The following is a 60,948-nucleotide window of genomic DNA, read 5'->3' as shown; positions in this document are numbered from 1 at the left end:
TGAAGGGAAGGATCAAAAGGAGAACAGAAAACTGTCACCGTGGTCTGGGCAAGGGGGAGGTGGAATTGGCAGCTGCCTTATCTGAAGGAAATACAAAGGGGGCTGGTTCTTACAAAGGTCAATACTGTCCCTTCCCTCCCCCCAAGCAGTACCATTCAGAATAAGGCATCAGAAGTTCTACCCTTTTGCCAAAGAGAGGAGGCCCCGGTCCAAAAGAAACCTGTTTTTAAGTAGTAGAGGCCCAAGGTGCAGGCTGGAAATAAAGAGTGAGCTATCACTTCCCCAGGGGGTTATCTGCTGGGGGGGTGGGTGCGCTTTAGTTGGTCTTGCGCAGATGGTAGAAGCTCTTCACGGTGCGCTCTACAGCATGGTCCAAGGTGACCAGTGGCTGGTAGCCCAACAGCTTCTTGGCTCGCTCACAGCTGTAGTAGTGGTAGGTGCCAGCCAGTGCCACTCGCATGGGTGTGAAGGTAGCCTTGACTTTGATGAGAGGACTGATCACCATGATCACCAGAGAGAAGAAGAAGGCCAGGTAGTAAGCCAACCAGTAGGGGATGTGGTATTTCGGAGCCTCGTAATTCAGGCCTGTTAGAATACGGGACAGGAAGGCCCAGAAAGGGACCGGCTCGTCATTGGTGATGTGAATAGCCTGGAGAGAGAGAAGGGGGGGAAGGAGGGGGAGAGGGAGGGAGAGAGGGAGAGGGAGAGGGAGGGAGAGAGAGGGAGGGAGGGGGAGAGAGAGAGAGAGAGAGAGAGAGAGAGAGAGAGAGAGATTGATTAAGAGAAAGCAATCCAGATGGCAGCCAGGGCCAACAATTTCAATGGATTCCAGGTTTATCCAAATACTGCTTCACAAAATGGTGTCTTAAGCAATCTGAGGATCCTCTCTAAATCCCCAAATCCTCTGCACCCCAAAGAAGGCAATTTGCTTTAGAGAGGGGCCTCCATAAGTTCCTTTGGGACCAAGAGTACTTACCTGTCCACACAAGCCAGAGTCTGAGGAAAGGTGTTCTGCAGCCAAGATGTGGCCATGGACCACGTTTTCCACAAAGGTGAAATCCACTAAATTCTTCCCATTCCTGCAGGAATAAAAGGAGAACCTTGACTTTGTTTTTGATAGGGGTAACTCCCATTCAAGCCTTGAGGTGACTTTGAAGTAAGAGTCTATCAAAGTGTGGTTGCCTTTCAGGGCTCCAAGAGAGGCTTCTGGATTTCGTTCCAGCAGCCCGAGGTATGCCAAAACTAAGGGTCTCCAGAGGCACTCAATCAAGGCAGTCGAACATTTCCAGAGCCAGCCTGACCGACCAGCCGTCCTCGTGGTCCTACTGTGCTGAATTTTCCTTGTACTCTCTAATTTGAAGGAAAAGCCCCTTCTCAGACCCTGAAAATCTCAGCCAAACCGCTGTTTAGTTCTTCCTGCTCCTCCTTCCCCCTTGCCATCAACTCTTCCTGATCCTGGAGAGACACAGGGTATCACACGACATAGAAGAAGCTTAAGGTTCAAATCCAGCCCCAGATCCTGCTAGCTGTCTGACCATAAGCAAGTCACCAAACCTCTGTCTGACTCAGCTTCCTCATCTGTAGAATACCTACCTCCCAGGGTGGCCATGAGGATCAAATGAGATCATATTTACAAGCTCTCAGTACAGTGGCTCAAAGTGAGTGTTTAAGACCTGTTAGTTTCCTTCTTTGCCTGTTCCCCAAAGGAATAGATGGAGCACAAGAAAGGAATAGCAATTTAAACTGAGGAAAAGAGGAGGCAGACGGAGAAGACAGAGGGCTAGGGAGGAAAGAATTCACCAGAAGAAGTCAAAGGTCGGCCTCACAGGGTTAGATGGCATTGGGAGGAAAAGGAAAAAACCCCAAACCCCAAACTGGAAACAGCTGAAACATCTAATAAGGGAATGGTTAAATAAGTTGTCATACATTCATGCAAGGGAATACAATAAAGTAATTAAGTCAGACAAGTGTGTGGAATACAAAGAAATCTGGAGAGACCTTTATGAAATAATACGGAGCAAAAAAAAAAAAAAAAAGGCTGAAGAAAGGAGTCAACTCGAACTGGGCCAAGGGAGAAAAAGTGAATGAGATGAACAGACAAAGGATCCCAATGGGGGCTAGGAGGAAGGGACAGAAATTCATTTAAATGAAAATAGCTCCAGTTCAGCTGTTTGCATTACAGTTGAGCCTCAGTTTCTTCATCTGCAAAACATGGGGTTAGACTATAGGACCTCCAAGGTCCCTAGCAGATCTAAAGCTGTGACCCTATGTTCAATGTGAAGTTTTTAATCAAGCGTTCAAAAATGATTAAAAAAAAAAAAAAGAAAAAAGATAGCCAGAGCCAAGAAGAGAAAGGACGGCAGGAAATTTCAGAGATCTCTGAGAAGTTAGGACTATCCCTCCGTGAACACAGGCCTGTCCTTTGTGAGGGGTCTACCAGACATGTTAGGCAGTGGCAAGGCTGGAGTGGGTGAAATCAAAGCCCCTCTCCTGTTCTGACATCCTCTGATTCTAAGGATTGTTTCTCTTGAGCCAGGTTCTTAAGGCGATTATTTTGGGGAGGTCCAGTGGTGATTTCTTCTCATTAGTGACAAAATCACAATGATCACACTTGGATGTCACCCCCTTAGTCGGTACCTAGGGTGCTATCTGAAGAAGTAGCAATAAATAGCAAATAAATCTCTCTGGGAAAAAGAGACAATTTTAAAAGCCCTCAGAGATCTAGTTTCGAAATAGTTCTAAGAGGGTCAAATTCCTAGAGAACGGAGAAGATAGGATGTAATTAGCAAAGAACTTTAGTAACAAGAAAACCAAGGTAAGTAAGAAGATATCATAACTTCTGACACATCAACCTCGACAATCTTTAGGAAAACATCAAGAATTCATAAAACATGAGAAAGAACTTTCTCTTCAAAATAAACAAACAAACAGAATTAAAAACCCATTGAAACAAAACAAGAAGCCAAAACCAAGCCACCTCCCCTCCCCTCCAAACCAAACAGCTATTAATTTCATTGTTCTTTAAACTAAAAAAAAAAATAATAATTTTAAGAGTTTAAAAAAACATTAAATAAATTAGCAAACATTCAATAGCTACCTTTAGAGCAGGCCTTCCATAGAGTATCACATGCAAGGGGATGCTTTGGATGATCAAATCAACTGGCCCTTGCTCTCGTCTTTTTCCACATTGCTTATGCCTCTTAGGAGAGGCGGCGTTACCAGAGCAAACTGAGCACTGGCCTTGGAGTCAGGAAGACTTGGCTCAGAACCCTGCTTCAGACACTTCCTAACTGCGTGATCCCAGGCAAGTCACGTTACCTCTCACAGACTTGCTGTAGCCTCATTGGTGACAAGGAGATAAAAAAGAACCAACCTCATAGGGTTGAGAGAGGGGTCAGATGAGAGGTTTTTCTGCAAGGCCAACTTCTTGTCAACTCCATTATTTATGTATTTATTAATGTGATTTATTTTAAATGTCAACTTTTATTATCCTGGGTTCTGGTATGGGTAATAGATTCTAGTCTGGGCTCCTTTCCTTAGGAGCTGCAGGACTTGGAGTTTGTCACTTAAGTTTTCTAAGTTTACCCATCTGTGAAATGGGCATACTTGATCGTGCCCTAGCTGTCTCAAAGGCCTTTGATGAAGATTAAACACAACAATGTGTGCTAAAAATTGCCAAGTGTTCTGTAAGGGCAGAAAAGTGGTAAGGAGGGCAGCAAGTAGAGGTAGCAGTGATGTGGACATATGGTGGAAGGAGCAGGCACTAAGCTTACCCAATCATAAACTTCATTCTGCCACTCCTGGCTGCCTCAACAAGGATGGGGACCAGCTGCTGGTCTCTTGGGCCAAAGATGCCATGAGGGCGGATTGCTGTGGTTAAGAAATTACTGCTGGGTTCATTGGCATTCAGCACCTCCTGGGAAAACAAAACAAAACATCAGAGGGCATTGACAAGGCTTAGGCTCAGTCCGTAGAGCTGAGAAGCCATCAGCATCGGCTGGGCAAGAAAAACCTAGAGCCCAGTACCCTCTCCACGATGGAAGGAAGGAGGAGCAGGCAGAAAGGCTGAAGTGGTACGTCCCAAGTCAGGGAGGACAGGAACCAACGAGGGAAACTAAGTTGGGAGCTTTGTGTTCTAAAGATAGAAAAAGAGAAACCGGGGAGTCAGGGGGCCACTGGCTCCATGAATCAATCAGGAGGCGTGGCTGCCAAAGATGGGGTGTCCAGGCAGAGGGAAGTTCTCCTTCCCCAGGTTAGAGTTTGAAAGTGATGTCAGAGAACCCTGACAATGTGAAGGGAACAACCAGGCAGTTCCAGGGAACTGAGGCCTCCCCATCCCCACTTCACGACAGGATATTGATGAAACTACAAAGCTGATCCAACAGCTGGAGTTTCCTTATGCTTCACAGAAGAGTGAAGTCTTCCCTAGCTGGAAGAACAGGTGCCTGAGCACTTGGGTTCGAATCCTGCCTTGGCCTTATACCCAAGTGAGATGTCTCTAGGCCTCAGTTTCCTCCTCTGTAAAATTAGGCAGCTGGATTAAATAAGCTTGAAGAGTCCATCCAACTCTAAATCGAGGATCCCATTAGCGTCATTAGATTCCAGGCAGCAAGACGTGGGCCACTTTGTTCTTCAGCATTCACTTATGGGCTAGCCAGGCACCAAAGAAAGGAGGGCAACGAGGGCCCAAGCTACTGTTCCTCAAAGAAATCTGGTAGTCCACACCAGGAGAATCTAACCAGTGGTTCTCAGCCTACACATTATCTCTCACACACACACACACATTCTTTCACTCTTTCCAAAGTAAGTCCTAACTCTTTGTGTGTGTGTGTGTGTGTGTGTGTGTGTGTGTGTGTGTGTGTGTCCCACCCCCACCCCCCCACCCCCTCTGGTGGTCTGCTGAAGTCCCTTGGTCCCTTCTTAGAATACTGCTTTGAAATGCATCAGATAAAACAGATAGGCATACAGAGGAAGCAATTATACTGAAATACAGTCATCAAAAAAGCGAACCAAAAGCCCCAAGTTTATAGTCCCCAGGTTAAGAAGCCCCAGCTCTAAAAGGGGTGGGGGTGGGGGTGGTAGGGTGGAATAAACATATCTTAGCTTCCAGATAGTCCTAAATAGAAAGAGAGAATCCTGGTTGCACCAACCATCACTGAAGCTGTGTGACACTGGACAGCTTACTTGACCTCTCTGTACCTCAGTATCCTCTTTGGAGGAATGGGGGGGTGGTTCAGATACCTGCTTCTGACCTCCTTCTGGCTCGAATCTATGATCCTGTGGACACTGCCCTTGGAAAAATAACTAGTTTTTCAAGTCAGAAAATTTCCTGTCCCCATTCTTACAGGGGGTCTACCCCACCTCTCCCCATCACATGCCATCCCCTGTTTTGGCAGTGGATGGCAGTGGATGGCAGATGTGATGGGGATTTCTCAAACCTGTTCTGCCAAATGAAAGTCCTGGGAGATCCTCTGAGGCAGGCATGATTTCTACTCACAGCATTGAGCAACTTATAGAAACAAACAGGGGCCCCCCTCTTTCAACCCCATGGAAAAAATGGGGCCCTCCTAAATTTCCAATCCTTGGGCCTTATTTCCTAGGCACCACCCTCGTTTTTCAACAGGTTTCTGAGTCTTGTCGACTGAGGGGGCGGAGCAACTCAGCTAAAGGGGCAATGTGTGCTTAAGCATGCTCTCAGGGGCCCCTCTCCAAGGGGCCTGCCCCGAATCTGCAGCCAGGAGGGGCCCTGGGGCACCCAGAGGGGTAACCTCTGTGCCTAACTCCCTCAGCTGGCCCAAGGGTTCCTTTGTTCCCTTGGGGGAGGTTGACCTGGCAGGTTTGCAAATGGCTCCCCCCCCAAATAATAATAATAAACTAACTAAATAAAAGAGTAGAGCAAGAACCTGCTTTTAAAAATGGTCAAAAGATTTTGGGGAAGCTAGGCTAGGAAACCCACTTCCAAGCTGACTGCTCACGGTGACTTCACTGTCTCAGGCTGCCAGCTGCCTGCTTTGGGGGAAATGTTTTATTGATACTCTTTCTCTCCCTCCTTGTGACTTCCCGGCCCTCCCCCGCAACTAAATCTTCCCCACTTGGAACAAAGACCAACAAGTAAGAAGCAAAACAAATCACCCGCTGGGCCCGTCTACCAGGGCCCACTGGCCATGGCCTCTCTCCCTCCAGAGCTGGGTGCCTCCGATTTCCCTTAGTAACCAGGAGACAACTTACACGTGTTCCCCACACAACGGATTTCACATTTCCTAGGGGGAGCTGAGCAGCACTGGGGGGGTGGTGGTCCGGAAGCTTCCCTCCCCCACACCCCCACACCCCACACCCCACACCCCCGCCAAAATCCAGAGAACTCCAGCCCGCCACGGTTGGAAAGCTTTCTCAACCAGATTAAACCTGAAGCCCCCAGCCGGGCTTGGAGCTGCTGGAAGGGGCCCTTTCTGGTTGTTTCCCCAGCCAAAGGCCCAAGAGCCGGTACATACTCTCTCCTGCAAGATCTTGGTCTCAGTGTAGTAGTCGATGGGTTTCATGGCATACGGGAGGTCCTCAGGCCCATTCTTGATGTCGACGCCCTCAAAGACAACACTGGCACTGCTGGTTAAAATGAATTTCTGCCAAGATAGAGAAGATGCTTTTTTGACTGAATGAACCAGGAGGGATTCCTACTGGAAAATTCCCATTTCCTCCTTGCTCACTCCTCCCGGCTCCCAGTGGTTGGCCTGGAAGCTCAGGCTCCTCTTTTCACCATGCCCCCCCCCCCCGACCCCCCCCCAATGGGCAGCTGACAGGGAACTCGTCCCTCTCTCCCTCTGATTTGCAGAGGCCCCCCGGATCTCAGAGAAGACACTCTGCCTGATCTCCCCACCTTCTAGTCTCCTGTCAGTCCCACTCTCTCAGAGGTCAGTACAGTCTGCACCCACACAATTTAGCGTTTCATTAGAGGTCGTCCTGTCCTGTTCTCTGATTATTTCATGTACCCGAGCTTAGCCTTCTCAAGCAGACTGTAATGTCCTTGCTCTTAAGAGCCAAGCCTTCCCTCTCCCTCTGTCTCCCTCCCTCCGTCTCCCCGTGTCTCTCTCCCTCTCTCCCTCCCTCCCTCCCTCCCTCTCTCTCTCTCTCTCTCTCTCTCTCTCTCTCTCTCTCTCTCTCTCTCCCTCTCACTCTCTGTCTTTCTGGTTCTCCTGTCACTGCTGCGCCCCCTCCTCCGCAGTTCCCCTCTCCCCTCCTGCTCCGAGTACAGAGCAGGGGCCCGGAGTGGGTACTTAATAAACACTTGTGGGTTGGTTAATGGATACACAAGCTGCCATTAAAGGTAGAACTGCAAATCCCCCGCCCACGCTCCTTGCTGGCTCCAATCCTTTTTATTTTTTTATTTTTTTTTAATTTTTTTTTTTTTTTTTTGCTTTAAGTCCATGAAGAGGGATGGCAGTCCGGAGTCCATAGATTTCAAGCTAGAAGGACCCTCAGAAGCTATAGGCTTTGATTTTCTTATTTGACAAAGGGGAAAACTGAGATCAGGAGAGGGGAGAGGACCCCCAAATCACCCAGGAAGTAGCACACCTGGATCTTCCAGCTCCAAACAGAATCCATTTTAGTCTCTTTTGCTAGAGAAAAAGATGGTCAGAGTTTCTAAGGTTTCATCATTCTCCCCTTATCATTGGCGGGGGGGGGGGGGTCTCCAAGGTTGGCCAATTAAACAGAGTGGCCAGACTCTGCAAGATATAACCACCCTGGGGGCCCCTCTCTTGCCATAAGATCATTCACCAAAGGATGCTTGATGGGTGGCCACAGCAGGCTATTTCCTTCTTCTTGCCTAGTACTCACTCAGGACCTAGTGCAGAGCCTGGCCAAAATAGGTGCTCACCAGATACTTGTTTAGCTCAACAACAGGATCTTAAACTGACTTAGTTCAAAGCATGGAATTGGGGGGAAGGGATTTGTGGGGAGGGTGGAGGGAGGCATAGACCCATGTGGAAATGTGGACAAGTAAGACAAGATTGGGAAATGGCAGCCCTTGGTGGGAACCTGAGAGGCTGAGAAATAAGAGTGTGAAGGGAAGCTGCAAAGGTTCTCTGAAGCCAGATAGATAGTGCCTTGGAGCCTTGAAGGCCAGGCAAATAAGTCTGACCTTTATTCAGGTGGCAAGGGAAAAGCACAGAAAGTTGCTTTTGTTTTTTTTAATCAGGCAGATAAACATTCCTGTGTATTGGTAGGATTAAACTGCCATCTTAGCACAGGCCTTGGTTCAGGGTATGTGTACTTAATAAATGTGCATTGATTGACTGATCTGTGTGACAGAGGTAAGGAAAGGGATGAGTCTAGTGAATCTGGACAGATAAGTTAAGAGGATATTATACAAGTCTAGGCAGAGGCAGTGAGGGTCTGAATTTAAGCTTTAGCAGTCACTATCTGTATGACCTTGGGTAAGTCACTTCCCCTTTCTGTAGCCCAGTTTCCTTCCTTGTAAAAGGAGAGGACCTCTGAGGTTCCTTCCAGGTTCAGATTTAGGATCCTTCAAACCACTCAAGAAGCATTTATTAAACCCCTACTGTATCTCAACAAACATTTATTAAGGACCACTTATGAGGACACCTGTATAGTATGTTCTTGTGGTGAGATAGTGGGAGCCACAATAAGTGGAGATCAGACACAGCCTTGCTCTTTGGAGCTCACAGGCTGAACATACATATACACATGCATACACAAACACACATATGAACCCACCCCTCCCCCATTCCACAAAACAAGTGCCTAACAGAGGGACAAATTGCTCAATGAAGTCAAGGGGGTGGGTAGGAATTTGGGGGTGGGGGGAATTGGTAAGTGTAGGGGGTCCTGATCTTCTCAACTGAAAGGGTTCCTTCTTAACCTCCTCGAATTTTATGTCATCTCCTCCCTTCACACCCCCTCCCCCTCCTTGTTGTTACCTATAGATCAAGAAAACGTGATATTTGGGACAAGAAGGGGGATTACAGAGGGGTTGGTAATAATTTCTTGGCTACTATTCCCCCTTCCCTTCCGTCCCCCAGTTCCAAGATCCTCAGGATGGAATTCAGGTTGGGTGGGAACCTGGATCTGGTCATTACACAGAAACCACAAAGCAGTTGACTCCAAGGGGCGTACAGAAACACTTTGTCTCTCTCTTTAATGCAAGGAACAGTGCAAGCCCATCAAAAGAGGGGATGACATCCTGCAGGTTAGCTATTTGCCCACTGGCCACTGCTCACATTGAAAAAGCTCCGAGGTCTGGGTCAATTACCCAAACAGGGAAATGCTTTTCTTATTTCCATTTTATAGATGAGGGAACTGAGGCATAGAGAACTCAAGGAATTTGCCAAGGATTGCACAGTTAGTAAGTATCTATGATATTATTTGAACTCGTTTTCCTTACTCAAGCCCTCAATTTCTTATTCTAAGAGAAACTGAGTAATTTACCTATCCAGCTGGACTAGATGATTTCAAAGGTCCTTTCTCAATCTAATTTATACTAGATGATTGCAGGAGAGGGATAGTTAGGGAAAATTTGTACAAGATGATCGAAGGAGGGTGATAAGGAAACTGGCTTTGACTGAGTTCTTCCAGGGGGCTTCCCGTAGCATGAATTCCTGTGAGAAAATCTGAGGTTGCTCCATAAAGCAAACCTCCCCATAAAAGACAGCATCTACTTGTTATGATTCTTTCATCTGAGCCCAAGAAAATCAGATGATCAAAAAGAACCCATTAGTTATCCTTGAACTACCAGAGTTATTACTGGCTGAATCAGATACAACTGTCCCCACTTTGTTCCTTCATGAAAGTTGCCCATCTAGATAAGCAGCGACATAGAGAAAATGATTTTCTCCCGCCCCCCCACAATACCAAAACAAAAAACCCCAAGGAGGTATCCAAAGTTCAAGGAAAAACATGGTTCAGCATGCAACACTATAAAGGACACTAGACTGGAAGTCTGGAAGACTGATTTCAAATTTCAATGTTGCCACTTACTACCCTTGTGACCTTGAGTAAACTTTTCCCCTTCTTTGGACCTCAGTTTCCTTCTCTGTAAGATGAGATGGTTAGATTCCTTCCCCTGTTGTATTTATGCTGTTATATGTAAGCCTGGGCAAGCTCTTTCCCTACTGGGGGCTTTTGTTTCCTCCTCTGTAAAATGAGAGAGATGGACTAGAAGTCAACTCCCATTTAAAATCTTGGGGTCAAGATCTGTCCCCAACTAAGAGTTACCATTACCAGGGTGCTTGCCTCCTTGAAGCCTTCATTCAGTACTGGTACCGTACCTGGACTCCAGCCTCTTTGCATGCTTCGATGACTGTCTTGGTGCCAATGTAGTTCACTCTATAAAAGAGCTCCTTATTATCAGAGGATGGTGCTGGCGACGCACAGTGGAAAACTGTCTTCACCCCCCTCAGAGCAGGGTACAGGTCCTGGATGGACAAGCAAAAGAAAAGGAAAAAGGAAATTCAAGCAATAGCCCTGGGCATCACCTTATCTGTCTCCTATCTCACACCTCTCATGTCACCCTTGAAGCTTTGGTTGTAGGCACTGAAGTTTGGTTTTAAGAAGAGAGAGGGCTTAATATTTTTTTTTTGTTGTTGTTGTTCTTCTGAACTTCCCAAAGCACCAAGTAAACTGAACATGTTCATTCACAGAGAGCAGAAAAAGAGGACTGTGTACAGAACTGCAAATCTCTCTTCCACACAGCTTGCTTTTCCATTACGTATAGAATAAATTGAATGTGTAACTTTCAAAGCTATCCTGCTTTACTTTTTGAACTTTATTTTTTTGGACTATGTATTCTTTCACAACGTGACTATTATGGAAATGTTTTGCATGACTACACATGTATACCCAATATCAAATTGCTGGCCTTCTCAAAGGGGGGGGAGGTGGAGAGGAACAAAAGAACTCAAAAGTTTTAAAAACAAATGTTAAAAATTGTTTTTACATTAAACTGGGGAAAAGCTAAAATAATAAAAAGGAAAAACATTATCTGCTTGTCTGTGTTTCTTGCCTTCCTTTTGTTTGAGTCATTAAGCTGTCTAGACTCTTTAACCCAACAAAACTGCCATTAGGCCTATTTTCAAAGATCAAGGAAAAAGGAAAAGAATCTCTACGTTCTAAGATATTTATAGCAGCTCTTGTTGTAGTGGCAAAGAACAGGAAATCATGGGAATGCCCATCAACTGGGGAATGGCTGGACAAAGTGTGGTATAGGGTTGTGATGGAATACTCTTGTGCTATAAGAAATGATGAGCTCAATGATCTTAGAAACACATGGATAAACTTGCATGAATATACTGAAGACTGAAATGAGCAGAACCAAGAGAACATTGTATACAGTAACAGCAATATTATTTAAAACAACTTTGAGCAAAGAAATCATTTTGATTATTAAAAATACCTAAATTATTTACAAAGAACATAAGAAGAAAGATGCTATCTGTATTCAGAGAAAAAACTAATGAACAGAAGCATGGATGTGATTTTACATATATATTTTACACATATATTTGTGGTAGCCATCTCTAGGGTGGGGGGGAGAGGAAACAAAAAAAGGAAAAATAGAAATTTACATGATAAATTTTTATATTTCAGATAATTTTATTACTTATATATATTTATTACATATTTATTTTTATTTTATTATATATTTAAAAGGAATAGGAAGTTGTACATGATAGATTTGCAGTTTCATGTCCAATCATCTTTTAAAATATTATTTATTTCTTATATATTTATTTTTATATTTCAGATTTGTTTTATTATATATTTAAAAGGAATAGCAAATTGTACATTATAGATTTGCAGTTTCCTGTGCAATCATCATTTTTATTTAACAATTTCTATTATATGTTGAAAAGGAATAGCAAACTGTACCTAATAGCTTTGCAGTTTCACATGCAATCATCTTTATTTAAAATTTTTTGATATATTTAAAGAGAATAGCAAGTTGCACATAATATATTTACAGTTTCATGTACAATCATCTCTTAAAATATTATTTATGATATATTTATTTTTATATTATATATTTAAAAGGAATAGCAAGTTATATAATAGATTTGCAGTTTCATGTGCAATTATGTTTTTTATTTAACAATTTTATTATATATTTAAAAGGAATAGTAAATTGAATATAATAGATTTGCACTTTCATGTGCAATCATCTTTATTTAAAATTTTTTAATTATATATTTAAGGAGAATAGCAAGTTACACACAATAGATTTATAGTTTCATGTAAATCATCTCTTGAAATATTAGTTATTATATATTATTTTTATATTATATAATTTATTATATATTCAAAAGGAATAGCAAACTGAATATAATAGATTTGCACTTTTCATGTGCAATCTTTATTTAAAATTTTTTTATTATATTTAAGGAGAATAGCAAGTTGCACACAATAGATTTATATTTTCATGTGCAAAAATATTATTTATGATATATTTATTTTTATATTATATAATCTATTATATATTTAAAAGGAATAGCAAGTTGTACATAATAGATTGCAGTTTCATGTGCAATCATCTTTTAAAAATACTTTGCTTGTTATATATTTTATTTTTATTATACATATTTTATTGAATATTTGAAAGGAATAGTAAGTTGTACATTAACAGATTTGCAGTTTCATATGCAATCATCTTTTTTTTATTATACTATGTTATGGAAATGCTTGTTTTAGTCTATAAAAGAAAATAAATCAAAATTTTAAAAGTGCTTCAATGATGCTCTTTACTTTTTTTTTTTTTTTGGCAATCCTAGTAACAGTCCCTTCTTCCTCCCTCCCTTCTTCCATAGTGAACAAACAAACCCACACCTTGGAACAAACATGTACAGTCCAGCAAAACAAATTCAGACACTGTACGTGTCCAAAAACGGCCCACCTCATGTGGGATCCTGAGTCCATTACTTGCGACAGGGCTAAGCTAGAGTCCATGAGCATGAGAGGGATGAGGAGCTGCCATCTTACTAGTTAGGCCTGACTACCCTAGGATTATACACAGTGAAAGTCCATCTTTTCAGGAGAATTTTCTACTTCAGTTCAGTATGAATCAGTGTTCATGTCACACCATTATTCCAATTCCCAATTAAAAAAAAAAGCCCATGATGTACCACGGCCACTTCCCTTCCAAAAGGTTGACATAGATCTTGTTGCCCACAACCTCCTTGACTGGGCACTCCCCAGACTGAGTTGAAAAGTCCGGCCTTTGGGGTGGGCTTCCACAAAGAGATATCTGAATATCTGGGAGGTAATGAGGACCTGGATTTATATGAAAGAGAGGACTGGAAGTGAGTTAGCCCAGGAACAATTCACTGAGTTAGTTAACACTGCCACAGTGGGAAATGTTCTAGGACTTGAGTCATCCAAGATGAGTCCCAATCCCTACTATGGTATTTAGGTTACTGCCTGTGTGACCCTGGGCACATACCTTCCCTCTCTGGGTCTTAGTAATCTTCTTTATGAAATGGGTAGGGCTACTATTGAGTGACCTCTAAGGTCCTTTCCAATTTCACAGCTTGTAGACTATAGAAAAGGAATGTGGAAGAATAGAGAGTGAACTTTAAGTCACTTCAGGAAGTTCTGGGTTCAACTTTCACCTCAGACACTTGTTAGTGGTGTGACTTTGGGCAAATCAGGCAACCTCTCTGAACCTCAGTTTCCTCATCTCTAAAATGGGGCCAGATAATAATAGTACCTCATTTACAGGCGTGTTGTGGGCATCAATTGAGATAATATATGTAAAGTGTCTTATAAACCTTAAAGAGATTGAAAAAATGTTACCTATTAGGATGATTGATGATGACTAAGTTGGAATGTGGGAAGAATACCAGTCCCACAGAGCAATCAATCATTAGACTCAGTGAGTCTGGGACCACAGAAAGCCCTGAGACTCTAGGGCTCATGAGGAAGATTATTCTAGGGAGACTAGGAATGGGGTCATGCCAAACTGGGGTTCCTAATGGGAGCGATGCAGGAGAGATTAAAAACCTCAGGTTCTCTGAAGCCAGGCTGAGCTAGGTTTCTTTCATTCACACCTGTCACTCCCCTCCCCTGGTGTACAGTTTCAGAATTAATATGTTCTCATTTTCCCTGTCAAGGAATCCTAGGATACACATTCCCTTGGGCTCTGAAGTGTCTAAGAGCTATGGGAAGAAGGCAAAGGAGTGAAGTCCCAGAAGCAGGTTCCAAGAAACAGAGGGATCTATAGCAGCAGGGGAAGGGAGATGAGACAATTCATTATGGATGGAGCAGGGCAGCTCCCTGAACCTAGGGTCGAGCCAGCTTTAGACCTTAGGTTGGGCTTCAGCAATCGAGGATGCTTTAAACTAAGCATGAGAGTGAGACCTGAGGTCAAAGGGCAAAGGCCATTTAGATTGAGTCAAAACCTAGAAGATGGTGGTGCATCTTGGAGGGGACTCCAATGACTTTCAGACCTCCTGGGATCTTGCACTGAGAACAAAAGGGATTTCAGAGATGATCAGTTCCAATGTGGCACTGATTGACACAGAAAATGGCATTGTTTTGATAAGGGGCTCTCCTGAAGGTTAGCCAGTTACCCCAACCAAAGGGACCCAATCACATTTGGGGACGTGAATGGAAAGAGGTCCAAGAAAACTAGCTCTAATGAGATTAATCAAATATAATCCTCCTGGTTCCTGAGGATCTGGGGTGAGCTAGCAAGGTCTCATTGATACAGTACCTTTTTGTTGCAGAGGTCTCCCACAAAAAACTTCACTTTGGGGTTCTCAAAGGTTTTCCGGATGTCGAAGACATTGACCGTGTAGCCTCTGGCTAGCAACTCTTCAACCAAATGTTGGCCCAAAAACCCAGAGCCCCCGATCACAGTACATTTCTTGGCCTGTGGAAACAGAAAAGATTATGGAGAGAGGCAGACAAGAATGACAGTGGACAGCAGTTGTGACATTCAGAACCACTGACCTCTCAGATGTTGGGTTAGTGACCCTAGTGCCAATGTAGGGAGACTCAATTTTCCCTCTCACTAGAGGTACAGACAGGATCTGCATTGGTAGGGATTACAGATCTGATGATTCACTGAATTCAGCTCTGGTTGGCTCTGATGAACGAGAGCTATGCCATGTTTCCCTGGCAGAATGAATACCCATGGGACACAGTCGGCAGTTACTCTGAAAGCAGGTGAATTAGCTCTGACGATGACAGTGCCAACGCCAACAGAAGGAGGAAGACATTCTTATTCCTGATTTCTAATGCCTCCCCCGTTCTCCCTTCCTGTACACCTTGATGCCAAATGAAGCTGGCACTCCAACCAGGGGATGCTCTTCCAAAAGGACTAAAGCAGAAAGCATGGTGTCAGTGGTCTTCATAGCAGGGGCAGGCAGGGATTGAGTGGGCTTTCTCCTAAGTGGATGGGCAACTTTGAACAAGCCACTTGGCTTCTCTGTGCCTCAGTTTACTCATCTTCAAAGAGAATAGTATTGAATGAGCCTTTATCTCTTTAGATTTTGGGGTTGGGGTGAGTATGGATTAATGAGTTAACAGTTGTTCAGTGCTCTGCTATCTATTCAGGTCAGGGGTTTTTACTTTTTCCCCTTCTCCTCTGAACACTGAAGAGCTAAGCTTATCGTATTAGCAAAGCACTCTATTGATTCCATTTGGCTTGGGCAACATCAACAATTTGTCAGCTAAAGTCCAGCTCTGAGATTGTTGTCACCGGCGGCTGTGTATGAGAGAACTGCATACAGAGAGCAAAGATTCGGACTCTGGGAAGAAACTGCAGAGAATAAAGCGATCCCCCCATTCCACTCCCCCCCACCCCAGTTGCTTCCCAGGGGCATTTCGCCAAAGTCGCTTTCGAGACCGTATCTATGTCTCACTTCTTTATCACATTCAATCCTTCATTTCTTGATCTCCCAGTCAGCCAGCAAAGTCAAAGATTGGTAGAGGTTGGGGGAGGGAGACTCACAGACTTGAGATAAACTCTGCTCCCCACTTGAGAAACGCTAGCTCCCAGTCACTTTGAGTAATGCTTTGCTTCTCAACCCTATTTTGTCGCTTATCTCTGAACCGCACCCAACGCCTCTACACAAGAATTATTGACAGGCACCCCAGCCCTCTCCAGCACCAGAGCAAGTCTCAGGTTATCAAAAGGACTGAGCTGAAAGAAGGGCGATGGGGAGGGGTGGGGGGAGGGGGCGGCGAGTTGAGTTTTGACGATATTCCAAAGCCCCATGTAAGTCAATTTCAGATGGACCAGTCTATGTTCTCCACTAGTTAAGGGGCTCTCTCAATTTTTCAAAGGGAAATCACCTCTCTTGCCATATCAGGTGTCATTTCAGAATATTATACAAGCCCTCTTGCCATGCTACATCATGATGGGATGTTTCATGATCATTACAGGGATTGAGACCTGACGCCCATTAACAGAGTATTCCAGTATTAAGTCCAAATTCTCTTGTTAGGATGGTATGTTGTGTTGCATATTACTGAAACAAATAGGGGTACTGGCTGTGGTTTGATATCTGTATGCTCTACAGAGAGATTGTCACAGTTATGGAATTTGACCTGGAGAGAAGATGGCAACTTTATTCAAAAGCAAGGATAACGCTTTCAACTATCTAACAAGTGGACATAATGGATACAGACCACCACTACTTGCCAAGGCCTTGAAGGATGGAACATGGGGAGTAGGCTTAGATAAGAGGAAGAAACATTGGAATTACAAATGAGAGAAACCCTCCCAGACTGGAAACAAAGAATGTGAGGTTCCCAAAAAGACTTCTCAGAGAAGCTAGGAGCACTATGTATCTGAAAATTTGCTGAGATATCCATCTCTACAGTTTCTTTCATGGCACTGCAGGCCCAGAGAGGAGAGAATGGACTCAGCAGTCTCAGGACATGCCTTCATATCCCAGAGGCTCTGATTCAGAATATCTCAGCACGACAGTCATGTTCTTTTGCTACTAATGCTAGCTCAGCTCTGCTTAGACTGTCCAACATGACTAAATTTTGGCCATCACATACATAAAGTGCTTCGCAAACACAAAAACACGATAGAGATGCCATTAAGTATTATTATCAGTTATCATAGCAGATGAATTCCCTTGAAACCCCCTCCTTGGTGGAGGTCATGTCTGCCCACAATCATTAGCTTTCACAGTGTCTTTGTATTATTTCATTGGCCTCATGGGATCTGAGAGGCAGTGAGACTGTAATGAAAAAGACCAATGGACTAGGAGTCGCAAGGACCTGGGGTCGAATCTTGGCTCTGACACTCACACAGCCAGGTCCCCTTGGCCAAGTCATTTTACATCTCTTGAGTCTCAGTTTCTTTGTCTATAAAATGAAGATAACAACAGCATTTGCCTCCAAGATCAAATGAGACACTGTACAGAAAGGGCTTTGACAACTTGTAAGCCCCACCTAAATGGCAGTTCTCATTATGATAACCAAGACTCCTATGAGCACATTAGCTATCTCTTCCCCATCGCTTCCACCAATATCAAGGCTGACCTTGTCTAATTGGCTGCCATGATGAATGGATGACACACACCTCTCCAAATGGGCCAGACGCTTATGGAATCCACTGCTCAGTGAGATCATTACAACCAAATCCAACTAGGTAGCCAACAGTATTTCCAGGGCCATCATTTGCATCCTCTCCTGGAGACAATTTTTAGGCTCCCTTCCTCTAGTGCCTCAGTGGCCTTTACTTCCAAGGCAACATGGCCGAATGCTGCCTCACTCAGGCGGGCTCGACTCTTAGTCAATTCTCCTGTCTGCCAGATGTGATCATTATTACATTTTTCCCATTTCTCTCAATTCTTCTTATCAGTACCCTCAGCATTTGACTTCAGACTCAGACAACGGTAATTTCCTGAACGGCTCTTTCTTCTTTTATTGACTCTCGGAACAGTATCAACTGGCACCAAGCTCATTTTCAGTTATCTTCCCGAACCATCTTTGTTTGGGCTGGGCTGCTTGCGCCAACCTCTCCTCACAGGCTTGCTGTGAGGAAAAGGCTTTTAAAATCGGAGCTCTCATTTAACCCTGCAATTGCCTATTATACGGCACTGTGCTCTAACTTGTCAGCTACTACAGGTCCTCTTGGAAGTAGGCGGGTACCAAACTTAAAGAACATCATGGCCTGTCAAAATGCCTCTTATGGTGACCTCACCTGACAGCGTATGTACCATTCTGCCCTGGTAGACCCCCACCACTCTGCCAAGAAGAGGAAGATGAGTGTGGTCTACATCATTATCTGATCTCCAGAACCAGCTATTCACAGTATGATTTCCTTTGAGCAGTCTTTTCATCTACGTGCTTGGGAGCTGGTTAACTGCTTTACCGTCCCAGGGTGTGTGGGTCAATGGCCTGCTGAGGTACCCCCCATCCCCTTACCTGCTGCTGGTCACTAATGTTTTCTGCCACTTGTTTTTCTTCAGGCTTGGGCACCATATGCTCACCAATTGTGCTCTCCATTTTCTTTTCAAATATTGGGTCCAGTCTGATGACCAACTTTTCTCTTCCTAAAGACAGACAGATGTAGAGACAGACATTGAAACGGTGACAACCCCGAGGCCTTCAAGCACCAGCTCCCTTGAGGTTCCTCAGACAGGCCTTGGGAGAGGGCCTGGTATCTCTCTCAGGTCCTCTGAGAGGATGGCCGGCATGCTACGCGTTCCCTCCGCCCCCAACATACACACACAGACAGACAGACAGACATGGTCCTGGCTGCCCTCACAGACACCGCAGAGCCCTAACTGGACCAGTGAGAACACGCCATCGCATGCCAAAGGAGGAACCTTGCCAGACAATCGCAACCCGCAAGACTTCTGTCTACACGATATCTTTTTTACGAGGAGCGCAAGCAAGGGCTACACATAATCCAGGAGAAATGTCGAAAGCAGATTGGTCACCAGCTCACCCTAGGCAATGAAAGAGTCATTGGCCATGGGTAAGTAAGATCTGCCTTGATCAAAAGACTCCTTTGAGTTGGCCAGAGGTTCACTCAAGGATGCTATGGATCCAGGAAGATGGCCCATTCAGAACGGCTTAGGTAGCTTCCATATGCCAGCCTAGATCACCGCACAGGAAGATCTAGAGTTCAGTCTCAGCGTCCCATACCTCCCCCCCCCCCCGCCCCCAAAGGGAACCCATCTGTCCACTGGAGGTCTCTCAGGTTAAATACGTTGCCTTGGTGTGAGGTCAGGGAACAGTTCTTTCCCCCTACTGGCTCAGGAGACACACTAAAGAGATGCCAATGATGGATTTGAGAGTCAGAGGACCTGAACAGACTCCTGACTCAGCCAGATATCTATTGTCTGTGACTTTGGGCAAGTCATTTCCACTTTCTGGGCCTCAGATTCTTCATTGGAGTTTTACTAGATGATCTCTTGATATCCCTTCCAGCATGATTGTGGAGATCATCCACACATTCGAAGTGAAAGTCTGCAGTATCTTTGAAGAACACAAAATAAAGGGATATTTGTATGTACAATGGCAGTAGTAGTAATAGTAGCAGTAGTGGGGCAGGGCCTGTGAAAGTGCTAGCAACATGGAAGTCTCGACTAGAGAAGAATTATTTCTTCAGGGCTTTCTCCCTCAACTCTTCTAAGGCCTAGTTGTTAGCTAAAGAAAATTTTAGGAAAAATGAAGAAGTTACTGAATTATCACATTCTGGGAATTTTCTTGGGAATTGTAACATTTGGAAGGAAAAAAGGAATCGTGATTCCCCAAAGCTTCCCTGGAAAGTTTTGGGAGGGAAGACAGTTGCCTTGGGTAAACAGAGGCACAGAATGACCTTAGGAAAATCACCTACAGGCCACCAGAAGTGGCTTTTTCTGTATTAGAAGTTTTTTGTCACTAAGTTTCAGGACTCAAGTATTTATTGATATCAAGGTTAGGTAATTTTAATACCCCCCCCACACCCCGCCAACAAACAAAACAACACCCTTCGCTTCAATCAGGATTTCATTAGTAGGTAACCCTTGATCCGGCAACTTTCTTCAGCTATGCATGTAAGTAACCTTGGCTACTCTACCTTTCAACTAGGGTCCCACAGTCAGTATAAAGGAGAAGCAGGATTCTAGGTCAGGATGTCTATCCTTTCTGCCTACAAGGTGGGCTCTCTGCCCACTGTACTACACTGATAGTCCTAGTTACTTCTAAAATTCTAATGGATGCCAATAGAAAAATGGGAATGAATAGACATATGTTATACACAAATATTTTAGAAGTGGGTCTATTGTGTAAAATCAGCTTGGCATGTGTTCAAAGTACTACTGAGTGGGCACCCCCCCCCCCAAATATCTGGCCTGAGCTTTCAATCTGAAAAGTTTGCTCACTTGGCCTTTGGAGGGTCCTCAAAGGCCACCTTCCTGCTTATTTTACAGGAGACATGCCTGAAGTAACAGAGGTTGCATGTCAGAGGCAGGATTGAAAGTCAGGTATTTGGCTGCCAAAGCCAGTCCACCAGACCTCTCTACCCTGTGACTCTCCCAACTAAGCTCTCAGAGGGCAAAGGAGCTGTCCTCCTTCCCTTTTCTGCAGATCCTCAAGGGTCTGCCACAAGGCTTTATAGGATAAGTTTTAATCAAGGGATTGAGGCCTGATCTGACCCATGGTTTCATTTGTACTCTGAACTCCAGGGTGAGGAAAATCCCTCCAATGCAAGCTGTCATCTTCTTTGTACCTCTTAAATTGCCTGGGCACACTGAGAAAGATGGGGGACTTACTCAGGGTCACACAACCAGGTGATGTTAAAGGAAGGACTTGATTTCAGCTCTTCCTGGCTTTAGGTTGGCTCTCCCTGCACTATGCTATGCTGTCTCTGTCAAAGGAACAAATGCTAACTTAGCAGATTTAATGAAATGGCCAAGACCAAAAACAAATATTCACCCTACAATCTGACTGCTTCTGAGGAAAGTCAAGGTTTGGGTGATTTGAAAAAGCACCAGATTTCAAGGAGACACGACCTACATTTGAATTCCAGCTCTGGTTCTTACTGCCTCAATGATCTTAGATAAGCTACTTCCACTCTCTGGGATTTGGTTTTATTGTATCTGTGAATATGTTTCTTTAAAACCATTTTTTTTGGATAACTACATTTTAACAAAATTGGTTCCATTTATAATTCTACAAGTTTTACTTTGGGCATTTAAAAACATGAATCTGAGAAATGGGTCCACAGACTTCCTCAGACTGACAGCCCAAGGGGGTTCAGGACACACAACAAAAGTGAGGAAATCTTTCTCAGGCTACTTCCAGCTCTAGGTTCTCTAAGTTTGAGCTTCTTCCTTTCTGCCTTGCTCTCCTCATACATGGTGGATGTAACCCCCCCCCCCAACTTACTGCTCCCCCCCGTTTTATTTTACCCTCCTTTAAACTCCATGGCTAGACCAGACTCTCCTCAATATCTCCAGTTAGTAAAAATCTTCCTTTTGTCAATGAAGAACTGTGGTCATCAGAGACATACCATTTGGGGGACAGGCAATAAGGGTTAAGAGACCTGCCTAGAGTCAGACTGCTAGGAAATGTCTGAGGCTGGATTTGAACTCAAGTCATTTTGACTCTAGGGCCCCTGCTCTATCCACTGTGAATGTATGCTGCCCTGAGAGTAGTTAATTTCAAAAGGAATAGATCTTTGAAAGGCAGCCTTGTTGTAGTGGATAGAGAAAGAGAAAGTCTTGGAGCCAGCGAGTCAAGTCAGACAGTCAGCAAGCACTTATTAAGTGACTACTGTGTGCCAGGAAGATGAAGATTCAAGCTCTGCCCCTAACACATGCTGGCTATGTGACCCTAGACAAAGGCTTTCTCTTCTGAACCCTCTAGGTCAGAGGTGTCTAATTTGCCAAGTGCTATGCCCTATGGGGGTCCTTCTATGTGATTCAGGGTGCCCCCCCTCGATATCTGGGTTTGAGTTGGGCTCTAAGTTGCAAAGAAGGGGCTGATCTGCATTGGTAGAGGAAGTTTCCACATCTGGGAGTTACCTATATCAATAAAAGGGTCGGTCCCTAAGGAACTGATTTGAAATCGAAGAATAAAATGTTATTTTATGTAATTCATTTCATAGGTATTTTGTATTTATTTGTTAGAATGATCACAAAATCTTCAAGATTTGAAATTTGGGGAGACAGACATATGTAACAGACCCTGCTGGAATCTCAAAACTCAAGGATGTGGCAGCCCCACCAGAGAATTTTAATGCTTGTGATTTTTATTCATCATGCACAAGAGGTAAGAAAAAGAGAGCCTAAGTATGGCACTGGCTGCCATGAAATGAAATATGAAGAGTCCGAAAAGAAGGTACTTATGGGAAGACAGGGATGGGAATCCCACAGGATGGGAAAGCATGGTTGGGTTGCCCTCTTCATTGGCAAATGATTTGCCCAGAGAGATAACTGGGAATTTTGGGCATCCAAATATTATACAGTACACAGTTGGGAATGAGGCTAGGTGATGCTACTGAGGGCAGGGAAGGCCAAGGAAATCAGTCTAAGTTGACCACCTGGCAGTTTCCTAGTTCAACTAATCTTTGCCAGCAATGATTTCCATGTAGCTGAAGTGAGCTCAAAATTTGGCACTCTAGAACAAAGACTAGGCTGCCCTAACTTGGTTGTAGCTCTTGGAGCCGACACAGCATGGAAAGATCAGATCAGAAATGCTTGGAAAAGTCCCCCGTGGGACTTTTTCATCTATTGACAAAGAAAGAAAGTTTCTTTTAGCCATGGCTAGGAGTTCTCTAAAGTAAAGGACATGAACAGTGAGATTCTCTCTCTGTGGGAAAACCATAGCACTAAAATTCTAATGGATGCCAACAGGAAAATGGGAGTGAATAGACGTATGTTATACACAAACATTTTAGAAGTGGGTCTATTGTGTAATATCAGCTCGGCATGTGTTCAAAGTACTACTGAGTGGGCACCCCCCCCCAATATCTGGCCTGAGCTTCAAGGACAAGAGCTAGCTACTCTAAGAACTAATACTTTCTTGTCCAAGAAAGCACAACAGAGCCCCTCCCACCCCCCGAATATGCCCTCAGGTTGCACAGGGCCCAGAGGGTAAGGCACAAACCAGGTAATTATTTAACCAGTGGATGGAAACAAGCCACAATATAGCCCTGCTAGGGATAGCCCTAAGAATCAAGATCATCTAAATGATCTCAAAGTGGAACAGGCAAATCTATCTTTACCACTCTCTGGAATCAGTTCCCAACCCCTCCCCCAAATCCAAAAGACTGCAGCTGGCCTTGGGACAAGGAACAACCAACGGCCTTCCACCCATATGATGTAATCCCCTCATTTATAGATAGAAGCTTCAGGGTCAGAACAACATAGTACATAATTCCATCGACAACCTCCACCACTCAAACATGTAGACAGCACTGAGATTTGTGGCCTACATTTGTTTGGGGGTCCAGATCTGTGATTTTTATCAGTCTATAGGGACTTTCCAACATGGAAACTTCTTCCCTTGATGCAGACTGACAAGCAGATTGCTTGCAAGTTATTGTCTTAAAGAGATGCCCAGAATGCTGAGAAGATTGCCTTGAGTTTGAGTAATGGTGACCAGGATATACCCAAGCTGATTCCAAGGCTGGCCCTCTATTCATGTACCATGCTGTATAAATGCCACATACTTCACCTTGAGTATTTCAAGAGTCTAAGCACCTATTCCATGCTTACTAGCTGCTGAGAGTCACTGTGGTCAAAAGACTTCATGGTCCTGTGGCTGACTTAGTGCCAAGCTTCTGTACCTTGCAAGGGTGGTCCTAGGAACCCACAGAAACACCCAGCATATATGGTGAGCATAGAAAGACAAAATATATCCGGCGCACACATATACCACATTGCTAGGCCCCCTCAAAGCCTTGGCAGCTGGGCAACACCTGCCAGACCTTATCTCCTATCCCCCAACTCCTGTTGACATGGCCTTTGAGAACCTAGGACTAGAAGAAGTATAGGAGGAAGAGAAGACTGCATGTCACATGCATATTTTAAAAAGAATTTAAAAAGATATGCCTCCAGGACAACACTCTGGAAGCAGAGAATCCATTTAACTGAGGCTCACATTCAAGGATGCCATTTTCATTAAAATAGCAAAAGGAGAAAAAGTCCACCCTATTTTGATTAGGTCAAATAGATCTACAAATTCCTTATCATATCATCATCATCATCATCATCATCATCATCATCACCACCATCATAATCATCACCACCACCACCACCACCACCATCATCAGGCGCAAGATTTGGGATTTAATTGGCATTGGAACTCCCTCCCTACTTCCCAACTGGTAACCTCCATGTAACTAAGAGGCTTAGAGAATAACCTGGTTGGTCACATACCTAGTATAGAGCAGAGGTAACAAGTCTGCCCAACTCTGGGCTGTGTCTTAATTCTTTATTATAATTAGAAACTCCCTATTTAAATAGAAACAAGGCCCCACTAAGATCCACTGACCGGCGCTGGATCTCCAGTCTCCTTTTTGATGCTATATCTTAAGTTGATGTTAAACCCAGTGCCATAATTTCACATAGGATAACTAGGTGGTGTTGGATCTGTAGTCAGGAAGATCCGAGTTCAAATCCAACCTCAGATACTTACTAGCTATGTGATCCTTCCCAAGTCACTACTTCACCCTGTTTGTCTCAGTTTCCTCTTCTGGAAAAGGTATCATGGTTATGTAAGGATCAAATAAAATTACACACACACACACACACACACACACACACACGAACTTTCAAGTGCTACCTTGTTGTTGTTGAATTGTTTTTTTCAATTGTGTCCAACTCATTGTAACCCATTTGGGGTTTTCTTGGCAAAGATATTGGAGTAGTTTTTCATTTCCTTTTCCAGCTCATTTTACAGATGAGGAAACTGAGGCAAGTAGGGTGAAGTAACTTGGCCAGGATCACATAGCTAGTAAGTGTCTGAGGTTAGATTTGAAATCAGGAAGATGTATTTGATGTTTCTCAAAGTGGACCTATGGGACTCAGTAGCACTGGATTTGAACCTGGATTCAAATCCAGACTCTCCCACTTACTGCCTCTAGGTCTTTTCACTGGTAAAAAATGAGGAGGGGAGGAGTTGGACTCCACAGCCTCTGAAGAGCCTTGCAGCTTGAAGCCCAAGTCCCTGTGATCTTGGGACCCACCTGTGAATGTTATAAAGAAGACCTGAAGGTTCCTCAGTCTCCAGAAACTGGCTGTGGTGCACCCAGGTTAAGGGATATTGGTGGGCTGGGAAGTGGGGTGAGGGAATACCAGTAACTCGAGAGTCTTGAAGAGAGAAGTATTAGTTTTACTCCACCCTTCTATGGCCTACTGATGCTAAAGATTTAAACATTTTAAGTTACTTTTTTATTAATGAAAATAATTTTAGGGGGAAAGATTAGATTTTGTCAATCCCCCTCCCCCCTCAGTCACAACACGCCATCAATGGGGGCTGGGCATGTTTGTGAGAAAAAATGAAATGAGATTCCCCAAAGCTCACCAGAAAGCTCTGCAAGGGAGGCTAGTTAGCCTTAGTCAGCCAAGGCCCAGAATGGGGTTAGCTTGACCAAAGACACCCATAAGCTGTCAGAAGCAGTTGTCAGGTCCAGCTAAACATTTGACCTTTAGACCATTAGGCCCTATTTACCAGGAGAAAAAAAGGAAGTCGGGACAATAGCAAAAATAGCCAAATTTGATTCTTTCTCTCAAATGGTCCACACCAGCCAGTTGTCCCATTTTTCCAAAGGCTATTCCAGAGCCCCAGAGAGCAGGAACCAGTTTCCTGGGAACCTTTGACTCTGGGCAAAGAGTTGAAATTGAATGCTGCAGCAATATTTCCAGCCTTGACAGCCAGCTACTGATGTTGCAAGTCCAAGGGTCCCTGAACAACAAGTGCCCTGAGTTTAGAAACAAAGGTAGCCACCACGAAAGAATGGCTAGTTCCATCCATCCTGTACATTCTGATAAACAAAAACAATATGTCAGACAGGAAAACAGAGTATTCTTTTTCAATGCTAAATAATATTGATATTTTTGGAAACTTCCAAGTCCCACTGATGAATTTAAAGAATGTTATCTCTAAGCTGGCTAGTTCTCAGCAGTACCCCCCACATCCTTCCAGGCTGGGAACAATCTCCCTCAAACTCTCTACCTACCACCTTCTTACTCAATTTGTAGCAAGTTGCTATCAGGTTCAAACTGAATATCATGGATAGCCTTGAAGGTGGAAAAAGAAACAAAATGGCTCTGGTCAAGGGAGTGGAGGGACGGAAATAAAGGAGGTTTTTATCAGTGTGAGAACTGGAAAGGAGGTTCGTGCCTTCCTGCCAGTTCCATTGCTGGACTACCATCTCTGCTTAATAGGAGAGGAGGGAGGGAGGAGGGAGTTTTACCCCCCCCCCCCGCCATGCTTGTATATGTGTATCAAGAGAGGCAGGTGGTCCATTTAAAAGGGAGGGAATTCTTCCCCCCTCCTCTCACTACAGGCCTATCTGGGAAACTGAGGTCTAGATACCCAAGGTTCATGAATATTAGTTTGTTTGCCAACAGAAAGAAGCCACCAGCCTGAAGGCAGCACAATTACTGGTCAAAATGTACCTCAAATGAAGTGACTGAGCCCCACTCTCCTTCCCCCACCCTAATAAAAGATGTTTCTTTTCCACTTTGGGAAAGTTCCACTCATCTCTCCTGTGCAAAATACAGAAAGGAAGAGTCTTTTGTGAGAGAAGCTAAAAAAAAAATCAAAATACATCAGAAGTGTTTTCCTACAGAGGGTGGGAAGAGGTTCCCGAGACCCTTCCTTATACTTTGGAGTGGGGAACCAGTGTCTACTCAAGATGTAAAGAATGTCCCAGACAGTCCCTCTCACCACTTAGTTCTTTGAAAAGCCCATGACTAGTGGCCTCACACAGCTCCTATGAAAGGCCTCTCAAGGGGTGATGCAGCTGGGAAGAAGCAAGAAGAGAGAGAAGAGCAGCTTTTTTTCTATGTACACACTAATTGGCATAGTTGGTCCATTTCTTTGAGGAGCTCCTGCAAAGCAGGAGTCCTGGGAAAAACAAAATGAAGGCCTTTCTCTCCAAATTCAAATGCAGAACACGTAACAGAAAAACTTCCCCAATTAGTATTAATGATGCAAATAACGAGGCGTTTGCTTTTTGCAAAGCTGCCTCTCCACTGTTACCTAAGAAACCCGGCTTGAGCTGGTCCCTATTCTCACGTGCGTCAGCTTAAGCCAATACAAAAACATGCCATTTTTTTTTAATACAGAAATCAGCAAAATGGAATATTTTCAACATGGCTCCCAGGGGAGCTTGTTTCTCAGGAAATTAAAATGGGGGACACTGTACAGACGGTTCCAAGGGTATATTAAAATAAAGGCATCTTCCAGAAACTCAAGATTTACATTAGAACTGCAAAGGAGAAACCAGAAATGAAGCAAAGCTAGCCGAGGAAACAGGTGTGGAAGGTCGGAGTGATTTGGTACAAAGTCAATGACAAAACTGACATTGCCATTCAGATCTCTCCTGACTGCCAAGCCAGTCCTTGGGCCATTGTACAGACCACCTTATTCCCCGCTCCAAACAATCTACTACAGAAAACACAAACCTAGCCAAAAGGCTGTTCCCTTTCAAAGGCTCAGAGATTTCAAGATGGAAGGGACCTTGAAGATTCTCTAATCCTGTGCTTCTTAACTTGGGGAGACACTATTTGCTTTTGAAATATTTCAATAACTGAATTTCAACAAAATGATTCCCTTTATGATCAATCCTATATATATATATATATATATATATATATATATATATATATATATATGTATATAATTTTGTCATTCAAAAAATCGATCATGAGAACCATTCATAGACTTCACCAGACTACCAGAGTTCCATGACACAAATGGGGTGAGAACCCCCACTCTAGTCCAACCATTTAATCTTCCAGATGAGAAAACTACAGCACAGACAGGGGAAGTGATGGGGCCCAGGGCACAGAGGCACCAAGTGATAGAGCTGGGATTCAAACTCAGGTCCTCTGACTCTAAATCTGGTACCAATGCATTATGGGCCCCCCAGCCAGGGCAGTCTGATGAATGAGGTACCCAAAGTCCCCCACTTTGAGGCTGCCCTTTGCCTGTGATTTGTTTGGTACATTTTTTTGAACATTTCTTTGTTCCCTCCTTTCTCCACCCCCCTGATTTTCATTCTGGTTGCTTCACTGGGATGGGTATAGTAGCTCTTCCCAGCTGTGTGACCCTGGGTAAATGACTTCCCCTCACTGTATGAAGGTTTCCTCATCTGTAAAATGGGGATAATAATGCTGACATTCACTTACCTCACAAGGCTGGTGTGAGAAAACAGAAGTCAACATAGAAATGTGAGTTATAGTTATTACTACTCACCTAAGATCACTCACCTGTAACCATCTACAGCTCCGGACAGCAGCTGGATGTTCTCTTTTGTGTCTTTGCCACAGCTTCTTTAAGCAAGCCCATAAGGCATCATGTTTGCTTGAATTTGTTATGTTTTGTTTTGAATAGATATTTCTATTTCTTTAAATGTCTTTTTTGTCATCTGTGGATTTCTCTTCTACTTCCCCCTCCCCACTAAGGATTTAATCCAACCCAATAATCATTTATTAAGCTTTACTTTCTATGCAAGACGCAATAATAGGTGGGGGGGGAGTGTTTACAAAAATGAAAGAGGCAAATGTCCCTGTTTTTTTTAGGAGCTTACAATTCAGTGATCTGGGTGGGGGGAGAATGGGGAACAGGATAGAAGGAAGGCACATACATCAATAAGTACAAATCATATGAGAAAGGTACAAAGGTAGCAGCCGACATGAGTGACTGGAAGGATTTCCTGTGAAGCCATGTTCCAAGATCTGGCTTCAGACCTTCCATTTTTTTTTTTGGCAGAACAGTATTTATTGAAGGTCATATCATTGAACCTGTCAGCAATTCATCATAAAACTAATACATGTCTCGAGAGTAGATAGCATGAAATATTAAGGATAATCTGTGGCATTAGAATAGGAGCTTGGCAGGGGGAGGAGAGGGAGGAGGTAGAGGAAGGAAGAGAAAGGAAATAGAAAACCCTTTCTTTGGGAAGATTTCAAATTTGTTCAAGGTTTTGAAACAAGGGACCTTGGAGATCACAGAACTGGAGATCTGGACTTAGAGGTCGTCACATCCCCACCTCCTCATTTGCCAGAGGAAGAAAATGAGGCCTGGGGAGGGGGGGGGGAAGAGCCTGCTGAAGGTCACGGCTAGCAGGGGAGCAAGGTGACAGAAATCAGAGCCTATCATCCAGTTCAGATCTTGGGAAAGCTAAGTGTTCACAGGGCTGGACAGCCCCTGATTTATCAACCCCATTTACAAATGACCCACATAGAAAAACAGCCATCCTCACTGCCTTTACTCTGGCCTGCTCCCCTCCCCCCTGAAGTGTCTACTCCAGTTACCATGGGAACCAGAAAAACCTTGGCGTTTTCGGAGGCCCCGTGGGGTTCCAAAGGCCTTCTTTCCCAATAGAATCTATGGCGCTGCCTGGGCTCAGTTTGGCTCGGCTCCCCTTGCTGCCCACCAGATAAGGGGACCCAATCCACAGAGCTGGTAGGGTCAATGGTCCCAGATTCTGCCCCGCCCCCAGACCCACCATTTAACTACATGGCCCCTCCAGGTTCACTCCTGCCCCCTCCCCCTCCCCCAGCTTTCCCAGGTACCTAAATTTTATTGACAAGATCTTGCCATAGACCAGGTTGGTGGATGGGTGGGTGGGGGCACCTGCCATTCACACCCATCCGCCAGCCCACCTGATGGTCACAATTCTATGTCCTGCTAAGTTGCTATCACAGGGTCAGAGAACCCTGGACATTGAGCTAGGAGGGGTATGGGAGATCTGGCACAATCTCATCATTTTTTAGGTAAGGAAATTGAGGCTTCATTGAAGGTCTCAGAAAGGGGGAGCTGAGGAGGTCACCCAATCAACAAGTATATCTCACTGCCTGCTCTGTCCAGGTATTAGAACTACAAGTACAAAGACCAAACCAGTTCCTAAAAGCATCTAGCCCCAGAGAGTGCCAAAGCAGTTTACAACTCTCCCCAGTGTGGCCTGAACCAGATGAAAATGTCAATGGGAAATATTTAACAAACTAAACAACAATAGAATAAAATATAGATAACATTACAATTTAAAACTAAGTCCCTATGTGGCTCCCAGGGATCCTTATATAAGGATTAGTGGCCATTGATCTAATGGGTGACACTTCTTTTATAAATGAGGAAAATGAGGCACTCCATCTGTGACCTGCCCAGTGGTCCTGAGGTTAATAAGTGGGGGCAGTGGAAGGAATGTCGGATTTGGAGTCAGCAAGTTGTGGGTTAGATTCACAGCTCTGCCACACCAGCTGTGTGTCTTTGAAAGTCCCTTTACCTCTCTGGGCCTCAGTTCCCTACCCTATAAAATAAACATAGTAAGGAGGTTGGTCTAAGCTGACCAGAAGATGTAAAGAGATGATGGACCCTATAAATCAATGGCTGGGGTGGCCGATGAACATTCAACTTCCAAGTACCATTTGTCTTCAGGGGCCTAAAATGGTGATTAAGGGTGGAAGTCTTATAGCACAGATATATAGTATGGGAAGACCCAGCTCTAGCCTCCTGGGAAACCAACCAAACACAACAGTGAGAAGGGAACTGGCTCCCAGCCAGACTTTCACTGTGGGTCCCCAAGAAACAGCCAGACTCCAACAAAAGGGGCAGTCTGGAGCCACAAACCAAAGGGCACATGGACACTGATGTATGGGAAGCTTGCAGAGAATCAAGGGCCACACCCACAAATATAGACAGCAATGGTGGGTGACAGGGTCATCTTCAGGAGGACGGGATGCTTTCCTTCCTACCAGCACCGGACTCAGGGTCTCAATCTCCAACTCTGCTCCTTGGTAGCTGAGTGACCTTTCACATGTCACTAATCACCTCTAGGCCCAAGTGAAAAACCAAGGGGGTTGCCTTAGATGTCCCTTCCCTCCTCTAAATCTGACTGTCCAAAGGTCTCTGAGGACAAAGACCACAATTTCTCCTCAAAGGGATCCAAATGCTCTAGATGCCAATTGTGGCTAAGTTTGGGACACATAGGTAGTAGGAGAGTTGGATTTCAATGAGGTTCTCAGAGCCCCACTGGGATACACTTAACAGATCAACCCAAACAATACCTGTAACAGGCCCAGAAGAGATAACCTCTAGATTGGGCTTCTCCATGCAGTCATTTCAACAATCCCTACAACAAATGCAATGGCACTGCGGGTAGTAGTTTTGACAAAATGATGGAAAACTAACTCTCCAACTGTAAAGCCTTTTCTGAATAATGACCATTGGTGAGCAAAAGGCCCAGGCCATCTATGAGAGGGAGCAGAACAGGCTGTGCTGACCTCTTGAGTTCAGTGGTCATTCCCACTGGCAGCTGGGAGCCCCAGGAGACATAAAAAAGACAAGACGCAAAAACAGGATCAAAGGTTAAAATGCACAAGTCCTCCCCATGCTGGGAGGCAAAGACCCCCTAGCTCCCCACCCCACCCCTTCCTCCAACCATCTGAGGGTAACGGCAGCCACACAGCAAGAAGGAGCAGGCCAACAATCCCCAGACCTTCAATAAACAAATAACTAATTAGCACATTGTGGATATGCAAATGTCACAACTAAAGAGCTTGGAGAACACTCAGTCCCCTGTGGTCTCTGGGTTCACATTCCAACTGCTTTAGAATCTTAAGAAAGGCCCCCTTCTTTAAGGGGAGCACAGGGGTAAACTTCCACCTAGTTGTGGGGCTTATCACCAGTTGTGAATTACTCTTCAGCCAAATTAACAGTCTCCAAATTCCTTAGAGGTAAGCCAAAGGAGGGGAAAAAGATCAAATACTTGGAGCCAGAAGGAGCCTTTACAGAGAAGGAAACTGAGGTCTGACAAGGTCAAGTAAGGGAAGGGAGATTTGAGGTCCGTTCCACTAACTTCAAAATCAATATTCCTTCCATTGTACCTGGCTGGTTTTGGGCTACTAATTTACATTTTTAATTTTTTTTTGAGAGACAGAAAGAGAGATAGAGACAGAGACAGAAAGAGAGAGGCAGAGACAGAAAGAGATAGAAAGACAGAGACAGAGAGACAGAGTGAGAAAGAGAGAGACAGAGAGAAATGGGGACCTATGATGGGGCTAATAAAAGAAATAGCTATGAAGGCAGGAAAGAAAAGGTGTTTGCAAGGTCTATGTATAAGCGATTATGGGAGTTTGGCAGCCCAGAGGTATGTCAAAAAAAAGAAAAATAAGAAGAGGAGGGAAAAAATGGCATTTTTACTGATTGGGCCAAAGCCCAGTACAGGGTGACCATCTTTCATTTTTGTCCCAGAGGTCTTCAGGACACTGTGATAAGGGAGGTAAGTGATATGCTCCCCCAACTCCAAAGGAAGTCCATCAGATAGCACCTCCCAGACCAAACTTGCCATTTCTAGAAAAGTGAGACAAAGTAAAACAAATGTCCTTCCCTTTGCAGGAAGATGATGGAGGAGGTAGCCAGGAATGCTATCTCCAGGAGACCTTGGCAGGCCTGCTCCTCCCAAAGACAAATGCTATCTGGGAGAAGTGGAAACTGGGGCGGGGAGCAACATCTCTCTTAGTGCTATCCCAATTGCTAACTTCTTTTCTTTTTTCCTTCCTCCTCTTCTGCAGTTCTCATGGAACAAAACTGGTGAGACCTGGTAAGCTGAGTTGGGGAGAAAGCCCCAAAGGGATGGAGAAACAAGGAAAAATGGTAGCTAAAGTCCTTATTCCCCCTTATCCCCTACCCCTGGCAGAAAAATGCTATTTCCATTGACAATTCCCCTTTACAGACAAGAAATCAGTTTAAAGTGAATCTATTCCAAGGAGTTTTCCCCACTTTTTGAAAGGGGAGAACAATCAGAAAATGCAGGGAGAGGGAGAGAAGGGGCCACTACCATAGATTTTGCTCCATAGAAAAGCTGAGGGTTTAGAGGAGTTTCAGAGTTTTCTTTCTTTCTTTCTTTTAATCCCTTACCTCTATTGTTTACTAAGTGGCAAAAGAAACAAAAATCGTTTGTTTTTCAGCTCTTGTTTTTTTTCCCCTTTACCCAGAACCACTTCATCTAAGTCTTTCCAAACTGAAATGAAATTGTAATCTCTTCTCTGGATTTTCTCTCCACTGGTGCAGATTGCAAGCTTCCATAGCCTATTCCTATTCTGTGAGATTCTTAAGAAGTGGACCACCATCTGTACTGGAGGCTTGACATGGTGAAGGGAATGATGGGGCACCCAGGCTGTACATGGAGTTGTAAGCATTTTTTTAATGAGATTTGGTGAGCTGTCTGCTTGGGTTCCTACTGGCCTTGTGGTAAGTATGCCAAAGTATATATGTCTATGTTTATGGGGATTTTTTTTGGGGGGGGTATATCAGGGGATGATAAAACCCTATTAGTTCCATTTTTTTCTACCTCTTATTTCTACTGTTTGGTGCCAGATAACTAAATAACAGAAATGCCAAATGGGTTTTTGTAAAACTTAGAATGTGTTGTTTGCTGTGAGATAGATGATGATTTCAATGCATCACAACCCCAATCTGTGGTGTACATAAATGCCTAACATGGCACCCCTGTATCTAGTATCATCAATTCTGAATTACACCTCTACCAAATTAATGGAATTTTCCTACTTACTTAAGCAGCAGAAGTAAGCTGTAAGAAAAAAGAAAATTAGTTAAGAGAAACAGAGCTACCACAACCAGAAACAAACAGGCGCAAGACCCCAGATGCTGGGGATCAAAACAATGAACATAATGCAATCATTTCCTCCCAAGGAGTTTCCAATCCAATCCTCTAGGAAGATATAAGACATATATGCAAATAACCCAAATACAAGTTAGGATGTTACCATTGCACAGGATTCAATAGAATAATGAAAAATGAAAAATGGATTGCTTGACATGGCAGGGGTGGGGAGGGAAGAAGGTGGTATTTGAGCTGGGACTTGATTTCAAGAGCTGAAGGAAGCAGATTTGGGGAAAGCAAATGACTCGTGGTTCAGACCTACTGGACTTGGGGGGGAAGAGGAGAATGATTATGAAATTTAGCCTGGAAGGGAGACTGAAAGAGTAGTCAGACAGGTACAGAAGGCAAGAGGAGAAAGTATTAGGCAAGGGTGTGGCAAGCAGTGGCCAAAGCTGCAGAAAGGTCAAGTGAGATCTGGCACCTAAGGGGACGTTGGTGCCAATCCATCTAGGAGCTCCGCAGAAAGGGGAGAGATGCAGGACAATAGTTTTGAGGGGATGGCAAGATTGGAGGATGGATGGGGGGATGGCGGGGAAGGGAATGGTGGAGACCTGAGCCTGGCTTTCCAGACGGTGGATCCAGCAGAGAGGGAGGGATTGAAAATGTAAAAGCGGGTTAACTTGGGGCGGGGGGGGGGGGGGGGGGGGGGGGGGGGGGGGGAGAGTTGAGTAGTCCCGGAGAATATGCTAAACAATCGAAGGCTGCAGTGAAGTTGGAAGGCATGATTTTGTGGCGTATCCACTTAGCAGGCTCCCCCAAGGTCCTCCCAACACCCCCAGGTGCCTGGGTCCAACACAAACGGCTTTGCTAACCATCACATTTAGCCTGCCCTCCAGGCCTGGCCTGGGAGTCATCCCATTCCTTTCCACCATTTTCCTTTCCTTCTTTCTGCCTCAGACCTCCAAACTACCACGTCTATTTCCTGCTTTCCCCTCCTCCTCCCCTCCCTCCCCCCAGGACCCTGAAATGCACCCTCCAATCGCAGTCCCCAAGCTCCCAGGGCTTTTGGGAGACCCATCCAGTGCCTATTCCGACAAGCTCCATTGCAAGCGAAAAGCAACATTTTGGGTAAACAAGTCGAGGTTCATTTTCTTCCCTGGCCTAGTCTCGTTGGCATGGCAACCAAAGAGCCCTTTTTCTATTGTTTGGTGAAGTCAGAGCAGAGCCCAGTCCAGTGACAGCCCGGCCCAGGCAGCCGCCTGGTTTTTGCTTCTAATGGCCCTTGGCTCCTCAGCAGATCAGTGAGGCTTTTTAGCCCATTGAGGGGGGTCTCGGCCAAAGAATTGGCATCGGGGAGATCGGAGAACATGGAGTGCTGCAAGAGACCTTAGAGGTTCTCCAGGCCCTTCCTACGTTTGACAGGGGAGGAAACTGAGGCCCAGAGGGGTTCAATGACTTGCCCAAGGTCACACAGGCAGGAAGTGGCAGAGCCAGAATTCGCACACAGGCTAGATTAATAATTAAAGCGGGGTGAAATGGAAATTTGGGAGAGGGAGTCGAGTCTAAGCAGCCTGGCAGGGAGAGGAGGGGCCGCCGCTCGCCTAGGGAGGGCAGGCCGGCCCTGCGGTTCAGCCCGAAGTCCTCAAAGGGCCCCCCCACCCCCACCCCTTGGAGCTGGGGGCCCCCCACCCCCACCCCAACCCTCGAGCGCCCCCGGAGGTTCGGGATGCTGGCGGGAGCTGACCTCCAGGAAGCCTGGCCTCGCCCACTACCAAAAGGCTCCCGCCGGTTCCCCGTTGGGCCCAAGTCCCCCTCCCTGCCGGGCCCAGGGCCCCCTCCCGCTCCCCCTGCCCATCTCGCCCCGCCCCTCGTCCCTGACACCGGCCAGACGGCCTCCAGCAACGACTCTTACTCGTCACTGTAAGGGGTCTGGCAGCTCCGCTCCGGCCCGATCGTCCGGGGGGGGGGGGGTTCTGGCTCCGGCTCCGGCAGAGGCTCGCTCCCTGGCTGGGGTTATACCGTGAATTCTAACTTCCTACGCTTCCCTCGGGTATCCACCGGCCTCCAGCCAAATAGGCAGAGAATCGGCCGAGGCTTTCCCGGCCCGCCAATTGGCCCGGCTCCCCACAGGTAGAGCCAATCGCGCGCTAAGCCCGCCTCACGCCGGATGTCACAGGTCTATCCCCCGGGTGCGTCCGAGCCCCCCAGCCTATCGCCAGCCAGAAGCGCCTTAATGGACGTTCGCCTCTCAGCCCATAGGAACCGCTAAAGAGACACGAGAAGGAGCCAATGGGAAGGCAGACCTCTGGCTTCTGGAGGATGATGTCGATTCCCTCCGCTCCAGTGAGGACCTGATCTGGAGCTCCAGGGGCGGCGGGAGCAGCCGCAGGAGGGGGGTGTGTGTGTGTGTGTGTGTGTGTGTGTGTGTGTGCGCGCGTGTGTGCGTGCGCGCGCGCGGCCCTGGGCTTGCGTGTGCGCGCGCGCGCGCCTGCGTGTGCCCGGCTGGGCGGCCTGGCTGAGTCAGAGCGTGTGTGAGTGTGTGTGTGTGTGTGTGTGTGCGCGCGTGTGTCCGGGAGCAGGGGGCGGAGCCTGGGCCGCCGGGCGCGGGCGGGGCGGAGCCGAGGCCCGCGGAGGGGCGGAGCGAGGGGGGTTTTAGTTGCCGCCTGAGGGGCTCCGGGACTCAGTGTCTGCGCGCTAGCGACGGGAGCGGAGGCATGGTGAGTGCCGCTACTCCCCCTCCCGCGCCCCAGTTCCCCCTGGACCCCAGTCCGTGGCCCGGCCGGGCCGTGGTCCTGTCTTTTCCTTGGCCCTGGTGGGGGACTCTCTTCTGGCCTCCCTTCCCCTTCCTGCCCCCGGTGCCCCCCCCCGCCCCCCCCTCCGCCCCCCCCGCTGCCGCCGCCTCCGCCCCAGCCCCGCTGGGGCCTGCTGCCCCTGCGCCCGGCCCGGAGCCTCGGCGTGCCCACCGTGGCCTGGGCCCCCGAGCGCGGGGACCCCGTCGCTTGGTCCACCCCCTGGTCCGTGGCCGGGCCCTTCCCCGCCCGGCCCGCCGGCCGCCCGGTGGCCACCCGGCCCCCCGCCCGGCCCATCGCCCGGCCCGCCTCCTCCCGACCCGCTGCTCCCTCCCTCCCCCCTGACGGGATCTGGTCGGCCTACTTTCCCCCACCCCAGGCCAGGTAGGTGTCGAGCGCTCGCTCTTTTTGCCTTGCTCCCCGCCCCCCCCGCTCCCCCCCCATTCCCTCCCCCTGGCCCCCCCCCCCCCCCCCCGCCCCCGCCCCCGCCGCTCCCGCTTCTCTTGCCGCTCCTTTTTTTCCCTCTCGCCTTTCCTTGCCTTTGCAGATCCCCTTGGGCGCCCAGCTTGGGGTGGGCCCTGGGGAGGGTGGGGTTGTGGGCTGGGGGGGATGATGGGAGGGGGGCGCTGCAGCTTCGGAGCCTCGGGGGAGCTGGGTGGGGGAGGCGGGGGCGGGGCTCGGGAGGACCTTCTCCCCGGCCCTGGGGATTGGGGGGGGAGGCGGAGGGCTTCCCGGCTGCCTGGATGCCCCCAGAAACCTTCCGGGGACCCCCCCCCCCGTCCAAATACAATGAGCCTTATGGCTCTTGGCCTTGGCTTGGGCGCGATCCTCAGATATGAAAGGGAACTTCCCCCGTGTACGCTTTGGATGGATGGCAATGGCCCTCGGGAGGACAGATGTGTTTTTTTTTTTCATTTGATCTGGAGCCCCTTCCCAATGGCGGGCCGGGAGCCTCCCCAGGAAAGGCGTGCTGCACCTGTTTCCACCCTCGGATCAGCTTGGCTAGTTGCTGTTTGATGTGGGCAGCATCATGGTTTTCCCCAGATTTAGAAATGGCTGCCAAATCTAAGCGGGAGCAAAGAAAGCCCAGCAATCCTTATTTCAGTGTGAACAGGTAGTAGCTCTGGAACTTTCCACCAGAGCACGCTAAAAGATGGGTGCCTAATAAGTGTCCTTGCACGTGAGTAAACTGTTACACAGAAATGCAGTCAATCCCATTGCCAGGAAGCCAGATACCCCAGAACCGAGAAACCCCAGCAGAGCGAAAAGAGCAAAAGAGCCCCTCTTTGGATTGACTGGGAGGAGGGATGTATGCAGACATAGATTGAAACATAGTTGGACTGGGTGGAACCACCCTTCTCCCTCTCCATAATCAGTGGTTCAGTTTAGAGAACCCTTACCATCATACTCCTAGTGCAGGAGGTACAGTTGCACCCCCCCCCATCTGCCCACCTGTTTTTAGTTCATTCTCAAAGCAAGGACACTAAGAATTCTCTCAACAAAAATGAGTTTGAATCCTGTTGTGGGTCTTGGCCGAGGCTACAGACCACAGGCAGGAGAAGCTTTAGGATTCTGGGGGAATGAGATACAAAATTTGAAATGAAGGTTTGTCACTGGTGATGTGCATCAAATGCAAAAGAAAAGACCAATAATAAAATTTCTTGAACACTATTTAGGTAAAATGACAAAAATGACTTTTTAAAAATTGTGCAATCCTGTGTCCTGCAATACAATTTAAGATCACTTGTTCTTTTATTGTTGTTGTTTTAAAGGCCAGTACAATCAAGAAGCCAAACCTGGGCCCCACCCCCCCAAGAAAGAAGATGGGACCCAAACCCGAACTCACAGAGGACCAGAAACAAGAAATTAGAGAGGCATTTGATCTCTTTGATACAGATGGAACCGGGACAATAGATGTTAAGGAGCTCAAGGCAGGTTCATTAAGTCCCAGCTGCAAGAGCTAATCTAGGAAAAAAAGCACAAGGAATCCAAGAGAAATAACATATTATATTAAATTAAAAAAAAAAAAACAAAACAAAACCATGAGTGTCTGTGTTTTCACTGAGTAATTATGCTTAAATATCACTCCAGTGACCTTTCCATTTAAATTCTACATTTCCATTTCCAAGTTGATAAAGAGTTGTCTGGGAATTGCCTTCCTTTCCCCTCCTCCTCTTTTTACTACTTTCTTATCTGCCGAAAGTCTTGGTCACAGGTATTACTGTACTGTTCCATTTTTCTGGGTACCCACCAAAACCTGTTAAGTAAGGTTAAATTGAAATTGTGGTTTGCTTAATATTACAAGATCCAATTCAGAGTGCCACTTTTCTCCCTAAGTATTTTTGAGACTTCTGTCTTTTGTCAAAATAATTATTTAGCCTATTTTTGACATAGGTGGCCATGAGAGCTCTGGGCTTCGAACCCAAGAAAGAAGAGATTAAAAAAATGATATCTGACATTGACAAGGAGGGGACGGGGAAAATCAGTTTCAATGACTTCTTGGCTGTGATGACTCAAAAAATGGTAAGTTAGCCAACACAATCAGGGTAACTTCCATGAAGCATAAGACAGCTAGATGTGGAAATCACTTCAGTAAATTGGACTTAACTAACACAGGGGAGCCTGAATCACAGGATCCCAGATTTAGAGCTGGAAAGGAACCTTACAATTCATCTCACCCACCCCCATCATTTTGCAAGTGGAATAGATAGTGCTTCAGATTAAAAAGCCAGCAGGGAGTTGAATTCTACTCCTATTCTCCTGTGATTTGTAGAAATCAGTTTTCCCATCTAAAATAAGGGGAGGAATACTTGCCATAACCACTTAGCTATTTAGTTACTGTCATTAGAACATAATTGCAGTTAAATCTGACTTTTGGGAATGGAAAACTTAACATACAAGATTACAATTGCATTAAGAAAACTCATAGGATGAATTTTAGTGAAGTCAGATTTCCTCAAATCTGAGAAATGTATTTCTTTAACTTGAGGTAAAGGAAAGAAAGGGAAAAATAACCCAGGATAGTGGGAGGTTCATACAATAATTGTAACCAAGCACCTCCCATTTGATACAACCCTGCCGTTTTCCCTCAGAATCAAGAAGCGTGGAATGATCTTTAGCCCCTGAGATGTTTATATCTCAAAATAAAAGCCAGAACTTGGTATTTTTGTGGGGCATGAGTACTATTCTTTATGATCATGAAACAAGGCAGTCCTCACTCAAGTGGACAAATAGGATGGAAGATTAATAGGGGTTATAGTTTGGTTGGTAGGAAATGGACTAGGATAAAAGCATGAGGGAGAACATTTTAACACAATTTACCATTTTAGGATCATGTTTTACATTGCTTTTATTTTCTTGACATTTCTATAAAACAAAGTAAGATCTTGGGGGTGACTACAGATAGCTAAGACTGGGATATTTCCTTTCTTGTTTATGGTTTAATTTTTAAGGCTGAAAAGGATACCAAAGAAGAAATTCTGAAGGCTTTCAGACTCTTCGATGATGATGAAACCGGAAAAATCTCCTTCAAGAACTTAAAACGTGTGGCCAGAGAGCTAGGGGAAAACCTCACAGATGAGGAACTGCAGGTTTGTAGTAGATGAATGTGAAATTCCAAATTCTTGGCTTCTGACCTTGTGGTACATTTGCTTTGTGAGAACTTGAGTCCTGTACTGTTGGTACTTTGCTCACCACCTAACTTTTTTTTTTGCCCACCTGTTCCCTTAACTAACCAGTTGGTAAGTATGACTAGCTCCCATCCAATCTATGACTTCTTTCACATGCCAAAGGTCTCCATTTTCTCCCCATCTTTACTATCTTTCTCAATTCTGTCTTGCCTATTTCTTTACTTTTTTCTTTTGGTTTTTACAAGGCAATGGGGTTAAGTGACTTGCCCAAGGTCACACAACTAAGTATTAAGTGTATGAGGTCAAATTTGAACTCCGGTCCTCCTGACTCCAGGGTCAGTGCTCTATTCAATGTGCGCCTTGCATATTTCTTTTGTTTTTGTTTTTGTTTTTTGTTCTGCAAGGAAATGGGGTCGAGTGACTTGCCCAAGGTCACACTGCTAGGTAATTATTGCATGTCGGAGGCTTCATTTGAACTCGGATCCTCCTGACTCCAGGGCCAGTGCTCTATCCAGTGGGCCACCTAGCTGCCCCTTCTTATGTGTTTCTTAATATCTATTCTGGAAAAGTTTCTGAGCTTATGTGTGTCAGTAAATTGTGTGCATGATGTTGTAAAGTATTTTAAAGATTGTTATTGGAGAATTAATGTAAAATTAATGCCTTCTCATTAGACTGAGGGGATCTCTTTTGTATTCCTAGAACCTCTCATGATGCCTTCCTGCAATATTATTAAAAGGTTGTTAAAGTTAGCTCCCTCAATTGGAGGAACTAATCTTGCCCTAATCTGCCTCCCAAACAAATGTTTATTGACTGCTTGAGTAAATCTTCCATTTTCTTTTGACCAATACAATCATGGTCCTTAAGGAGACTGGGGGAGATGATGGCAATCCCAGGGCCTATATATTATCACCTTTCATTCATATTTCCAACTCAAATTTAGACCTTTCTTTTGCCTATGACTGAAGAAATCTACACTGTAATTGTACCCTCTTCTCTTATTCCTCTTCTCCCTCAAAAAAGTTAGGGTTTCATTTTAAGACTCAGTTAAATAAGAGTAATATATGGAAAAAAGGGAACCAAAAAGACAAAGAGTAAAGGCAAAATTCAGGTTTCCAAATGGTAACTGAAATCAATTGCCAAGAGAAGATCTGCAGTTAATTAAATGGGGCTAAAGTCTCAAACTCCTGGATATTAGACCCCGGAGGAAACCTAAGGGTATGATCTAAGCTCAACTCCCTCTTTATATAGAAAAGAAAACCGAGGTCTAGAGGAGAGGGACTTGTCCAATAATCCTACAGCAAATGACTCAGCTGCATGTCTTCTGAGACCCAGTTCAGGCTTTAGATCCTTCTGCTTTGCTGTTTCCCATAGCTCAGTTTCATATAGGTCACTGTACAGTTCAACCCAGCTCATTGGGGGTTTTTTAAAAAAATTATTTTTATTCATTTGGAAACCAAAGTAGTCTCTACACTCTCAAACAATTAAATATTAGTTGCAGTTTAAATAAAATACTTAATTGAAGAAAATGCAACTGTTTTCAGTATTTTTATTATATGAAAAAATACTGCCCAATTAAGTGAAAATATTTGTCAATTAATGCCAGTTCTTAAGTTGGAATGTGTAGAGAACAATTTCTGATTTGCATTTCAATTTAGGGTAAGGGTTAGCCTAAAATCTTTGCCTTTCCCTAGGTTTCAGTCATTACAGGATAATGTAAATTGTCCATTACATGGGAGGCACCTTGGTGCAGGAGGAAGAAATCACGTTCTAGTCAGAGGACCTGGGCTCTGCCATTCTTCAATCTGTGCTTCTTTGGGTGGTGAATCTCTTAGTCTCTCTGGGAGTTTCTCACATGTAAAATGAGGACCTTGGACTAGAAAACCTCTAAGATCCCTTCCTCTTGTTAATATCCATCATCATGTATCTAACCACCATTTTACAGATGAAACTAACATGACTTTTTCTCCCAAAGGTCACCCATTGATTTGCCCCAATTCCCCCCCCCCCCATCTCAGTGCTGTTTTGTCTGACTTCATTTTGATGTTTAAGGGGTCAATCTAATCGACCCTCTCCTGAATCCTTACAGGAAATGATTGATGAAGCTGATCGAGATGGTGACGGAGAAGTCAACGAACAGGAGTTCCTGCGGATCATGAAAAAGACCAGTCTCTATTGAAGTCCATATATCTTCCCCTTTTGCAGGCACATACAGAGTTACTTGTTACGTGAAGGTTCCGTGTTTGAATTTTTTGAGGCATCACTATAGTACATAGAGGCTGATTTTCCCCCTGCATTAATTTATCTAGATCACTAGATTGGCAAATTCTTGATTCACTTGTAGATTTTGAAAGAATTCTAATAACATAGTTCTAGATAGAACACCTTGTCAATGAAATCTTCGATTCAGAGTCCACTAGGCTTAAGGATGGGGGCCTAAAACTCCCCTCCCCCCCATCTTTTTGCCTGACATCTCTTCTTTCCTTCATTAATATTACACCAAACCCCAGAGCAAAATTCAAGTGTTTATGGCCACCAAAGTGGGAACAAAGAATATCTCCTTTAAGGTGCTGGTTCCCTCAATCATCTTGCTTCCATCATCTCTTCCCCCTGCCATGCTCAGGTGTATGATACAGCAGGACCATGTGATTGGTTTGTAGGCCACCATTCCAGGCCATTTTATCCCTCCCTCTTCCATTCACCCCTTTGATTTTCATTGACTTAGCTCTTTTAAGAAGAAACTAGCTTACCAACTTCTTTGTTGTGTCTGGAAATACACCGACATACCTATTGTCTTGTGGAGGGCTTGGATTGTTCCATGGTGTCATCCTCTCCAGTCCATGCTGGGGGAGCTGCCTCTAGCTCATCCAGTTTGTGTGTCATCCTGGCAAATGTTCTTTCCTTTTCCCAGGCCAGGCCACCAAACAAAAAAAGCTAAATGTAACGTTAGCCTAAGAAAATCATAAATAGCATAGGTTGGCTTAATACTAATGTTAAAAAAAAAACCACACAAATAAGCATTTCCTTAGTTCATAAGCTTTAAGGGCTTAGTTGCTTTGAAAATTGGGGTGGGTGGGGCGGGTTGTGTTTCAAGTATTTAGCAAAGCCATTTTCCCTTTGCCCTGCTTGGAAGGAAGGGAACTGGCTGTTGTTGTCTTCATTAGCAATCTAATGTAACCGTGGCCATTTTCTACTGATTTTGTCACAAGTTCCTCTTTTACTGGTTAGCTCGAAGAACCTTTGGTTCTTATTATTAGTCCACGACTTTCTCCTCTGATGTATGGATGCTGACCACCAAGTGTCCCACATGGGTAGTTTGACACACTGCTTTAGAACTCCCAGTGGTCTGTTCTGTGTTGATGCTATTTATTTTCTCTGTTGTGAATAAAGTCTTTCTTGTTTTAAAGTTCTGGTCTTTGAGGATGAGTTACTTGGAATTGGGACTTAAAATTTAGTATTTATGTTATCATCATTTAATAGGAATATATACAGAAGGGGCAAAATGTTACCTAGGGTGAACCTTGATACTACTTGCCTGGGGCAAGTCACTTATTTTATAGGACAAGGGAACTACATTCTAGGATGGGATATTTCCCTGAAACAAGAGAAAGGGAATCCTAGAGTCCAGGTAGCTGATTTTAAGGCCTACAATCCCTATTAGAAACCTATTCTGTAGGCTTAGGCTGTTGGAGAGGAAGGTGAGCAGCATGGACTGTGCTGGTCCTTTTAGTCTTTATAGACCCAGCACTGGACCTTGCACATAGCAGACAGTCCAATGGTTGTTTTTTTTTTTTTTTTTTTTTTTTTTTTTTTACCTTTTTGTAAGGCAATGGGGTTAAGTCACTTGGCTAAAGTCATGTAGCTTGGTAATTATTAAGTGTCTGAGGTTGGATTTGAACTCAGGTCCTCCTGACTCCAGGGCTGGTGCTCTATCCACTGCAGCACCTAGATACCCTCAGACAATACAATGTTAACTGAATGGAATGCACACTATTGAATCTTGGTGTTGAAGGAACCTCAGTTTCCCCCTACCTACTACCTAGTGCAAGAATCTTCTTATACTGAATCCTTAACAGTGAGTGACCATCTTTTTGAAGAAGTTCAGGCAAAGGTTGCTGCCATAAAGCTATCAATCAATCATAGCCATTAGAATCTTGGGCAGAATTTTTTTAAAATAAAATTTTATTGACATTTGCTTTTATACCACCTATGTTTTCTACTTTCACACCAGAGAGCTGTCTCTGAGAATGAGTTTTTTTTAGGAGAAGAAAAATAGTGAAGCAAAACTAACCCATGTAATGAGCAAAGACCAAACCTGGACAAGGAGGAGGAGGGAGGAAAGATACAAAGGAGCTAAGGTAGCACTCTATACCCCAGTGACTGCTTTTAAAAGGAAAGAGCATAGTATGATGGTATAGATTGGTGGTCAAAGTCCTGACTGACAACACATGAGCACAGCAAGTCACCACTATCATATCCACCCCAAAACCAACCCAGACCTCCTCATCCCCCCAAATAAATTAGGCCAAATTGTTCAAGAATATTGAAGTTTACTGGGAAGCAAGTAAGATACTTTTTATTTGGATTCTTTGTAAGAGCAGATCAAAGAACATGAACACAGTTTTCAGATGAAATTAAAGCTATCTAGCCATAAGAATCTCAGCTATCAGATTGGAAATGTGATAAACGTTGGAGAAGATGTGAGAAAATTAGGACACTAATGGATTCATTGTTGGTGGAATTGTGAACTGATCCAACCATTCTGGAGAGCACTTTGGAACTGTGCCCAAAAGACTGAATCAAACTGCATATCCTTTGATCCAGAAATACTACCTGGTCTGTATCCCAAAGAGATCATAAAACAGGGAAAAGGACCCACATGTACCAAAATATTTATAGCAGATCTTTTGGGGGGGGGGCAAAGAATTGGAAACAGGGAATGCCCATCAGTTGGTGAACGACTGACCAAGTAGTATATGATTGTGATGGAGTAATATTGTGCCTTTAGAAATAACAAAGGGTTAGTTTCAGGAAACCATGGAAAGACTTAACATGAACTGATGCTGAAGTGAGTAGAACCAGGTGAACATTGTGCCATGATCAATTATGAATGACTTGGCTCTTCTCAGTAATACCATAATCCCAGACAATTATGAAGGATTCATAATGGAATATGCCATCCATACTATTTTCATTTTTTGTTTCTTTTTTCATTCTCATGGTTTTTCCTTTTTTATTCTTTCTTTTTTTTACAACATGGAAATATGATTAATATGGTTGTACATGCATAACCTATATCAGATGGCTTGTTGTCTTGGGGAGCAGAGGGGGGAGAAAAATTTGCAACTCAAAATCTTATAAAAAATGAATGTTGAAAACTTTAAAGATACCATTTACCAAAAAAAAAGGCAGATCAGTGTAAGTAGAAATGACATGTGATCCCAGTAAAGGGTAAAACAACCAGGAGATTGAGCCAGTGTGGTATGTACCACAGACACACACACACTCACAAACACTAACAGACAGGCATATACATACATACATGTGTACATACACACACGCACACCATTCACATATTACTCTAATAGATCAAAACAGTGGAAAAGGTAAAAATAAACAGATTCTGAATCTTCCAGAATGTTTTTACCTATTCTGGTGGAGCCATGGAGAAGTGATGACCCAGGAACTGGGACCACCATTGCTAGTAAATTCCTGGATTTGCCAACTGAACAAGGTTGCTAAGAGCTGTAAAGTGTTTCCCAAGCCTGATGAGAACTCAGAAGGAACTGTCTTGGATGTGCGGTTTAACAGTGCTACCATGTCAGAAATACCTTTGTAGGAACATCTAACTCACTCATCATGATAGTTCGCAAATATGTACAAGGAACTGAATAAAACAGGAACTTCCATATAAGTCCCTGAATCCGGTAGATAAGTTGAGGCAGGACCACAAATAGGCCAGAATGTATGACAACAAAAGGCTCTGGGCTTTTATTCTTGGGCATGAGGATCAAAGTTTCTGTTTTTTTTTTTTTTTACTTTATTTCAATGCCACAGAAGTAACACTTTTTTTTTCACACTGTTTTATAAAAACAAAATGGATGGAATTTTCATGCAAATGAATATCCAGCAGGCAATTCTGCACAGTATTTTGCACACCAATACATTGGTAGTTACTAGAGTGGTTAATGCTCACATTGGTAAAGGGCCCCAAGAAGCCCTTTCAGAAGTTTCCTTGAGAAGTTTGGGGAGGTCAAAAGGCAATTACTTTCTTCTCTTGATGGCCTACTGCTGTCATTGAGCCTCCTCTGAGACACCACGTCTCACTAGGCTGAAATCCCAGGATTCAGACTGGGCGATATGGGCGTTATAAATCATTCAGAGGTTGAAAGTCAGAGCTGCCGGGATTGGCTGACCCGTTTGCCCAACCCCTTCATTTTACAAAGGAGAAAATCAAGGCCCAAATGGTTTGACAAAAGAGGTAGACCTTCCTCCAAGCTCCTGGGGGACCTTAAGTCCTAGCTCCTGGGCCGCTCGGATTCGACCTCTGCTTCTGGCGACGGGCCTTCCGGGCCTCTGGTCAGCCACCGATCGACATCCGTCTCCACTCTTAAGAAGCATCAGAAGATGAGCACCAGAAGGGAGACGCTCACGGGTAAGACCTTCCACCAGGCTGCCCAGGGAGTGCTCCACTGTCCACCGGCGCGGGTTCGCCTTGCTGGAGGAGAAGTGGAGAGGTCGGTCCAGGACATCTCCTCTTCCGCGACCCCACTCTTGGCCCTGGCTCCGACCGGAGGAAGCGAGGCCCGAGGCGCGAGGCTCCGCGCCTGGCGACTCCTGAAAAGGACACAAGTGAGCTGCCCCGGTGCCACCCGCATGGTTCCCTCTCCTAAATCTGGCACGAGGACCCGGCCACGGTGGCGCAGGGGCAGCTGGCGGAGACTCCTCCCAGTCCCCTTAGCGAGGACTCACCTCGCCACCCGAAAGCGCAGGAAAGCGCTCATTCCGAGTGCGCCTCCTCACACCAAAGTTTCTGTTTCTTCCTCTGCATGTTTGACATGTGTGACTGGAGTATATGGTCACATACTTAAGAGATGAGGACATTGTCATCAAAATATTGTTGCAAATGCTTTACAGAAGGTTAAATGAAGCCAAAATAAGCCACTGAAGATGCCACCCAAACAGAAAATGCACTAGGATGTGCTTGGCCATCTTCTTAAAGAAGACCATGACATCAGGGAGATGATGCCATGACAAACACATGAATCGGATTTGAGTGAGGGGGAGGCTGTGCTAAGTCACCAGCCTCACTTTCTCCTCCAGAGCCATCTGGGTCCAGTGGTCAGATATGGATCAGGATGAGTGGAGATGGCCCTGGATGCGAGGTAGTCAGGGTGAAGTGACTTGTCCAAGGTCACACGAATAGTAAGTGGCAAGTGTTTGAGGCCAGAGTTTAACTCAACTTCTGACTCCAAGGCCAGTGCTCTATCCACTGTGCCACCTAGCTGTCCTGCCAAGTCATAGGGAAGCTCATTCTAAAGCTATTTCAGCAATGGCAGAGGACCCACTGGCTGTTCACCAGACTGAGTCTGTATGGTGCAATATTTGGTGGGACTCCAAGGGGTGAGACCATACCTAGTAGAGGAATAGTGTGAGGCCTCTGGAAAGCATTTTGCTAATGACCTTTTCTGGGACCTCCTGGACCAGTTTCTTGCTACCCTTCTGGACAAAGCCTGATGATCTTTGTCCTAACCTATGGGGGACCCAGGAGTTTTGTCTTAACTTGGAGAATCTTCCCTTTTTTAGCTGGGTAGGAGGTGATAAAGCTTACTGTACACTGAGATGGGGGTGAGAGTGGGAGAGGAGCATTTTCCTTAAAGAATGTAAGAATTTTGAACCAACCCTGGAGACATTTCAACTTTTCTTTCTTTTGCACAAGAGGGTTTGGAGACGCTAGGCTATTAAACAGTGTGCCCAAGGTCACAATGAAGGAGAGTGGGCCTTCAAATCCAGGCTTTCAGACTCCATACTGGTCTGCTTCTCCACTGCACCAGTTTCTATCTGCCAAATGCTGCCACTGCTTGGAAGTGGGCACTTGACTTCTCCTCTTCCTCATGGCTTAGCTTCCTACTTTAATCTAAGTTACTAGGGACCTGGCCTGCCTCTTGGCTCCTTATTCATTTTTTTTCTCTTAATAGTATTTTTTTTTCCAATTACATGTAAAGATAGTTTTCAACATTTGTTTTCATTAAGATTTTGAATTCCAAATTTCTCTCTCTCCTTTCCCTCCCCCCTTCCCAGAAAGCAAGCAATCTGATAAAGGTTATATATATGCTATCATGGCAAACATATCTCTATATCAGTCATGTTGTGAAAAAAGAATCTGAACAAATGGGAAAAACTATGAGAAAGAAAAAAAATCTTAAAAGTGAAAACAGTATGCTTCCATCTGCATTCAGACTCCAGAGTTCTTTCTCTGGATGTAGTGAGCATTTTCCATCACCAGTCTTGTAGAATTGTCTTTGATCATTGTACTGCCCAGAAGAGCTAAGTCTATCACAGTTTATCATCACACAAGGTTGCTATTACTGTATACAATATTCTCCTGGTTCTGCTCACTTCATTTAGCATCAGTTAATGTAAGTCTTCCCAGGGCATTTCTGAAATTCTCCTGTTCATTATTGCCTATGGAACAATAATATTCCATTATATTCATACACCACAACTTGTTCAGCTATTCCCCAATTGACAAGCATCCCTGCAATTTCCAATTCTTTTGGTATCTTTTTCTTCAGCTTACCCTCCACTGTTTTCTATTTCCTAACTCTCGGACTCCCTTCCTTTCTGCTTATTTTGACCTCACTTCTCTGGGCCTCAGTTTCTTGCTCCATAAAATGAGGGGTTTAGACTAGATATTTTTTGAAGTCTCCTCTAGCTCTAGCCCTAAGCACATATTAGTGAGCTCTGGCAAGTTACTTAATCCTTTTAGGCCTCAATTTCCTCCTCTGTAGAATAAAGGAGTTGGATGATCTTTGAAGTCCCTTTCATCTCTATCTCTGTGTTTCTATGGATGAACTTGGGCAAGTCACTTAACTTCTTTTTGCCTCCATTTTCTCATCTGAAGGTGACTAGATGGTTTCTGAGGTCTTTCTAGTTCTAGTTCTCAAATATTGTATCATTCTACTATGATGGGAAATTCATTGTCAAGTCTTGTGTCATGATTTTTGGTTTGCAATACCCAGAAGCTCCCTTGAGAGAGTTAGGGAGGAACTCTGAGGGCAAGGTTATTTTAACTTGTCCTGTTTGTATTTCTAGGCACCAACAGGGTTCTGTCTGCCAATCAGTGCCCTCCTCCAGCTGCACAGTCCCCATCCTTCTCCCTTCCTGTTTTCCTAGAAAGAGGCAATTTTAGTCACCCTTTTCAGGTTCCACTCAATGACTTTGAAATGGAAAAGACAGGTCCTGGGAGAGATGAAAGGCAGAGAGGAGAGAATCACACTCCTCAGTGTGAGGTTTCTTTGTTGGAAGCCATTCAAAAGAGCTGGCCTGTGATGTATCAAACTTCTTTAAAACTGGCCTTCTGGGTAAAAGCATCACTTGTACAAAAATATTCATAGCATCCCTGTTTGTGGTAGCAAAGAATTGGAAATTAAATGGATGTCTTTCAATTGGGGAATGGCTTAACAAATTGTGGTATATGTATGTCATGGAACACTATTGTTCTATTGGAAACAGGAGGGATGGGAATTCAGGGAAGCCTGGAAGGATCTGCATGAACTGATGCTGAGTGAGATGAGCAGAACCAGAAAAACACTGTACACCCTAACAGCAACATGGGGGCGATGATCAACCTTGATGGACTTGTTCGTTCCATCAGTGCAACAATCAGGGACAATTTTGGGCTGTCTTCAATGGAGAATACTATCTGTATCCAGAGAAAGAACCATGGAGTTTGAACAAAGACCAAAGACTATTACCTTCAAATTAAAAAAAAAAAACCTGTTATCTTATTATGTAATTTTGCTATCTCATACTTTATTTTTCTTCCTTAAGGATATGATTTCTCTCTCATCACATTCAACTGAGATCAATATATACCATGGAAACAATGTAAAGACTAACAGACTGCCTTCTGTGGGGGGTGGGGGTGGGGGGAAGGAAGTAAGAATGGGGGAAAAATTGTAAAACTCAAAATAAAATCTTTCTAAAAAAACTGGCCTTCTGTCATCTGGTAGCATTGGTAGTAGGGATATTTTTGAAATAAAACAAAATAAAACAATTTTAGAAGACTTCTCTGCCAGATATTCATTCCACTATGTGAGAGGGTCTGTCTGGATTAGTTAGGGCTCTCTGTTGTATGGAACCTTGACCCAACTCTTGCCCTTGTCAGTAACAACTCATGGTACCTTGATAGCCTCCAGAGAAAAATAAAGTATGGAAAATGTAGCTTTCCCAGCAGCATAATTGGGGTAGCAGTTCTGATGAAGTCAATGCTACTTCCAAGTATTGGGAGTTTGAAGTATAAAGGGACAGACTTTTTTGCCCTCATGGAGAGGAGAGGCTTCCCTTCCTTGGTGTCCTGAGGTCAATGGGCATAGCTACTATTGGAGCCCTACAGCTTGGGCCTTCCTATCACTCAATAGGTTCATTCCTCATGATACACAGGTAAGAAAACTGAGGCTACCAAGGCTGGGGGAGATGAAATTACTTCTGTGTGGTCACAGGGCCACCGGATTCAAAATCAAATTTCTTCTGCCCAGAAGGCCTTTGTTCTGTCCATTTCATCTCATTGGCTAGGGAAGAAGGGAGGTTCTACTAGACATAGCCTTCTTGGTGCCTTTAGTCCTATCAAATGGGACTAAAGAACCAGATTGTATTTCTAATCATGGCTCATAGGAGCATAGATTTAGAGCAAAAAAAGATTGTAGATGAAAACCTACTCAGAGGTCATCTAGAACAACCTTCTCATTTAATGGAGATGGGAACAGAAGCCCAAGGAGGAGAAGTGGCTTGTCCAAGATGACACATAGGATCAAGAGCTTGAAAGGACCTCAGAGGCCACTGAGTCAATCCTTCCTCCTTTTTATAAAGGAAGAAACTGAAGTACCAGAGAGGATAAGGGGACCCAAGATGGGCAAGTAAGCATCAGAAGCAGGCAGTGTCAGAAGTAGGACATGAACTCCTAAGTCTGTAGCTTTCCACTTTCTATGCAAGCCCATCTACCAGGCAGAAAAGTTGTATTTTATTCTCAGTGGCCTGAAAGGGTGCTAGTGCAGAGGTCCTCCATTGGTTGAGGGCAGTGAGGCAAGACAAAGGGGCAAGAAGGGGAATGGCGATGGGATTGTTCAAAAAAGAAGAAAGAAAAGTGGGTCATTGAAAAGGCTTTTGAAATGCCCAGAAAGAAACACAGACAAGAAGGATGATGTTGAAAGTTACATATCGAATTTATTACAGCCAGGTCCCATTTAGTGTAAATAAAGAATTCCAGTGGGCTGGAACCAATGCCCATCTTTTATAGAAATTATAATTTCTAATAGTGCAAATTTAAATTAATGGGGGGGACCACCTACAGGGTTTGTTTCCTTGTGGACACTAATTGGAATCTGGTTGTATATACTTAAAAGTAAAAGCAAGGTATATTATTTTAAAAAATATTTTTATATTTTCCAGACCATGATGCAATAAAAATTGCATGTAATAAAGGGTCATGGAAATATAAACCAAAAAATAATTGGAAATTAAATAACTTTATCTTAAATAATGGGTGGATCAAACAGCAAATAATAGAAATAATTAAAATTATATCCAAGAAAATGATACTAATGAGACATCATACCAAAATTTATGGGCTGCAGCCAAGGCAATTTTTGAGGGGGAAACTTTATAACCCTAAATGCCTGTATGAATAAAAAAGAGAAAGAGGAGATCAATGAATTGGGTATGTAACTAAAAAAGCTAGAAAAAGAATGAATTAAAGATCCCCAATTAAATACCAAATTAGAAATTCTGAAAATAAGGGAGAGATTAATATCCCCCCCCAATTCATGTTAAAAACAAATTTTTAACTTTTTTTTAAAGTTTTGAATTACAAATTCTATCCTTCCCTCTCCTTCCCTGAGATGGTAAGCTATCAGATATAGGTTCTCCATGTGCAATCATGTAAAACATTTCCATATTAGTCATTATGTACAAGAAGACAAGTAAAAGAAAAAGAATGAAAGAGAGTGAAAAATAGCATGAAAAGAAAGGTGCATTAATGGAGATTTATGGTTTCATGTATCATCTTCTTTCTCTGTTCTACTTTGTAGATGGAAATGCCCATTTTATTTGGGGGTGGTTAAGGTCGGAATTTTAAAAGAAGAAAAGCAAAGGAGAAAAATCCATGATCTCAAGACTAAGAAACCCTTGAGCTCTGAGAATAAACAATTTCCAGAAGCATCGTGTCTTCTGTTTGGAGGACCAGGAGCCCTCAGGTCATGACTAATAGATAGTGTGTGATTTGAGATCATGAAGGACCCTAGGGCAAGGAAGATATTAGCATGTGGTTTAGCAGTTCAAATGTCAGCCCACTGGCTAGGTTTGGGGATAACAAATAACATCCCAGGTTTTTTCCTCTTCAGCCTGACAGTCATTGTGTCTAGGATTAAGGGAGTTATACATGCCAATCGAATTTCAGATTGAATAAACCTGAGCTCACCCCTTGTCTTCTAATTGATTTGGCTATATACATCCAGATTGCCTCCAGTATGTTGCGTATTAGAGAAGCCCAGGTAGTAAGGCAGAGTGGGCTCCCTGAAATGGGCTCAGCAAGAGAACTAGGCTTAGAGAAAGGGCCCTAGGGCTTAGAAATTGGGGGGGGGGGTCAAAGCCTTAGAAGGCAAAGCAATTTTTAGAGAAATTGGCACCCAACCAAAAGCTATGGAGGCCAGCGACAATGCAATCCCTCTTAAAGTGAAAAAGGAGAAAGCTAGGACTACCCTTCTCCATTCACTACAAACGCCAACTGACTGTAGACTGCAGATGCAGAATTTGAACCTTGGAATGGACCTTTGGAGACCATTGAGTGTGTCCCACTCACTTCAGAGATGAAGCCACTGAGAATTAAGGAAGACACATCACTTTATCCAGGTTACCATAACAAGTAATTGGTAGAGACAAGACTCAAGCCCAGACCTCCTGCCTTCCCAGGCTGGGGTAATACCATACCACCCTGTTTCTAACATGGAAACTCTCTGGGATTTCAATCCTGGATTTATTCCATCCAAATCGAGACCCTGACTCCTAACCCAACGTGTCTGCTTGCATATTGTGGCTATAGAACAGAAAACCACAGCCGCTGTGTTGAGCTGTCCGAGTAGCAGCTAGGGAGATTCTTGAGTTCCCTAGCAACAATGCTGAACCTGAGGTGTTGCTAGGGAAACACAGATTTCCATAGCTACCAACACTCCAAAGAGCATCTCTGTCCTTACAGTTGAATATAAGTGGTATCAGCAGATCAGGGGTGAGCTATAGACCTCTTTTCTGTGTTTTAAAGGGGCCGGTGGAGGATGGGCACCAGTGTTTTATAAGCACATTTCCTGGCAGAGGGAGATGAGGCAAATATTTGGAGTGGGGACCCTTCCTCAGAGATTTGGGAATACACCCACATCCTACCCCCAAATAGTAGAGAAAATATAGCTGATTTAGAATGTTTGGAATGGGCTGAGGAGGGGGAATCCCGAGTAGGTGAGTACCTTATACCAACTCAAATACATTTCCTTTCCTCAAGACCCAGTACACAAATTATTTGGGCTGGAGCCTTTTTTTGGAGTTTGCTCATCGAAAGACATTTTCCCAAATTAAAAATTATTCTTTTACAGGGAAAGGCAGTTACTGAGCAGTCATTGCTTGAATACCTCCCCTATGCCAGGCCATTAAGGGGGGAGAAATTCCAAAATTGTGCTGAATGGGAACATTACAAATTCATATCATCCAATCTCAAATAGGTCCTCAATGCAATAAGACAGTCCTTTTAGTCTTCCCTACTTGATTCACAAGGGTAGTTAGGTGGTGCAGTGGCTAGAGCTCTAGGACTGGAGTCAAGAAGACCTGAGTTCAAATCTGACCTCAAGTGCTTATTAGCAGTGTGACTTTAGGCAAGTTATCTAACTATGTTTGCCTCAGTTTCCTTTTTTATACAGTGAGCTAGAGAAGCAAATGGCAACTGCTCCTTTATCTTTGTTAAGAAAACCCCAAGAGGGTCATGTGGAGTCATACTCGAGTAAACAAAGACAGTCTGATTCTCTATCTTACTTTTCACAGAAGTGAATCCATTCTTCTTCCCCTCCTTTTCCCCTTTGGAACCCCTCTTAGCTGAAGAATTTGCCTCTTAGTCTAGTGAAAAAATTGAGGCTATTTGACACAAACTCCTTCACCTGTTTTCTCCATCTCAAAACTACTTTACAGGCATACATTGTTTTATTATGCTTTGCTTTATTGTATTTTGCAGAAACTGCCTTTCTATTTTCTTTTCTTTTTTGTTTTGCAAGGCAGTGGGGTTAAGTGACTTGCTCAAGGTCACAGGAGTAATTATGAAGTGTCTGAGGCTCTATTTGAACTCAGGTCCTCTGGACTCCCCCCCAAAAAGAGCCAGTGGGTGCTCTATCCACTGAGTCACCTAGCTGCCCTTGAGAAACTGCCTTTTAAAAAAACCTGGAACCAAAACCAAAAAGCATATCAAAGGTTTGTGGCAACCCTGTGTTGAACAAGTTTATTTGTATCATTTTCCCCACAGTATGTGCTCACATTGTCTCTGTATCACATTTTGGTAATTCTCACAATAGTTCAAGCTTTTTCATTTTTATTATATTTGTTATGGTGATCTGGATCAGTGATCTTTGATGTTACCATTGTAATTATTTTGGGATGCCACAAACCCCACCCATATAAACCAGAAAACTTAGGCACAGCAATGTTGAAATTAGGTCAATAGTAACCCAATTAGACCAAGTGAAAGGGAGAGTGAATCAATGTCCCAAACTTCATTTTTACCCTATTTTAAGAAATTACCCCAATCACTCCAACCACCTCCTTGATCAGTCAGCAGTCATCAACACCTAGGTAAAACCTCCACCAGAAAAGATTATGACTTGCTAAAGGCTCAGATGATGATTAGCATTTTTAGCAATAAAGTATTTTTTAATTTAGGCATATACTTTTTTAGATATAATGCTATTGCATACTTAATAGATTACAGTATATTATAAACATAATTTTGCACTGGGAAAGAAGAAAATTCATGTGACTCACTTTATTGTGATATTTGCTTTATTCTGGTGGTCTGGAACCAAATTGGCAATATCTCAGAGGTATACCTATATATATCATTTCTTACTCTTTCCTCCTTTTTTGTCAGTTTCTGTTAATAACACGAATTTTTATTTGCCAAGGCCAACCTCACTATATATGTCCTTGATTCTCTCATCTTCTTCAGTAGATAGTATCTTCAATCATCCTTTTTCTTTCTTTAATCTTCAACCTCTCCCTACTGCTTTCAAACATACTGATTCTCTCCATCTTAAAAATTTTTCACTAGACCCTACCATGCCCTCAAACTATCATCTTATATCTATTTTTCTTATTTCAAACTCCTTCAAAAAGTTGTCTACACTTGGTGCCTCTCCTTCCTCTCCTCTCACTCTCTTCTTAACTCTTTGTAACCTGACTTTTGACCTAATCACTTGATTTAAATTGTTCTTTCCAGAATTGCCATGAATATTTCCAAAAATATCATTGTTCTACAAAAATTACTGTGAATTTAGATGCTAAGACATTTGGAGGATGTAAATTTAATATTTTTCTTTTAAAAAATCTATTTATAACATTTTCTACCTTAAAAATTTTGAGTTCCAGTTTCTCTTCCTCCCCTATCCATTGAGAAGACAAAAATGCATCAATTATACATATGAAATCTTGCAAAATATGTTTCCATGTTAACTACATTATTAAAAAAACAAAAAATAAAGAAAATGAGAAAATTATGCTTAAATTTGCACTGAGTTCATCAATTATCTCTCTGATCTTTTTTGTTGGATCTGCTTCTGCAAAATTTGATTTGAGGCATTTTTTTTAAAGTTTGGAATTCTGGGTCCCAGTCTATTGTTGAGTCCCAGATTAGACCCATCTCTCACTGTAGAATATTACTCCTCCCTTGAGAATATTCTACACTTGGAGCCTTTACCGCCAGTGAATAAAGAATTATGACTCCATCTGTAAGTTTAATATTATTATTTAATATTAATATCAAGGATTGTTTTAGCATTATGTAGTTTCCTTGTTTATTTCTTTTCATATTGTTATTTTTTGTTTTCCTTTGATAGCATGATTCCAACTTCTGTTTTTTAGGATTCATCTGATGTATGGTAAATTTTGTTTCAGCCCCTCATTTTCATTCTGTGTATATTTATTTTTAGGTGTGTTTCTTGTAAACAATGGATTTTAAGGGTTTTACTTTCTTATTCAATCTGTCATTTTTTTCATTTTATTGAACTGATTAATGCATTCACATTTAAAGTTATGAGATTTAGGTTTACATTTTCCTCCATTTGTCTCTTTATAAGTGTGTTTTTTTTTAAATTAGATTTTTTTTATCCTCTCCCTCTGTAAAGATAGTACTTTGTCAGGGGCAGCTAGGTGGTGCAGTGGATAGAACACCAGCCAAGAAGTCAGAAGTACCTGGGTTCAAATCCGGCCTCAGACACTTAATAATTACCTAGCTGTGTGACCTTGGGCAAACCACTTAACCCCATTTGCCTTACAAAAATCCTAAAAAAAAAAAAAAAGATAGTACTTTGTCTCAAGTCATTTTTGCTTAATCTACTTTAAGACAACTCTATTTCCATTGGTTTTCTTCTTTTTTTTAGCTTTTTTTTTTTGCAAGGCAATGGGGTTAAGTGACTTGCCCAAGGCCACACAGCTAAATAGTTATTAAGTGTCTGAGACCAGATTTGAACCCAGGTACTCCTGACTCCAGGGCCGGTGCTCTATCCAGTGCGCCACCTAGATGCCCCCTGGTTTTCTTCTTTCTATCCTTTGTTATCCCTTTCCCTAGTTTTAGAGCTTTGCTGATACTTATTATTAATTCTTTTTATCTAGTTACCTAATTCTTCCCCTCTTTTCTTCCCTCACCTTAGTAAAATGGCACAATAGATAGAGAGCTGGACCTGGAGTCAGAAAGAATTGGGTTCAAATCTGACCTCAGATGCTTACTAGCTATGTGACCCTGGGCAAGTTCCTAAACCTGTTTGTCTCAATTTCCTCATCTGTAAAGTGGTGGTAACAATAGCACTTACCTCCCAGGGATGATTGGGGATCAAATGATTTAATAATTGTCAGATGCTTGGCACATAGTAAGAGCTAAATAAATGTTAGTTATGATTACTATAATTAAAATAACCCCCCCTTCCTCTTCCCTTCAATTAGTTTTCTTTGTTAGTTTTAAATATCACTTTCTATGCCTTTTTAAAAAGGATTTCTTTCTCTCATTGTCTCCCTTATTTCTCTTCCTTTTTTGTATATTCTAGATTATTGGTTTTTTTTGATTCATGCCCCTTATACTTTTTTTATTCCTTCTTTAGTTTCTGTCCTACTCATGGAGTTAAAGCTTCTAAGGCATCTATTTTGAGTTTCCTTTTCTAAATGGTTTCAGTGTTATTGTCTTTTAGATCTTGTAGCCTCCCCCCTCTTTTTACTGACATGCCTCAATCTTAGAAATGCCATTTCCTTCAGGAGATAGAAGATAAAAGTAGTTCATGATATGAATTTTCCAACATCTTGATTATGCAGTTCATCATTATCCTTTGTCCTCCCCATAATCGTCCCCCACCTACCCCATTTGTCATGAAATATTTCCTCTCTGGGTCCATGTTCTCCCATTTTCTGGGTATCATCTGCTCTCAGGAGCTCTCATTCCCCTTCTCCTGAGACAGGATGATATTCATGGAGGCAGAACACTTTCGAAGAGGTAGTAGTCTTTTTTTAAATTCATATTTTATTTATTTTCCAATTATATACAATAGTAGTTTCTACCTATCATTTTCTATAAGGTTTTGAATTTTACAATTTCCCCCCACCTTCCCTTCCCTCCACCTATCCCCCAACAAAAGGTAGTCTGATAACCTTTACATTGTTTCCGTGCTATACTCTGATCAAAATTGAATGTGTTGAGAGAGAAATCATCTCCTTGAGGAGATACTAAGACACTTTAAAAAAAATTGAAGGTAATAGTCTTTGGTCTTTGTTTAAACTCTACAATTCTTTCTCTGGATACAGATGGTATTCTCCATCACAGATAAACCAAAATTGTGCCCGATTGTTGCACTGATGGAATGAGCGAGTCCATCAAGATTGATCATCACCCTACCCCCCATGTTGCTGTGAGGGTGTATAACGTTCTTCTGGCTCTGCTCATCTCGCTCAGCATCAGTTTATTCTCAGAATCAGCAAATCCTTCCAGGCTTCTCTGAAATCCCATCCCTCCTGTTTTCTAATAGAACAATAATGTTCCATGACATGCATAGACCACAGTTTGCTAAGCTATTCTCCAATTGATGGACATTTACTTGATTTCCAATTCTTTGCCACCACAAACAGGGCTGCTATAAATATTTTTGTACAAGTGATGTTTTCATCCCTTTTCATGATCTCTTCAGGGTATAGACCCAGTAGTGTTATTGCTGGATCAAAGGGTATGCACATTTTTATTGCTCTTTGGGCATAATTCCAGACTGATCTCCAGAAAGGTTGGATCAGTTCATAGCTCCACCAACAATGTATTAGTGTCCCAGATTTCCCACATCCCTTCCAATATTGAACATTGTCTTTTCTGGTCACATTGGCCAATTTGATAGGTGTAAGATGGTATAAGAAACAGATTAGACCCATTGTAAAATCTTCATCTCCCATTGTAGATTATTAATTTTTCCATGAGAAAATTCTTCAGTGGGACCCTCTGCCACCAGTGAATAAAGAATTCTCCCTTTCTTTTCCCATTTCCACCCTTCCTTTCCTACTTCATCCATTCTCCTTTTCCAAGTATTATAGGAATTACTTTGCTTTTATCACTAACTTTTGACTTGATTAGGGTACTATATCATAAATTCCTTTCTATGTTTCACCCCCTCCCCCTTTTATGGACTCTTACCATTCTGAAGTTTAGTTTCACAAAAAATATGATTCACTTTAGGCAGAAGTTTAGTCTATGATGTTTCATGCCTCCATTATCACTTCTATTTTATTTTTTCCCACTCTTGTCTCCATGTGTCCTTTATTATTGTTATTAGCTTTTACAGAGATGTATTTACTTCATGATATATAGCCACAAACATATAAATCTACTCCCCAGAGGCCCTTATACCACCTCAGTCTGTGGGGAGGGGAAAGGGATCAAGTTCATAGTTTAGCTCCATACTCATAGAAACCCAGTTCTATGGGGTGGCTAGGTGGCGTAGTGGATAAAGCACCAGCCTTGGAGTCAGGAGTACCTGGGTTCAAATCCGGTCTCAGATACTTACTAATTACCTAGCTGTGTGGCCTTGGGCAAGCCACTTAACCCCATTTGACTTGCAAAAACCTAAAAACAAAAAAGAAACCCGGTTCCAAATTCAAAACCTTCTTTGAACTATCTGTTGCATTTGACACTGCTGACTATCCTTCTGGAAAAGGAGAATTATCTTTCCTCTCTTCTAAATGTTTTAAAAAAGTTTATTTTTATTTTAAATAACAAATTAAAAAAAATTAATCTCTTTTGCACTAGCCTCTCCCTTGCCCCTCCTCCTTCAATTGAGAAAATGAAACAAAATTTAAAAATAAATCTTTCAATACATATCAACAAAATAAATCTTCACTCCAGTCATGTTCCAAAATGCATTTCTTTCTGAATTTTAAGCTCATTACTTCTCTGTCAAGAGGCGAATGATATGTTTTATCTTTATTCCTTTTGACTTGTGTTTTATCCTTACATTGATCAGTTTTCTAAAATTTTCAAAGTTGTCTTTTTATTTTTTTATTTTTTGTTTTTTAATTTATTTAAGACAATGGGGTTAAGTGACTTGCCCAAGGTCACACAGCTAGGCAATTATTAAGTGTCTGAGGCCGGATTTGACCTCAAGTACTCCTGACTCCAGACCGGTGCTCTATCCACTGCCACCTAGTTGCCCCAAAGTTGTCTTTTTTAAAAAAGTTTAATTTCTATTATTAATATTTTCTCTATTGCTTTGCTTTTTCAGAATATAATTTTTTTCAATCAGCAAAAATCTGTCTTCTTATTCACCCTCTCTTGAGAACTAAAGAAACACAAATCCCATCATGAAAATGTATAGTCAATTGAAACAAATTTCTATATTCACTGAGTCCAAAAAAAAATTTGTCTCATTTTGTACTTTGAGTCCTTCAATTTTCTATTAGGAGGGAAGCAGCATGTTTCATCATTTGTCCTCTTGAGTCATGATTGATCATTACACTGATGGTAGTTCCCTAGTTTTTTCAAAGTTGTTTGTTTTTATTGTACTTGATGTCATTATATAAATTGTTCTCTTGGTTCTTCTCACTTCACTCTATTTTTTATTTTTATTTTTAGGTTTTTGCAAGGCAATGGGGTTAAGTGGGTTGCCCAAGGCCACACAGTTAGGTAATTATTAAGTGTCTGTGGTCAAATTTGAACTCAGGTCCTCCTGACTCCAGGGCTGGTGCTCTATCCACTGCGCCACCTAGCTGCCCTGTTCACCTCACTCTA

The 60,948-nt window shown here is 43.5% G+C and overlaps 2 protein-coding genes across 5 annotated transcripts; one reads left to right on the top strand and one right to left on the bottom strand.

Moving 5' to 3' along the window:
* Positions 1 to 303: 303 nt before the first annotated feature.
* Positions 304 to 35,889, bottom strand: NSDHL (NAD(P) dependent 3-beta-hydroxysteroid dehydrogenase NSDHL). The gene is made up of 8 exons (XM_074208196.1): positions 35,676 to 35,889; positions 18,397 to 18,524; positions 14,720 to 14,878; positions 10,284 to 10,430; positions 6,492 to 6,620; positions 3,774 to 3,916; positions 977 to 1,079; positions 304 to 649 (listed from the first exon to the last, which is right to left on the bottom strand). The coding sequence occupies exons 2-8, from the start codon at positions 18,475 to 18,477 to the stop codon at positions 317 to 319; spliced, it is 1,095 nt and encodes a 364-aa protein (XP_074064297.1). The 5' UTR covers positions 18,478 to 18,524; positions 35,676 to 35,889; the 3' UTR covers positions 304 to 316.
* On the top strand, positions 32,626 to 43,584 carry CETN2 (centrin 2). 4 transcript variants are annotated; one of them, XM_074208198.1, is made up of 6 exons: positions 32,626 to 32,740; positions 33,211 to 33,390; positions 38,325 to 38,483; positions 38,947 to 39,075; positions 40,005 to 40,142; positions 42,268 to 43,584. In XM_074208198.1, the coding sequence occupies exons 2-6, from the start codon at positions 33,346 to 33,348 to the stop codon at positions 42,355 to 42,357; spliced, it is 561 nt and encodes a 186-aa protein (XP_074064299.1). In that variant the 5' UTR covers positions 32,626 to 32,740; positions 33,211 to 33,345; the 3' UTR covers positions 42,358 to 43,584. The 4 variants fall into 4 exon arrangements, with proteins under 4 accessions (XP_074064299.1, XP_074064300.1, XP_074064301.1 ...); XM_074208199.1 differs by having other exon boundaries at positions 32,626 to 32,793; XM_074208200.1 differs by lacking the exons at positions 32,626 to 32,740; positions 33,211 to 33,390 and adding an exon at positions 34,527 to 36,480.
* Positions 43,585 to 60,948: the final 17,364 nt, after the last annotated feature.

The sequence above is a fragment of the Macrotis lagotis genome, chromosome X (genome assembly GCF_037893015.1).
Source record: "Macrotis lagotis isolate mMagLag1 chromosome X, bilby.v1.9.chrom.fasta, whole genome shotgun sequence".
Taxonomy (NCBI): domain Eukaryota; kingdom Metazoa; phylum Chordata; class Mammalia; order Peramelemorphia; family Peramelidae; genus Macrotis; species Macrotis lagotis.
This window is presented reverse-complemented; position numbering and strand designations above follow the sequence as displayed.

Bases quoted from the DNA above. Each gene is read 5' to 3' on its own strand.
- NSDHL (XM_074208196.1), bottom strand. From the start codon at position 18,477: ATGGAGAGCACAATTGGTGAGCATATGGTGCCCAAGCCTGAAGAAAAA. The intron at 6,621-10,283 runs GTACGGTACCAG...CTATCTTGGCAG, and splicing joins GCAAAGAGGCTGGAGTCCAG to AAATTCATTTTAACCAGCAG. The intron at 3,917-6,491 runs GTATGTACCGGC...TTGTTTTCCCAG, and splicing joins CCAAGATCTTGCAGGAGAGA to GAGGTGCTGAATGCCAATGA.
- CETN2 (XM_074208198.1), top strand. From the start codon at position 33,346: ATGAGATTTGGTGAGCTGTCTGCTTGGGTTCCTACTGGCCTTGTG. The intron at 38,484-38,946 runs GCAGGTTCATTA...TTTTTGACATAG, and splicing joins TAGATGTTAAGGAGCTCAAG to GTGGCCATGAGAGCTCTGGG. The intron at 39,076-40,004 runs GTAAGTTAGCCA...TTAATTTTTAAG, and splicing joins CTGTGATGACTCAAAAAATG to GCTGAAAAGGATACCAAAGA.